This window comes from Salmo trutta, chromosome 20, assembly GCF_901001165.1.
Source record: "Salmo trutta chromosome 20, fSalTru1.1, whole genome shotgun sequence".
Classification (NCBI taxonomy): Eukaryota; Metazoa; Chordata; class Actinopteri; order Salmoniformes; family Salmonidae; genus Salmo; species Salmo trutta.
Window position 1 is genome coordinate 36,283,637 of NC_042976.1, and position 72,089 is coordinate 36,355,725.

The following is a 72,089-nucleotide window of genomic DNA, read 5'->3' on the forward strand; positions in this document are numbered from 1 at the left end:
CAGCAAGAGAAGATCAACTTTATGTCTCAAGATGTCTTGAGACATCTTAAGATGAAGGTGTTGATGGGGCTGAGATTTCATTGAAGTTGAAACATTTGACATGATCCCTTCCCCTGTCTCTGAGCCCCCATGGACTCCATAGGCAACTGAAACAATGTAACAACCTGCTTTTAAATATGTTTTATTCTCTAGGCCTACTTGCTAATTTAGCTAAATTAAGTTAATGCAAGTTCTTAGATAGCTAGCTAAACAGAGTCTTCAATATAACATTTTGGTAGTGCTAAAACAAGATGTCAATAACATATTTCTTCATATTGACAAAATATGAATCTGGAATAACATACATTAGACATTAAAATGCGCTGCTTGCTTACACCAAGTTGAAAAACAGTTTATAAATCCTCCAGGTTTGACAGACTGTTGTTTTGAGTCTTGCATCAACTGTCAGTTCACTAAAGATTGTTGAACATTCCAAAATTCCAAACTCTTATGAACAGGAATACTCCGAGTCAATATTCACGTAATAATAAGGAATTCCCCTCGACCACGCCCACAAATTGGGGAAAACAAACATTCTTTCCCATTGACCCCCAGTGTAAAAGAGCCAACTTCATCGTCGATTTTTTGTTATACAGAAATAACAAAACATTCCGAAAAGCTGGTGTGTTATTAAATGTACCAGGTCAAAAACCCCAACCTATGGTTCGTAATGCAGAGCCCTGTGGCTTCAGGCTATTTGGCGTGTGAGAGTGGAGAATTGTGGTAGGCTACACGTGTGGAAAACATTTAGTCACACTTAAGACATTTAACTTATGTAGTATAGTCTGTTTGTAATTCCACTCACTAGCATTATAGTCCATTTGTTTATCTTGGCTCGATTCATGTTCTGGTTGGTAGCTAGCACTTTTTTTAAACTTTATTTAACTAGGCAAGTCAGTTAAAAACAAATTCTTATTTTCAATGACAGCTTAGGAACAGTGGGTTAACTGCCTTGTTCAGGGGCAGAACAACAGATTTTTACCTTGTCAGCTTGGAGATTTGATCTTGCAACCTTTCGGTTACTAGTGCCGCCCCAGCTAACCTAGAGTAATACACTTACTCATGTGGCGAAAATGGGCATGAGGGAGCTCTACAATATTACGTTTTGGGAATGCTTTGGAGCAGGCAATGCTGAAAAGTAATCTTTAGACATGTTGTACTCTTCTTAAATGTCGTTTGTAATTGACTAAAACAAGCAGACAACAATAAAATTGTGTTTGAAAAATGTCAAGTTTTTGCTGTGAGCCAATAGGGTAAACAAGGTGACTACACAATCTATCTAATACCAACTGGGACTATAGGAGTGCAGGTCAGAGTCATCCTAACGTATTTTAATTATGTTTTGTTTGTATGTTCTTATGTAAAAGATTCGCCTGGACCCTGAGAAGGCTGCATATAAGGCTGTCCAACCAGAGAAATATCTATCTAGGCAGCCTTCTCTCCCCTCTCTCTCGAATATCAATACACAAAATCTCAATCACTGGTTTTTCGGGACGTCTCATATTCTGACAAACACTGCTGTAGCTCGTCCACCTTCCACCGCAGATGCGGAAGGCCGCCATTGGCGGATGCCGGGGATTGACACACAGCCCATGCAAGAAAAATAACATTTGTGAGTAAAGTAGAGGTAAAGAAACACGTGCAGAACGTGATTAGAATTTTCAGCTCTGGAGAAAAGGGATCCATGGGGGCAGGAAGGGGGCGGTTACCTACGGATCCACAGCCTCAGCCTTTAATAAAAGGATACAAAACATTACCAGTTCTATCTTGATATAGGGTGATGAAGTGTTTGCCAGTTGGATACAACCTCAGAAGCAAATGTGATCTCTAAAAAATAAACAAATAAGTAATTAATAAAATGGTACAGTCCATGGACCTGAACGGTAATGGAATAGGTGTAGAGTGATGAGAGAAGCTGGTGTCAATGACAGACAGGGTTGGTGTACCTTCTGCCTTTCTGTCTCCTCCTGTAAGGTGAAGATGTCTGAGGAGCCTCTGATATCCATCTGAGGGAAGTAAGTCTTCTCTCGGATGGTCCAAACCTCATTGGACAGTCTGTAGGAGATGGTTTTGATCAGACCACCACCTTTATAAACACAGGAAAATAACAGGAAAATAACCTAGTATTGACTTGGAGAGTACTAAGTCAATATACTAATAATAATCAGTTAGATTATTAAAAGAAATTACAATTGAATGTATCAAGGGTTTTTTTGTGACAGCGTGAGAAAAAGCTGTTCTGATTGCCGGTATTCTGGACCCTCTGAAGTCCCCATTCCAGCAACCTGAAGTTAAAATATGGTTAAAACAGAGGTTGGCTTTCCTCAGAGTGCACCATCAGAAAATGTTAGAGTGATGGACACTGGGAGGTTAAGTTGAAATCCCTTTGAATATCGAAATCCCAAGCCACCCTCCTATCTCCAAAACTCAGACTTTGACAGAAAAGCGTTTCCTTTGGCCACATTTAGCTTTAAAGTCTAAGAAGGTCCAATTGCACATGTACGGTCAGAGGTGATTGAGGCGCATCATCATTCCATTAGAGGAGCTGACTGCAGGGGTTTCAAGTAGCTGGCACCAGGGTATAACATCAATTGGACAGGGTATAACATCAATTAAATTCTCTCTCACCTCTGCTCTGCCCACTCCTTTGCAGCTCTCTTCTACTGTTTGCTCATAAAGGGTGGGTGAGGACCCACATCAATCTTCCTGTTCACCTTCCACGGCAGCTAAGGCCCACTCCAATTCCAGGAGAAACTATTGCATTTGTTGGAGTTGAAAAATATGGCAAACACACAACATCAAATCAAGGCTCTTCTATGGGTGTAGAAGAGATCTTAATTCAAACCCATATCTACAATCTTAGAAGCATGTTATCCACACCAGGAGCCATAAAGGAACCTAAGACTGCAATCATTCCAGTCTCTCTCTGAAAAGAGTACCAAAAGGCTTAGACTAGCCCATTGTTACTTGCGTTGATTTGCTTTCAATTGATAGTCTGAAGAAAAACATAATCTTCAGCAACACTCACCAAATCCAGGTCAGGATTATTTTCCAATTGTTCACGGCATATGAAGGGCTTACTGGGTTGCTGGCAGTAGTCACATAGAACAAGCGCTATTTCCTGTTCGGACTGATCCCCAGAGGATCAAGAGCTGGACACCACTGGGACCTAGAGAAGGGAATCTTCACCATCATCATCACTCATTCACTCCTCTCAATTATGCAAAAATGTTGTACAATACTATATTATGTACGTAACTTGTGAATGAGAAATACGTCTTCATGAAAGCAAGACACGCTGTTGGTATAGAGGAAAAAGGCTGAGAAAGAGAGGTTGATTACCTTTTCAAACTGAACAAGAGGTTGTTTCAACTCTGGTTTGTAGGCCAACAGGGTAGGTGGCCCCACAATAGGTATACCATACAACTACTTCTCCTTCTCCATATCTGTCTCTTCATTCTTTGAAAGAGGACACAAAATGTGTATCCTTTCATACCACCATACCATTAGATTTTTCAGTTTTGTTATTATCTATTTTCTGATTGTTGGATTGGTGGTAAATTGATTGTTAGAATAGGCTAGCTAGCCTACATTATGATTGCATTTCTAATAACTAATCATATACATTAGCCTACCTTATCTGGCCCAATAAGGCTTTGGACTTAAACTTCTCCACTTCATTTTGAACTAGGAGAGAGGAAATAATTGCAGGAAGGAGCTGACAGGTGTTTGAGTCATCAGAGGGGGAGAGCAGCAGAAAAGTGTGACCCATTTGAACCCAAAAGTCTGACAGTCTGACTACCTTGACAGCTGTCTGTGAGGTGTCTGCTCCACCCACTCCCAGTCTGTCTGGGTCTTGGTGACCATCCAGCCCATGGACCACTATGAAAGCCGGTGTGGTAGAATCACTGTTTGACGGTGCACTGGATAGGGCGGGAAGAAGAGCGTGTGGTCTTCATGTTCAGACTGTATGGCAAAATAGTTTCAAGCATATGCCAAATGTATAACGAACTGCAATAGTTGTTAATAATTGTCGGCTATGACAATGTTTTTATTTTGTGTTAATAATTAAAGTTCCAACAGGGGTAAATGTTTCCCCAATGGGGTCCTTCTGAAATGTTTGGACTTTGTCAAGCAAATAGTTACCGACAACAAAAAAATACCAATGACCATGATTCCTGTGTTAATATGGAGGAATGAAAAAGTATCTCTCCTTTGTATACCACTGGTGCACAGCTGAAAATGTGGACTCAAAAGTACATTTTGTGATTTGGCACAACGTATAGATATGGAGCCACCCCAGATTTGCTCCCTGGGGGACATGGCAGCCACTATAACAAAAGAATAACTCAAGAATTTAAGACATTTAGCTTCCAGACAACGAGTCTCATCTTTCAGATGCATTTGGAACTGAGTTGATAGTCCATAGGGTTCCAGAGTTAAAGCTAAAAGTCGGATGGCACAGGTGCCCATATCATCTATATCGCCCATATCATCTATATCGCCCATATCATCTATATCGCCCATATCATCTATATCGCCCATATCATCTATATCACCCATATCATCTATATCGACCATATCACCTATATCGCCCATATCATCTATATCGCCCATATCATCTATATCGCCCATATCATCTATATCGCCCATATCATCTATATCGCCCATATCATCTATATCGCCCATATCACCTATATCGCCCATATCACCTATATCGCCCATATCATATATCGCCCATATCATCTATATCGCCCATATCATCTATATCGCCCATATCATCTATATCGTCCATATCATCTATATTGCCCATATCGGTCAGATTAGCCCAATCGCCAATTTTTTCTTCCAATTTTTCATCTTCTGACTATCACAGAAACACTTTAAATGAATAACATCACATGGATATGGATGAAATGTATCAACATATCTGTTCAAATCTTGAAACACACAAACGTTTATTTTTAAACATCAAATTTGACTATAAATGTGTGAAATTGTAAGAAATATATGCTTATTTGGGGAATTTAAACAATTTACTTGTGTCACAAAAGATTAATAAAATAAAAAATGTTTACTTCTTGACAGTGTCTCTTTGCAATCATTACCAATTTGGGGTTAAAAATGACCCCAGTTGGCAAATTTTAAGCAAAAAATATGTTGGCGCTTTTAGGGTTAATTACTTAGCATAGGCTACAGGAGGAAGGGAACAAGGCTGCTACCTTGCTCTCCAAAGGCACATGAATTGAGGAGCAAACTGAAGTGAAGAGGCAATTCAGCAACTCTCGGTGGACAGTGGAAGTTCATAAAAAGTGCTTTTTCATTGTTAAACGTAAAACCAACATATTTTAGCCCTTACTTCATCAGTGCCAGTGTTCAGCCTACTTACTTTACAAATAAAACATGGAACCTTTTATGCATTTCAAAATGCCCTTCTATGGGTTCAGGGACCAATCACAATGGGAATACAAAAAAGCAGGATGTGATTGGTAAATGAGTCACAAATATCTGAAAAATAGATTGTGTGTGCAACTCATTTACCAATCACATCGTGTTTTGTTTTGTATGCCCATTGTGATTGGTCCCTGGGTCATTTTCAAATAGTTTATTAGGTACTTTAAAAAAATATTTCACCTTAATTTAACCAGGTAAGCTAGTTGAGAACAAGTTCTCATTTACAACTGCGACCTGGCCAAGATAAAGCAAAGCAGTGTGACAGAAACAACAACACAGAGTTACATGGAATAAACACGCGTACAGTCAACACAATAGAAGAAAAAAAAGAAAGTCTATATACAGTGTGTGCAAATGGCATGAGGAGGTATGGCAATAAATAGGCCATAGCAGCAAAGTAATTACAATTTAGCAGATTAACACTGGAGTGATAGATGAGCTGATGATGAGCAGATGATGGTGTGTAAGTAGTGATACTGGTGTGCAAAAGAGCAGCAAAGTAAATAAAAACAATATGGGGATGAGGTAGGTGGATTGGGTGGGCTATTTACAGATGGACTATGTACAGCTGCAGCGATCGGTTAGCTGCTCAGATAGCTGATGTTTAAAGTTAGTGAGGGAAATGTAAGTCTCCAGCTTCAGCGATTTTTGCAATTCGTTCCAGTCACTGGCAGCAGAGAACTGGAAGGAAAGGCGGCCAAAGTAGGTGTTGGCTTTGGGGATGACCAGTGAGATATACCTGCTGGAGCACGTGCTACGGGTGAGTGTTGTTATCGTGACCAGTGAGCTGAGATAAGGCCGGAGCTTTACCTAGCATAGACTTGTAGATAACCTGGAGCCAGTGGGTTTGGCGACGAATATGTAGCGAGGACCAGCCGACTAGAGCATACAGGTCGCAGTGGTGGGTGGTATAAGGCGCTTTGGTAACAAAACGGATGGCACTGTGATAGACTGCATCCAATTTGCTGAGTAGAGTATTGGAAGCTATTTTGTAGATGACATCGCCGAAGTCGAGGATCGGTAGGACAGTCAGTTTTACTAGGGTAAGTTTGGTGGCGTGAGTGAAGGAGGCTTTGTTGCAAAATAGAAAGCCGATTCTAGATTTGATTTTGGATTGGAGATGTTTGATATGAGTCTGGAAGGAGAGTTTACAGTCTAGCCAGACACCTAGGTATTTGTAGTTGTCCACGTATTCTAGGTCAGAACCGTCCAGAGTAGTGATGCTAGTCGGGCGGGCGGGTGCGGGCAGCGAACGGTTGAAAAGCATGCATTTGGTTTTGCTAGCGTTTAAGAGCAGTTGGAGGCCACAGAAGGAGTGTTCTATGGCATTGAAGCTCATTTGGAGGTTAGTTAACACAGTGTCCAAAGAAGGGCCAGATGGATACAGAATGGTGTCGTCTGCGATTTTACACACTGAACTCTATCTGCGAAGTAGTTGGTGAACCAGGTGAGGCAGACATTTGAGAAACCAAGGCTATTGAGTCTGCCAATAAGAATACGGTGATTGACAGAGTCGAAAGCCTTGGCCAGGTCGATGAAGACGGCTGCGCAGTACTGTCTTTTATCGATTTCGGTTATGATATCATTAAGTACCTTGAGCGTGGCTGAGGTGCACCCGTGACCAGCTCGTAAACCGGATTGCACAGCGGAGAAGGTACGGTGGGATTCGAAATGGTCAGTGATCTGTTTATTAACTTGGCTTTCGAAGACTTTAGAAAGGCAGGGCAGGATGGATATAGTTCTGTAACAGTTTGGGTCTAGAGTGTCACCCCCTTTGAAGAGGGGGATGACCGCGGCAGCTTTCCAATCTTTAGGGATCTCGGGCGAAATGAAAGAGAGGTTGAACAGACTGGTATTAGGGGTTGCAATAATGGCGGCGGATAATTTTAGAAAGAGAGGGTCCAGATTGTCTAGCCCAGCTGATTTGTATGGGTCCAGGTTTTGCAGCTCTTTCAGAACATTTGTGATCTGGATTTGGGTGAAGGAGAAGCTGGGGAGGCTCGGGCAAGTAGCTGCGAGGGGTGCGGAGCTGTTGGCCGGGGTTGGGGTAGCCAGGAGGAAAGCATGGACAGAAATTCTTATTGAAAGTCTCAATTATCATTTATCGGTGGTGACCGTGTCGCCTAGCCTCAGTGCAGTGGGCAGCTGGGAGGAGGTGCTCTTGTTCTCCATGGACTTTACAGTGTCCCAGAACTTTTTGGAGTTAGAGCAACAGGATGCAAGTTTCTGTTTGAAAAAGCTAGCCTTTGCTTTCCTGTGTGAGATTGAGGGCATCTAGCTTAGATTGTAGGACTGCTGGGGTGTTAAGCATATCCCAGTTTAGGTCACCTAGCAGAATAAACTCTGAAGATAGATGGGGGGCAATCAATTCACATATGGTGTCCAGGGCACAGCTGGGAGCTGAGGGGGGTCTATAACAGGCGGCAAAAGTGAGAGACTTATTTCTGGAGAGATTCATTTTTAAAATTAGAAGCTAGAACTGTTTGGGCATAGACCTGGAAAGTATGACAGAACTTTGCAAGCTATCTCTGCAGTAGATTGCAACTCCTCCCCCTTTGGCAGTTCTATCTTGACAGAAAATGTTGTAGTTGGGGATGGAAATCTCAGAATTTTTGGTGGCCTTCCTAAGCCAGGATTCAGACACGGCAAGGACATCGGGGTTGGCGTAGTGTGCTGAAGCAGTGACTAAAACAAACTTAGGGAGGAGGCTTCTGATGTTAACATGCATGAAACCAAGGCTTTTTCGATTACAGAAGTCAACAAATGAGAGTGCCTGGGGACACGCAGGGCCTGGTTTAGCCTCCACATCACCCGAGGAACAGATGAGGAGTAGGATGAGGGTACGGTTAAGGCTAGCAAAACTGGTCGCCTGGTGCGTTGGGGACAGAGAATAAAAGGAGCAGATTTCTGGGCGTGGTAGAATAGATTCAGGGCATAATGTGCAGACAGAGGTATGGCAGGGTGCGGGTACAGTGGAGGTAAGCCCAGGCACTGAGTGATGATAAGAGAGGTTGCATCTCTGGACATGCTAGTTATACTGGGTGAGGTCACCGCATGTGTGGGAGGTGGGACTAGGAGGTATCTAAGGCATGTACAGTGGGACTAGGGGCTCCGCAGTAAACTAAAACAATGATTATAATCCTAAACAACAGTACACAAGGCATATTGACATTTGAGACATAAAGCAATCACAGGTGTCGATTGGGAGAGCTAGCTAAGTCAACAACGGGTAAGACAACAACAGCTAATCAGCTAAGTCAACAACAACAGGTAAAATGACGATGAATGGGCAGAGAGGGTCAGTTAACTACACACAGGGCCTGAGTTCGGGTCTAGGGCCGACAGATAAACAAAGTGGAGTACTGTGATAAATGAACAGTCCAGCAGGCATCAGCTATGTAGCCAAGTGATCATAGGGTCCAGTGTACAGCAATAGATGAAACAGGGAAGCAGCTAGGTAGTCGTTACTACACTAGCACGCGGGAGACTCAGCGTTTAAAGTTAGCAGTCCGGGGTAAGGAGAAGCGTCTGCTCCGTCATCCGGCAAAGGCCGGTTGAAGGCACAGCTGATGGAATTACGTCTGCGGACCAGTCGTGGTGGTACGGCGGAGCGCCGTGTTGACGAAGAGACTGGGCCAGATGGCGAAAGAGGTATTGTAGTTGTGGGAATTTTGTTTGGAGATGCGCCTGGCTCAGGGCTAGCTTCGGGCTGGGTCACTCAGTTGAAGATAGCTAGCTGTGATGATCAATGGTCGGCAGGAATCTGGCATTGTAGTGGAGAAAAACAGTCCGAGGCTGGCAGGTATTATCCAGGCTAAAAAACGGCTGGTGCCTGAGCAGAGGGTAAAGGCCGCTAGCAGTGGCTAACAATGACTAAATGGCTAGTAACTTAGCTAATTAGCTGGCTACCTTCTGATGAAAGTTTTGACTATAGGGTCTGAAAAAATAGCGGATCCGTGTCACATTGAGTGAGGCGGGTTGCCGGAAGGTATATTTAATTTAAAAACGGAAAAAGAGATTGAAAAATACATTGGAATATATATACAAAAAAGACGAAAAATGCAAAAAGTAAACGAGAGGACAACAAACCACGTCTGCACTGCTACGCCATCTTGGATCACAGCCATCTTGTACCAGATCAGACCCCCCTTGGTCTCCAGAACAACCTGAATTCTTCGTGGCATGGATTCTACAAGGTGTGGCATTCAAATGTTGCTCAATTGGTATCAAGGGACCTACGGTGTGCCAGGAAAACATTCCCCACACCATTACACCACAGCCACCAGCCTGTACCATTGACACCAGACAGGATGAGGCCATGGGCTCATGCTGCTTACGCCAAATTCTCACCATCAGGCTGCCATCAGCATGACGCAACAGGAACTGGGTTTCGGTAGACCGGGCATTTTTCCACTCATCAATTGTCCTGTGTTGGTGATCGTGTGTACTCTTTTTGTTTTTAGCTGATAGGAGTGGAACCCGGTGTGGTCATCTGCCTCAATAGCCTATCTGTGACAAGGACCGAGGAGTTGTACATTCCGAGATGTCGTTCTGCACACCACTGTTGTACTGCGTCATTATTTGCCTGTTTGTGGCCCCTCGGTTAGTTTGCACGATTCTTGCCACTCTTATTCGACCTCTCTCATTAACAAGCTGTTTTACATACAGGACTGCCGCTGACTGGATGGTTTTTGTTTGTCGCACCATTCTCGGTAAACCCTAGACACTGTCGTGTGTGAAAAGCCCAAGTGGCCAGACATTTCTGAGATACTGGAACTGGTGCCTGGCACCTACGATCATGCCATACCTGTCTGCCTACTTTATATAGCTTTATATAGCAAGCCGCGGCCACCTGACTCAATGTCTATAGGAGAAAACCATTTGGTGAATGGAGTGGTCTACCTAATAAACTGACCACAGAGTGTATATTAAAATCTCAATTTTATTATCTGTAAATGTACTTAATGAATGCAAAGTGCTGAAGCGCAGTTGTTTTAATTGTAGAATAAAGAAGCACTTTTATCCAGTTCCACTGTTGCTCCAAGAATAAGTAGGCTACTAGAACATTGGCTAAATTTTAATTCAGTTATACTTATCTGTCTAATGTCTAGTGATGGGAAACTAAGGCTTTCACCAAATTGTGCCAAAAAAAACCGGTTCATTACTCAAAGCTTTTAACACAATGCACATTAGGGACACCTACTGGTCAAAATATATATCAACACGTTTGATGGAAATATAGAAATAATTTCCCTCTGTATCCATCAAAACTGTGTGGTTCAATGGAGAGGTGTGAATTCTAATAAACGAAAGTTAGTTGAATGCTTGTCTCCCGGCAGTTCAAAATTTTTTGCACAAAAACTGTGCATCCGTGGTATTATTAAGAACGCTGAAGAGAAAAAATGATCAGAGTCCATACTAAATAGAACAAATTATTGGAACAACAATGTGCAGATAATGTGGTTTCAAAGAAAATAATTGCCCAAAGTTTGCCAGGATTCGATCCTGTGCCTATGGTGTCTGGTTGTTTCCTAATGCTTGAACCTACCTGCTGAACTCCCGTTCAGGTGGCATGTAGTTACATTTTTTCATTTTCATTTTTTTTTTTTTTTAAATAAATGTACATACAATTGAAGTCGGAAGTTTACATACACTTTGTTTGGAGTCATTAAAACTAGTTTTTCAACCCCTCCACAAATTTCTTGTTAACAAACTATAGTTTTGGCAAGTTGGTTAGGACATATACTTTGTGCATTACACAAGTCATTTTTCCAACAATTGTTTACAGACAGATTATTTTATTTATAATTCACTGTATCACAATTTCAGTGGGTCAGAAGTTTAAATACACTAAGTTGACTGTACCTTTAAACAGCTAGGAAAATTCCAGAAAATTATGTCATGGCTTTAGAAGCTTCTGATAAGCTTATTGACATCATTTGAGTCAATTGGAGGTGTACCTGTGGATATATTTCAAGGCCTGCCTTCAAACTCAGTGCCTCTTTGCTTGACATCATGGGAAAATCAAAAGAACTCAGCCAAGACCTCAGAAAAACAATTGTAGACCTCCACAAGTCTGGTTCATCCTTGGGAGCAATTTCCAAATGCCTGAAGGTACCACGTTCATCTGTACAAACAATAGTACGCAAGTATAAACACCATCATAAAAAGATCAGCCATCATACCACTCAGGAAGGAGAGGCGTTCTGTCTCCTAGAGCTGAATGTACTTTGGTGAGAAAAGTGCAAATCAATCCCAGAACAACAGCAAAGGACCTTGTGAATATGCTGGAGGAAACAGGTACAAAAGTATCTATATCCACAGTAAAACGAGTCCTATATTGACATAACCTGAAAGGCCGCTCAGCAAGGAAGAAGCCACTGCTCCTGAACCACCATAAAAAAGCCAGACTATGGTTTGCAACTGCACATGGGGACAAAGATCGTACTTCTTGGAGAAATGTCCTCTGGTCTGATGAAACAAAAGTAAAACTGTTTGGCCATAATGACCATCATTATGTTAGGAGGAAAAAGGGGGAGGCTTGCAAGCTGAAGAACACAATCCCAACAGTGAAGCACGGGGGTGGCATCATTATGTTGTGGGGGTACTTTGCTGCAGGAGGGTCTGGTGCACTTCACAAAATAAATGGCATCATGAGGAAGGAACATTATGTGGATATATTGAAGAAACATCTCAAGACATCAGTCAGGAAGTTAAAGCTTGGTCGCAAATGGGTCTTCCAAATGGACAATGACCCCAAGCATACTTCCAAAGTTGTAGCAAAATGGCTTAAGGACAACAAAGTCAAGGTATTGGAGTGGCCATCACAAAGCCCTGACCTCAATTCTACAGAAAATGTGTGGGCAGAACTGAAAAAGCGTGTGCGAGCAAGGAGGCCTACAAACCTGACTCAGTTACACCAGCTCTGTCAGGAGGAATGGGCCAACATTCACCCAACTTATTGTGGGAAGCTTGTGGGAGGCTACCCGAAACGTTTGACCCAAGTTAAACAATTTAAAGGCAATGCTACCAAATACTAATTGAGTGTACAGTATGTAAACTTCTGAGTCACTGGGAATGTGATGAAAGAAATAAAATCTGAAATAAATCCTTCTCTCTACTATTATTCTGACATTTCACATTCTTAAAATGAAGTGGTGATCCTAACTGACCTAAGACAGGGAATTTTTACTAGGATTAAATGTCAGGAATTGTGAAAAACTGAGTTTAAATGTATTTGGCTAAGGTGTATGTAAACTTCCGACTTCATCTGTATAAGGTGTCCAGTAGAGGTGGGTGTTTGAAAGCAACTTGGCATCGAAGAAAGCACCATCGCAATAGCCAAATCTTTGTATCTCACATTTTGCAACACGTCTCAAAAAAGTTATCAAACGAAGCTTCAGACGTCATTGATCACATGGTAATGTAACTTTGAAGTGATCAACCTACTTTTTACCTAAAGTTTACACATTTACAAAATATTGCATGATTTAGAATGATAATAAAATAATTAACTGAGCTGCCTATGCACCAGCCAAATGCCATGCCCCCAGACTTTAGTTTCTTCTCTGCAATGAGTCTGGATCTGAATACCTCGCAGGGATGTAATGTTGCCGCAGCACGAGGGAGCAGCACTCTCTCACTTCTTTCAATCTGAGAATACATAGAGCTGGTAAAAAACATTTTCTGGAAATGCATTTCTGATCAATTCTAAATAAATTATATTTAATTACCTCCAAAATATTATGAAAATGATAGAATGACAAACTAAATAAATATGTAGGCTACAGCAGCCTATAGGTAGGTAAATGGTGATTTGCTCCCTGTACTCTCTCTATGGCGGTGGTGTGAAATATGACTAACTGTAGGCTTGTGTGCAAAGGTTCATCAGTCGGAGGCTTGACTACTTTGAGCTGGTCAAATCCGATGTAACAAGAACGGCCACAGGGGTTGCTAAAACGGCTGTCCTCAAAACAGTTTGTTATGGACTTACACTACTGTTACACTAACTTACACTACTGTTCAAAGTGCTTAGCTTCCAGAGATGTACCACCTCTATCGCGTATGCAGACAAACTGATCCACTGCATGAACCTCGTCATCACACCGATGAGATCTAGGATCCAAATTCAATGCGTCTGCGTTGATGTTCATAATACTCCATGGACCTCTCTTGGAAGTGGAACCCAGAACGAAATGTGCACACTTGGTTATGGTGCTGTCTCTTCAGCATCACGATTTAAAATAACCCTCATCAAGATCTATTGCTGATGCCCAATAGGCCTACTCATCATCTATTATTAGTATTATTATTGTTATTACGAATAGAAGATTATGACTTCTCACTTCTCTTCGTCCTGTCAGCATTACATGGCAATGTGAGAATTTTGATAGTTTACAGGGCTGCGGGCCAGAAGGTTGTGAGTTTGCAGACCACCATGGACAAGAGTAAGGGTGGAAAGATCTCCTTTATAATAAAAACATTGCACGAATATATCATCGTATTTTCAGTTCCGAGATTTTTTTAAACTTATAAACATTTCTTGCAATTCTATGTAATTTTACACACAAATTACATACATTACAGGCTAAGAATAGACAGAGGGGTAGGCCTATGTGTTCATCTTATCATCTTACTCCAATGCCAAATCAGTGTTTCTTGTTTGCAACGAAACTGTTCCTGTTTGCAAATAATTAAATCTGAGACCTCATTAGGATTCTGAGCATGGTACTTTCAAAGGTTAGGTCTACCTTTCCACCCCAGACAGAGTAGGCCTACAGACGCAGAAAAATGTAACCTTTAACTGCTGGCTACTCTTTTTCCGTGGCTTAACCCAATGAGAGGTCACAAGTTTATCCCTAAAAGCTGTCTGGGTTTAAACATCTTCTATTGTATAGAAAGTGAATAGCTTAATCAATTGATAGTGACAGAATTAGATTACTTCCCAAGCAAAGTCAGCCTCTGAATGTCAAAGAAACAAAACAGTGATATCAGAGTCACGTCTTTCCCAGGTATTTTACAGCTTGTTTCTAGCATAAAGCATTGCGGACCAAATCACTGTTCTCAAGCACTGTTCTCTACAACGGGTTGATCAAAACAAGCATTGTGATTGGTTGAGACGCGTTCTAAGCCATACTAAAGAACCCGTTTAGCACGGGTAAACCTATGACGCTCCATCTGAGAAATCACTTCATATCCAGTGTCCCGTCAGCCCAGCCAGCCAATTCATTAACTTGATATCCACTATAAAAACCATCTAGACATTATTTCCTCTTGCTTCTAGCCTAGCATTTGGTTTGCAACAATGGCGGTTTGTACAAACGTTTCTGTCTGTCTGTCTCTCGATATTTGCAACATTGTTTCAAAGTGTCAGGACGAGGACATCTTTTCTCAGCCAGTCGAAATCATGAATAAGCATCATTTTTATGGAAATATACAAAGAAATGTCAATTGAAAAACAGGTCAAACAAACGCAAATGCAGCAACTTTAGTGTTATTCTAGCTGCACGGTTTGACGTGAATGTGTTAGCCTTAGTTGGCTAGCTAGCAAGCAAGAGATAAGAGTGTTGCCAGCCAGCAACATTTAGAACGAACGACTGGGGTCGCGTCCATAGATATAGAACAAAAATACTTCATGACCGGGTCAAATCTCTCGCAACATAACCGATATAACGAACGGACATATTTTTTTCAGCAAATCAAAGTCATGAATCAGCATCATTTTTATGCATAGAAAGAAATGTTATTAGACAAACAGGTCAAACAACATGAAAAGCAGTTTGTTTGCTGTCTTTCCAGTTTACTGTAGTTGACTAGCTCTGAACAGTGTTCTGACGAGAGAGGACATTTTCTATGCCAGGCAAAATCGTGCATTATTAGCTCATTACTGCTGTGCTAATCAACGGTATGAGGCCGCAGCACAGTCGTGCTAAAAAAAAGTAATTTAGCACGCCCACTCATGTACAATTGCTTTAACAGATCACTTTATATAACAGGATATAGCTGCTTCATACGAATCTGATGGCGTTTCAGGAGACGGCCATGTGCAAATAAACTCCCCCTATTTATGTTACTGAATGTTGTGTTGTCAGTGATGATGTTGTGTTGCAGTTGTCGGAAGAAGGTTGCAGTTGTCAGGTGAAGAATCCAGATGTGGAAGTCCTGGGTTGGCGTGGTCTGTGGCTACCAAATTCTCTAAAATGACGTTTGAGGCAGCTTATGGTAGAGACATTCAATTCCCTGGCAACAGCTCTGGTGGACATTCCTGCAGTCAGCATGCCAATTGTATGCTCCCTCAAAACTTGAGACATCTGTGACAAAACTGCACATTTTAGAGGGGCCTTTTATTGTTCCCAGCATAAGGTGCACCTGTGTAATGATCATGCTGTTTAATCAGCTTCTTGATATGCCAGACCTGTGAGGTGGACGGATTACCTTGGCAAAGGGGAAATGCTTGCTAACAGGGATGTAAACACATTTCTACACACAATTTGAGAGAAATAAGCTTTTTGTGCACATGGAACATTTCTGGGATGTTTTATTTCAGCTCATGATACACGGGACCAAGACTTTACATGTTGCATTTATATTTTTGTTCAGTATGAACACCAAATATCAGTTGGTATGCTGTACTATTAAGTACAATTTCAATACAATAAAGTAGTGTATTGCTGTTATGCTATGTACTTACTGCAGCATACTGTAAATTATAGGGCATTGTATAGAAATATTGTGGGAGGAGAAAGAATCACTAGCTCACTAACATATTTCAAGGCATGCCTTGTAAGTGGCTATATTTGTTGCACCCATTAGTGAGAATCCTGTACCAATTAAGTGATATGTGGTAGTATGTTGCTGGATGGGCAAGTCCAGTAATAAACTGTAAATTTGACTACAGTAACATTTTTGGTACCGTAAAATAATGGATATTTTAGCTGTAATCCAATTGCTGGCAGTAAGTTACTGTACATTTTACAGAAAATGCTTTACAGTGCAGTAATGGGCAGTCACTACCATCATGGGGGGGGGGGGGTATTAATGTGGGGGTCTAAATAGGCTCTCTCAAGATTCGATACTAGTGTGCTGTGGTTTAAGATTCCTCCGTCGTGTGGTTTTACGCCCTGAGCTATCTGTCTACCTGCCAAGCAGATGAAATATCTAGATAAAAATAAAAAGAGGTCAGCGCTCTCTGTCCAGCAGTTCTGACACCCTGTAAAGGCAACTGCAGACTAGGTTTTGTTTGCTCCTAGCATAAGCATGACTGTGCTTGCATACTCCCTTAAAAGGTCCAATGCAGCCATTTCATCTCAATAACAAATTATTTATGGGTAACAATTAAGTACCATACTATAATTTTTTTGAATTACAATTCTAAAAAAATAAACAAAAAATAGCACACAAAAAAGTACGAATTTTCCGAGGGCTGTCTGGGAGTAGTCTTAGTGGGGATGGGAAAACAGAAAATGAGTTACTGGCAGAGGCGTTTGGCACTCTTCTCATTGATCTACTAAATAATTTACTGCATAGTGATGTTGCTATGGAAGGCCAAAACTCCATCCCACCAAAACAGGCAGAAATTTCAGGCGGTCTTTTCAAACATCTCTTACACTAAAAGGGCATTATTATAATTTTCACAACTTCACAGTATTATTCCAACCTCATAGTGTGGAAATATATATATAAAAAACAGGCTAATCACATTTTTGACTGCAATGAGCTTTTAAAGACCTTTACTTGAAAAACGACCAGTCGACCAATTACAGACGAGTGGGCGTAGACTTTGGCTACCGAACTTCAACTTGCCTCAAGAAAAACATGAACAGCCAAACACCAAAACAAACAAAAACATCACAAAATGTTGTCATAATATATCTGTGAAACGGCATGCCACTTTTCAACTGGAGAGCATGTGACGTCCTTAAGATGGTTATGTGATGTCCAAAGCTTCAAATTTCATCAACGGTATTTTTACTTTGATACAAGCCTCGATACTTTTGTATCGGATCAGACTGCTTTGAAGATTTTAGGCAAGCCTCGAACTTAAAATAATAAAAATGTCTCAAATTATACATTTTTCATCTGTGTGCAAAGTCCGCAAACAGCTCTTTCATATTTTCTCAGTTAGCATTGCACAGTGAAGGCTATTTGTTTCAAAATCTATATTATTACAAAACAATTACAATACAACGATTATGCATTGACCTACTCAGTATTCACTCTTTCCAAGAGGTCAAAGTATTTTGTCCACTTCACAGACTTTCCAAATGTCATCCAACGCCGTAGGTGGGCAATTTTGGCAGATAAACTTTCCATCACAAGAGTTACCACTGGGTCTTGACCTGATTGTCACAGGTCAACTGGCCCCCTGGGTTTTGCACGTTCTTCGCTAAGATCCGAGGGGCAGTCACTCGTGTCCAGAATCTTGGATGATTGCGCACCACCAGCTTCTCTGGAATCTGTCGGCATCCCCAGACTCATCAGAGAGATTTTTTGATAAAATACATGGCAACAGCTTAGTGTGCATTTTATTATCATATGAAATTTAGAATTCAGTGTTGCCCATTAGTCCTACGTCCCTAACCCATAGAATTAAGAACTAGAATACTGGAACTTTCAGGGTTTATTACATAGCCCCTCTAGTAATTTACTACACTCTTAGAGAAAATAGGTGCTATCTAGAACCAAAAAGGGTTCTTTGGCTGTCCCCAAAGGAGAACCCTTTGAAGAACCCTTTTGGGTTCCATGTACTGTAGAACCCTTTCCACAGAGGGTTCTACATGGAACCCAACATAGTTCTAGCTGGAACCCAAAAGGGTTCTACCTCGAACCAAAAAGGGTTCTCCTATGGGGACAACCCAAAAAACTGTTGGAACCCTGTTTTCTGAGAGTGTAGCCCAGGGGTCCCCAATTACATTCAGCCATGGGCCGATTTTTCCTTGAGCGGATGGTTGGCGGCTGGAACATAGTTATAAATAATTTGTACACTGCAAATTGACCGCAAGAATCCCAAACAGAATCCCAAAAACCGAATCATTTCAACCTTTATTACATTGGGATATGATCACATACTGTATGCCGCTCTATTTATGTGTGGGAATACTTGGGAACAGGTTCCCAAATTAAAATCACTTTAAACTGATTTCCTAGTGATTTTACAGTGTTTTATGTCCAACAACCAAAATGACAAAAATACAAAATATATTGTTTTGTTGATCAGAAAACCTGTGGTGGGGGGCAAATAAAATCACCCGTGGGCCGCCTGTTAAGGAACCCTGCCATGGCCTCTCAAGATGGACACTTGTTTCAATCACAAAGATCATCATAGGATTCACACACTGGCACAAATACTGGGTCAGATGTCCCTAAAAGCCTTTTATCATTGCTGTTTTTGAAATGGGATTTACAATGGTAGAACCATAGAATTAGAAATGAAAATACGATTTTAATAGTATCTCTATGGGTAGAACCCCCATTGGATTTAGAGGACAGCTCTATCCTGTGTGGAGTATGATCTAAACCGAGGACAAGACTTCAGTGTATGAGGAGTAATTGTGGTGACAGATTGATGACTAACCTTGCCAATAAAATATTGGTCTAAAAAACCTTCATCTGCCTTAGCTGTATGAGTTAGGCCACAGACTGCTGCTTGTTGAGGCTACAATTGGCACTGCACTATCTGATTGTGGAGAACAATTTGATGCCTGATTGATTAGTAAGCTGACATATTTCAATGTTATCTATATTTTCACAGACAATCATTCATGCTTTTTGTTGTAATCAAATATACTTTATACCAATTTGATTTGTTTTTGGTATCTCTCCAGGTTCTAATGTGTCAAGTAATGGTTTACATTCTCATTTGCAGATTGCTACCTGAGGATAAATTGCCGGGCCTTTTGAAGAAATCATCTACAATGGAAATTTTAGCTCTGTAGTTCTGTCTCTGCTGCTCGCCAATGGAATGATTTTAATAATCAGAGCAGCGACCAATGATCAGAATCAACAACCAGCTCCTATTATTCAACTCTTTGAAACATCCTCTCCAGGTGTTGTAGAGCTTACAGCGGACCACAAATCCAATAGCTTCATTCCCTTATTCAAAATGCCAGGACAAAACACCCCACCCCATCATATGTGCTTAGTGTCAACTGGAATCAGAGACACATTCAAATACATCAATACCGTGATGTCTGTTGTTGTATTCATCGTTGGAATAGTTGGAAATTCAGCGATGTTGAGGATCATATATGAAAACAAAAGTGGACCTAACATTCTTATTGCTGGTTACTTTGGGAAACATGCTGCATATCGTGATAGACTTTCCAATCAACGCTTACAGGGTGAGTTATTTGCAATTTGGTGTACAGTTACTGTCTATCCTGACATAAAATATATATTTTGATTTGATTATCATAATGGTCAACATCTGATTGTTTTATAAAAGTGTTTTTTTTTTGTGTTCGTGTTGGTTACAAATTATTTTGTCTGACCTAAATGTTGACATGTCTTTGCAGCTCATGGCTAAGGACTGGTCATTTGGTTTGGTGCTCTGTAAACTAGTTCCCTTCATCCAGAAAACATCTGTTGGAATTACAGTGCTGAGTTTATGTGCCTTATGCATTGACTGGTAAGAAGATTGCATATTCAAGTCACATTTCTGTTCCAAATTACCTTTGTATATATAGTGTATCTGGACACCCATTCAAATTAGTGGATTTGGCTATTTCAGCCACACCCGTTGCTGACAGATGTATAAAATTGAGCACACAGACATGTAATCTCCATAGACAAACATTGGCAGTAGAATGGCGTTACTGAAGATCTCAGTGACTTTCAACGTGGCACAGTCAAAGGATGCCACCTTTCTAACAAGTCAGTTCATCAAATTTCTGCCCTGCTAGAGCGGCCCATGTCAACTGTAAGTGTTATTGTGAAGTGGAAACGTCTCGGAGCAACAACGGCTCAGTCGCAAAGTGGTAAGCCACACAAGCTCATAGAACAGGACCGCCAAGTGCTGAAGCACGTAGCGCATAAAAATCATCTGTCCTCGGTTGCAACACACACTACTGATTTCCAAATTGCCTCTGGAAGCAACGTCAGCACAAGAACTGTTCGTGACAACTGTAAAGTTTAGTGGAGGAGGAATAATGGTCTGGGGCTATTTTTCATGGTTCGGGCTAGGCCCCTTAACACTACAGCATACAATGACATTCAAGACAATTCTGTGCTACCAACTTTGTGGCAACAGTTTGGGGAAGGTCTTTTCCTGTTTCAGCATCCTGTTTTTGCACAAAGCAATATCCATACAGAAATGGTTTGTCGAGATCGGTGTGGAAAAACTTGACTGGCTGCACAGAGCCCTGACCTCAACTCCATCATCCTTTGGGATGAATTGGAATGCCGACTTCGAGCCAGGCCTAATCACCCAACATCAGTGCCTGACCTCACAAATGCTCTTGTGGCTGAAGGGAAGCAAGTCCCTGCAGCAATGTTCCAACATCTAGTGGAAAGCCTTCCCAGAAGAGTGGAGGCTGTTATAGCAGCAAAGAGGGGACCAACTCCATATTAATAACCTCTACATGATCGGTGGGTCCCCCGCGGGACAGTTGAGCTAACGTAGGCTAATGTGATAAGCATGAGGTCGTAAGTAACAACAACATTTCCTAGGACATAGACATATCTGATATTGGCAGAAAGCTTAAATTCTTGATAATCTAACTGCACTGTCCAATTTACAGTAGCTAATACGGTGAAATAATGCCATGCGATTGTTTGAGGAGAGTGCACAGTTATGAACTTGAAAATGTATTAATAAACCAATTAGGCACATTTGGGCAGTCTTGATATAAAAGTTTGAACCGAAATGCAATGGTTCATTGGATCAGTCTAAAACTTTGCATTATGGCCTTTCTCTTGCATTTCAAAGATAATTTAGTATTTAAAAAAAAATACAAAAAAGCATTTTTTGTATCATATTTTACTAGATCTAATGTGTTATATTCTCCTACATTAATTTAACATTTCCACAAACTTCAGTGTTTCCTTTCAAATGGTATCAAGAATATGCATATCCTTGCTTCAGGTCCTGAGCTACAGGCAGTTAGATTTGTATATGTCATTTTAGGTGAAAATTTAAAAAAGGGGCGGATCATGATTCTGGAATGAGATGTTTGACTAGCAGGGGTCCACATACTTTTGGTCATGTAGTGTAGTTGGAAATAACTGTATTACTTCCATTTAACATGCCAAAACCAGAGAATTAATAAAATTGTTATATGAAGAGTAACATTGTGAAAGTTGGCTGATATTGTCACAGACTTCGTTGGGTTGTACAGACCAAAACGCAGCCGGGATGTGAATGCTCATCTTATATTTTAATTGAATAAAGAGAACACGGAGAAAAACCAAGAAAACGAATAAAGACTAGTGACAGTTTTACAGGCAGAATAAACGCAGTGCAAAATACACCTACCCACAACCTACCAAACAAACACACACCTACTTATAGGACTCCCAATCAGAGGCAACTAGAAACACCTGCCTCCAATTGAGAGTCCAGCAACCAAAACTACACATAGAAAAACGAACCTAGAACCTATACCAAAACTAACACACCCCACTACACCACACACAAAACCCCACAATACAAAACAAATATACCTCTGCCACGTCCTGACCAAATATAATACAAATAATACCTAAATATTGGTCAGGACGTGACAGATATCTACATGTCAAAAGTTAATTCTCTTGTAGTAGGCCTTGAAACTCCCTTTCGTTGTAATATGTTCTTTAATTGTTATGAACAAAATGCTCCCCAGCCACATAATTTCCCTACTGATTTCCTAGGTATCGAGCTGTTGCATTCTGGAATCGAATCAAAGGCATTGGGGCTTCAACGTGCACAGCAGTAGAAATAACTTTGACATGGGTGATATCAACAATTCTGGCTGTGCCTGAAGTTGTCGGCTTTGATACGATAATAATAGACTATAGAGGACAGCATCTGACAATATGTCTCCTTCATCCCAAAAAAAACAAATCAGTTCTTGCAGGTAATTTGTGGATCCAGACAAAATTGAGTAATATAGAAAGCAAGGTCAATAATATGTTTTCTTTTGTTTTCTTTTGATAATAAATGAAAATGACACAGATTATATAATGAAGCCAGTGAGGTGTGCTTATCATCACATTCCAGTAGTTAGATCAAATCTGAAAGAGCAACACTAATACTGTTCTTTATTATGTTTTCATAACAGTTTTATAAATCAGCAAAAGACTGGTAACTTTTCCGCTTCTACTTCTGCATGCCGCTGGCTTGCACAGCTGTCTTCTACACTCTGATGATCTGGAAGATTCTGAGGAGGAATGAGAATGCACTGAGCGACTATACCAAACAGGTGAGTACAGACCAGAAATCTCCAGCTCTAGAACTGGAGTGATATTAGATGTGTAGTTTTCTGCTCCAGTCCAGCAGTCATATCCAGGCACAGACCTTTTGGGCGGCATGTGCTCAACAACAAAAAAAGGGCACGCCCAAATAAAATCCCTGCAACTGGGTCACAGGCTAGTTGAGCAATTATTACAAGAAGGAAAGGAGCACAATCTGATGAGTAAAGTATTTTGCTAAACTATTTTGCTAAACAATGTTTGTATCTGTTAGGCAACAATTATTCGGCTCCAGCCAGGCTCAGTCTCTTATTGAACAGTGCAAACTGTGCTCTTCTTCAGACCAAAGTCCTGACAAAGTTCACTTGAGCACCCCTCCTCTTCGGCCGATGCCAAAATAGTCCTAATCACCCGCACACAATTCTTCAGCCGAGGCCAGAAACACAGTCTGTGTGAAATGATTATGTAGTTCCTAATCTTCAGCCGAATGCCAAATGCTGTCATCACTCACACACTCCCGTCTTCGGGATAAGTCAGGCTAAGCTATGTTAGCTCGATACTCTTCGGCCTAATGCCCAACACTCAGTCTCTGCATCTATAAACCCATTGTTCTTCAGGCTCTGTCCAAGCTACACTCTTAGAAAAAAAAGTGCTAAGTAGAACCATACAGGATTCTTCGGATTGTCCCATTAGGGGAACTCTTTTTGGTGCTGGGTAGAACGCTTTGCAGAGGGTTCTATCTAGAACTCTCTATGTAGGGTTCCTCAAAGAACAGCCTGTATATGGTTCTACCTAGAACCCTCTAGGAAGGGTTCTACAAAGAACCATTTATCATCTAAAGATACTTCCTAGAACTGCCTATGAAGGGTTCTACTGATAACCCTTTTTATCTTTGGAGGGTTCTTCCTAGAACCCCCTATGAACGTTTCCACCAGCCTGATTAGAATTTAAAATGTCATTATTTATGACAATACATTACTTAAATCATAAGGCCTTTCTTTGAGGGCCTAGTTATACACTAACACAGTGGTGTTAGGAATCGCTTGGTTTACAGGCCACATCAGGCCTGAAAATTACATTATGCTGGCTGGCAAAGTGATGTGTATTGGAATCCAGACAGTTAGGATAGACAACAAGTGGGATTATTAATCACCCTCAACCTGCATTCAGAATGACTGCCAGGGTAGGGAACGTTGACTACTGAGACAACCTGGAACAACCTCTAAGTAGCGGGTGCAATATATCCAACAGATTGGATTAGTTTAGAAAAATTTATGTTATTTATTTTCGTGTAGCATAAAATGTAGTAACCAATCAATGTAAATGCAAAAACACAGATATTATATTAAAACAAACAATTCTGAAAATGTCACTGCAATAGAGCATTCTGGGAAATATTCTATATGGTTCTATGTAGAACCCTTCTCGCCTTCCAAAGAAACCTTCCTGGCTTCCAAAGAATCATCAAAGAACTCTTTCTTCCAAAAACAGTTCTTAGGATGTTAAATGTTCTAGGTAGAAGAACCCTTTGATTTACAAAGAACACTTTTCTTACAAAAATGATTGTTCTGATCAAAACAGCTCTTGGTAGAAACCTAACCCTAGGCAAAGAACCAACTCATGCTATAGCTTTACCAAAACAAAGGAGTTCTCACTGCCATTCCTCGCCTGGCAATCTCATGCCGTGTCCTCAACGTAATTGCTCCCCAACACCAGAGAACGGGGTTTCCTACCCAGTCCTCAGTACAGAGTCCTGTCCCACTCGCACGTGTGCAGTTCCCCACAGTTACTTGCACACAGGTGAATTAATCAATGTGTGGCCATACAGTATGTCTACAAACTCCATTTATCACAGTACAAAACTTGCGACCTCCCACGCACACACATGCACACTGTGCAAATGTAGCCTGTCATTACAGCCATAAACGATGATGCATTTTCAAAAAGCAAGATAGGCTACAGAAACAAACTGTGTTTTGCACCTACATTTGAAGCTGAAAGTAATTCATGTTAACAGCCAATATAAACTAGGGATACAGCGCATTCAGAAAGTATTCAGTATTGTTCCACGTTTTGTTACATTACAGCCTTATTATAAAATTGACTCAATTGTTTTTTTTCCTCGTGAATCTACACACAATACCCCATAATGACAAAGCTAAAACAGATTTTTACAAATTTTTGCAAATGTATTGACATTCGTATTCAGACCCTTTGCTATGAGACTCGAAATTGAGCTCAGGTATATCTTGTTTCCATTGACAATCCTTGAGATGTTTCTACAACTTGATTGTAGTCCACCTGTGGTAAATTCAATTGATTGGACGTGATTTGGAAAGGTACACACCTCTCTATATAAAGTCCCACCGTTGACACTGCATGTCAGAGAAAAAAACCAAGTTATGAGGACGAAGGAATTGTCCGTAGAGCTCCAATACAGGATTGTGTCGAGGCACAGATCTGGGGAAGGGTGCCAAAACATTTCTGCAGTATTGAATGTCCCCAAGAAGACAGGTGCCTCTATCATTCTTAGATGGAAGAAGTTTGGAACCACCAAGACTCTTCCTAAAGCTGACCGCCTGGCCAAACTGAGCAATCAGGGGAGAAGGGCTTTGGTCAGGGAGGTGACCAAGAACCCAATGGTCACTCTGACAGAGCTCCAGAGTTCCTCTGTGGAGATTGGAGAATGACAAACATTTCTGCAGCACTCCACCAATCAGGCCTTTATGGTAGAGTGGCCAGATGGAAGGCTCTCCTCATTAAAAGGCACATGGCAGCCCGCTTGGAGTTTGCCAAAATGCACCTAAAGGACTCTCAGACCATGAGAAACAAGATTATCTGGTCTGATGAAGACAAGATTGAACTCTTTGGCCTGAATGCCAAGTGTCACGTCTGGAGGAAACCAGGCACCACCATCACCTGACAAATACCATTCCTACGGTGACGCATGGTGGTGGCGGCTTCATGCTCCAGGAATGTTTTTCAGGGATTGGGAGACTAGTCATTTTCGAGGGAAAGAGGAACAGGGGGCAAAGTACAGAGAGATCCTGGATGGAAACCTGCTCCAGAGCTCTCAGGCCCTCAGACTGGGGCAAAGGTTCACCTTCCAACAGAACAACAACCCTAAGCACACAGCCAAGACAACGCAGGTGTGGCTTCGGGACAAGAACTTGAACCCGATTGAACATCTCTGGAGAGACCTGAAAATATCAGTGAAGCAACACTCCCCATCCAACCTGACAGAACTTGAGAGGATCTGCAGAGAATAATGGGAGAAACTCCCCAAATACAGGTGTGCCAAGCTTGAAGCATCATACCCAATAAGACTCAAGGTTGTAATCATTGCCAGGGTGCTTAAACAAAGTACTGAGTAAAGGGTCTGAATACTTATGTAAATGTTAATTTCCTTTTCATTTATTCTAATTTTGCAAAAATGTATATAAACCTTTTTTTGTTTTGTCAATATGGGGTATTGTGTGTAGATTGATGAGGATTTAAAAAAAAATCAATTTTAGAGTAAGGCTGTAATGTAACAAAATGTGAAGGGGTCTGAATACTTTCCGAACACACTGTATATCCTGTCAATTTTCTGGAGTCCAGAGAAAGCAGAATCATATGGCCTACTTGTAGCGGAGACTGCAGGATCAGATGGAAAGCATGTTCTGTCTGCACCACGCCATCACTTTGGAGGGCTGCCTGCAGAGTGCTCTTTTTGCTATGTTCAAGGGCTGGTTGGAACTAGGAAACTCAGAACATTTCGACTTCTTAACTGGTTGTACGCTGCGCGTGTATAGCTTCAACCTGTTAGCATGATGTACATTTCTGAGTTCCCACGAGCACATGAATGTGGCATTTCTCCCGCCAAACGCTACACCACGCCCACGGATGAATGCTCCGTTTACATAGTGATGTATTTCCTTACTCCGTACATCATCTTCATTCAATCTCGTTCCACTACTGGATGGCGAGCATTGAGAGGGTTTTACAACGCAAGACAACATGGAGGAGAATCTAGTCTCTAGACAGGGATTGCATTTATTTGGGGAAATTGTACAATTTTACCTTTTCATTCAAGACACTAGAACAATATTGTTTCAGTTGATAATAAAACATGTTTCTATAACTTTCTAGCAGCTAAAAGCTAAAAGGGGAGGCAACAGTAATAAAGTTTAATGTGTATTAAATAGTACTCACTTGTAGGAATGGGTAAGTGTTTACATGTTTGCTAGCTATCCCATAAACCTATTGTTGAAAAACCACATATTTTCATCTTCAGTGGTTTGGTGACTTCCTGTTCATCAAAGTATGCAGAGTTCGTCTCGCAATGGAGCCTTCAGCCGGAAGGGGGAGTTTCGATTCCACTCTGTTTTGGATGGTCCCCATTCAAATGGACGACATCAGGCACAACTTAATGGAGTGCTTAAGTTTTTTTATTTTATTTTTTATTTGACCTTTATTTAACCAGGTAAGCTAGTTGAGAACAAGTTCTCATTTATAACTGTGACCTGGACCAGATAATGGTTGGTATTAGTAGTTTCTTCTCAACAATGGGCGGATTCGATTATGCTCAGCCCATGGGGCACCGGTCTGTGGCCCATGATGTGAACGGGCAAAAGCAGCTGTCATGTTGTCACAAGGCATTGTACAGAAACGTACAACATATTTTTTTTCCATAGAATAGATGTTTTAATTTTCTAACTAGTTTTCATTGGGAAGGCAGATATATATATTTTTTTATTAAAAGCAATCACTTTTGCATGGGAAAACGGAGTACTGCAAATTACTACATGAGCTTAATTACATCACTTTTGTTTTGAGCTGACTTCACCATCTGACAGAGCAGGGCAGGCACCTGGATCACGCCTGGAAGGTAGCCCAGTTCCAAAACAAATGCAATCAATTTACACACAGTGCAAAAGGCTAGATGAATCGAATCCCCTCATAGAGTCTGGATCTGTGTACCTCCCCGATGATTTCTAAAGCGCAAATACATTCTAACCGTGCTGATTGGTCCAAGAAACCGATGGGATGGCCCAGAGCCAGAACACATGTGGATAAGTGGCACTTTGAAAATTCATCATTGGCTTTGATATTCTGATTGGTTAGAGATCCAATCGCTGATGACTTTGTTTTGTACAACACCCCTCATATTGACGTCACAACAAATTATTTCAACGATGGCAGTCCCACAAATGACTTTAACAATGGCAGTCTCAGGCTGAAGTATGTAGAGAACATAGAGCAGCGGAAGAATTCAATTTGAGTCATCAGGCAAGGGTAGCCCTGTTCTTCCTGACAAATATTTTAATTCATTTGTTAGAGTAATATTGAAGGCACTACGATGTTACAGTTGCTTATCTTTAGAAATATAACCAGTTGGCTCCCAAGCTAGGCCTGAAATATGAAAATTATGAAGCAGAGATGAGTCAGTTGTAGATTGCTAAAGTGTGTTTTATATGGATGATAAACGTAGGCCTACTCTGTTTTTGGCAAAATTGGAGGAAATGAAAAAAGTTTTATTTATGGCTTCAATCAATAAGTGTGCCCGCCTTTGCGTTCCAATGCTGATGACTGGTCATTGGTCAACCATCAAGACTTGCAACTTTTTGGTTCTGAAGCATAGATGAGAATTTAATGGGTTCAGAACAACAATGCAAAAAACTGTATACCCCCCCCGAAAAAATGGGGGGTGGAAATTATACTCCTACTGAAAAGGGAACTTTGGAGACTGGAAGGGCAAATGGGCATGTGCTCTGCACATGTAGAGCCGTATCTGTGCATGTGCCTGCCAGCAGTAACACACCTGGCTCAACTGATCCATTGTCCAGCCCATGATTAGTTGATTATTTGAAGCAGGTGTCTTAGTGCTGGGGTGTAATAAAAGCCTGCACATCCAGTAGCTCTCCAGGACAGGATATAGCGACCCATGGTGTAGACAAGTGCGCTACCGCCATAATATATTTATTTATATGATGACATTAAAATGTCTAACATAAATCTCATCTGTTTTCACAGAGATGAGAAGTGGCCAAGGCAGTGTTTTGCTTGGTGCTTGTGTTTGCCCTCTGTTGGTTACCACTGTACCTGAGCAGAATCTTAAAACTCACCATTTATGATGAGAAGGATCCCAAAAGTTGTCAGCTACTGAGGTAATGTAAAAGCATACATTCGATTGTCACTGCTGTTTTTAATTGTGGTTTGTGTTACTTACTTGATCCACTCATCCTTTTTAGTGTATTTCTTGTCCTGGACTATATTGGCATTAATATGGCATAGCTGAGCTCCTTTATCAACCCTATTGCTCTGTACATGGTCAGCAAACGATTCAAAACCTGTTATAAGGTAAGATACAATATAATCTTCCTCATTATTTGCTATTTCAGTTCTTACACATGAGACAGAAGGAGAGGTATAGGCTGACAGTGTGATGGATGCTGTATGGACTCTGTTCAAGGTCATTCCTGCCTCACTGACTGACACCACTACATTTGTGAGGGCAATGACTTGAGTAGGTGATAGCTGAAGAATACAGTCCTGGAAAACAGTGACCCAAGCTGAACTAGATACTAGACAGTTGAACAGGTCAATGCTGAATCAGCGTACACTCATAGCAAAGGTTTAATCTAAGGGCGTTCACAGTGCTAGTTTGCATGTTAATAAGAACATTTACAGCATAGTAAACCTTGGAAATCTGAGTCTGTTGATAGTAATCTCTGCAACCCAGAACCCAAATCTCCGGCCAGCTATATTAAGTCTGTCCTCAACATATTAATTGATAGTTTGGTGGTTGACTGTTGGTTGACTGTATGTCTTTTTGTCTATGTCCCTTAGAAATGCCTATGTTGTTGGTGCATACAGAGTTCTGTCTTACTATCCAGGTCTGTACCAAAACAATTCGAGCTTCTACTTTTAAAAATCCACCTTTCCAGAAACAAGACTCTCACCGATGCCGCTTGCTATAGACCAGCCTCTGCCCCCAGCTGTGCCCTGGACACCATATGTGAATTGATTGCCCCCCATCTATCTTCAGAACTCGTGCTGCTAGGTGACCTAAACTGGGACATGCTTAACACCCTGGCCATCCTACAATCTAAGCTTGATGCCCTCAATCTCACACAAATTATCAATGAACCTACCAGGTACAACCCCAAATCCGTAAACATGGGCACCCTCATAGATATCATTCTAACCAACTTGCCCTTCAAATACACCTCTGCTGTCTTCAACCAAGATCTCAGCGATCACTGCCTCATTGCCTGCATCCGTAATGGGTCTGCGGTAAAACGACCATCCCTCATCACTGTTAAATGCTCCCTAAAACACTTCAGCAAGCAGGCCTTTCTAATCAACCTGGCCTGGGTATCCTGGAAGGATATTGAGCCCATCCCATCAGTAGAGGATGCCTGGTCGTTTTTTAAAAGTACCTTCCTCACCATCTTAAATAAGCATGCCCCATTCAAAAATGTTTGAACCAGCAACAGATATAGCCCTTGGTTCAATCCAGACCTGACTGCCCTTGACCAGCACAAAAATATCCTGTGGTGTACTGCATTAGCATCGAATAGCCCCCGTGATATGAAACTTTCTAGGGAAGTTAGGAACCAATATACACAGGCAGTTAGGAAAGCTAAGGTTAGCTTTTTCAAACAGAAAATTGCATCCTGTAGCACAAACTCAAAAAAGTTCTGGGACACTGTAAAGTCCATGGAAAATAAGAGCACCTCCTCCCAGTTGCCCACTGCACTGAGGCTAGGAAACACTGTCACCTCCGATAAATCCAACATAATTGAGAATTTCAATAATAATTTTTCTACGGCAGGCCATGCTTTCCACCTGGCTACCCCTACCCCGGTCAACAGCCCTGCACCCCCACAGCAACTCGCCCAATCCTCCCCATTTCTCCTTCACCCAAATCCAGATAGCTGATATTCTGAAAGAGCTGCAAAATCTGGACCCCTACAAACCAGCCGGGCTAGACAATCTGGACCCTCTCTTTCTAAAATGATCTGCCGAAATTGTTGCAAACCCTATTAGTAGCCTGTTCAGCCTCACATTTGTGTCGTCTGAGATTCACAAAGATTGGAAAGCTGCCGCAGTCATCCCCCTCTTCAAAGGGGGAGACACTCTAGACCCAAACTGCTACAGACCTATATCTATCCTACTCTGCCTTTCTAAGGTCTTCGAAATAGATTACCGACCATTTCTAATCCCACTGTACCTTCTCCGCTATGCAATCTGGTTTCAGAGCTGGTCATGGGTGCACCTCAGCCACACTCAAGGTCCTAAATGATATCATAACCGCCATCGATAAAAGACAATACTGTGCAGCCGTATTCATCGATCTGGCCAAGGCTTTCGACTCTGTCAATCACCACATTCTTATCGGCAGACTCAACAGCCTTGGTTTCTCAAATGACTGCCTCGCCTGGTTCACCAACTACTTCTCAAAGAGTTCAGCGTGTCAAAACGGAGGGCCTGTTGTCCGGACCTCTGGCAGTCTCTATGGGGGTGCCACAGGGTTCAATTCTCGGGCCGACTCTCTTCTCTGTATACATCAATGGTGTAGCTCTTGCTGCCGGTGATTCTCTGATCCACCTCTACGCAGACAACACCATTCTGTATACTTCTGACCCTTCTTTGGACACTGTGTTAACAACCCTCCAGATGAGCTTCAATGCCATACAACTCTCCTTCCATGGCCTCCAACTGCTCTTAAATGCAAGTAAAACTAAATGCATGCTCCTCAACAGATCGCTGCCCGCACCTGCCCGCCCGTCCAGCATCACTACTCTGGATGGTTCTGAGTTAGAATATGTGGACAAATATCTAGGTGTCTGGTTAGACTGTAAACTCTCCTTCCAGACTCACATTAAGCATCTCCAATCCAAAATGAAATCTAGAATCAGCTTCCTATTTTGCAACAAAGCATCCTTCCCTCATGCTGCCAAACATACCCTGGTAAAACTGACCATCCTACGGATCCTCGACTTCGGTGATGTCATTTACAAAATAGCCTCCAACACTCTACTCAACAAATTGGATGTGGTCTATCACAGTGCCTTCCATTTTGTCACCAAAGCCCCATATACTACCCACCACTGCAACCTGTATGCTCTCGTTGGCTGGCCCTCGCTTCATATTCGTCGTCAAACCCACTGGCTCCAGGTCATCTACAAGTCTTTGCTAGGTAAAGCCCCGCCTTATCTCAGCTCACTGGTCACCATAGCAGCACCCACCCATAGCACGTGCTCCAGCAGGTAGATTTCACTGGTCACCACCAAAGCCAATTCCTCCTTTGGCCGCCTTTCCTTCCAGTTCTCTGGTGCCTATGACTGGAACGAACTGCAAAAATCACTGAAGCTGGAGACTCATATCTCCCTCACTAACTTTAAGCACCAGCTGTCAAAGCAGCTCACAGATCACTGCACCTGTACATATCCCATCTGTAAATAGCCCATCCAACTACTTCATCCCCATACTGTATTTACTTATTTATCTTGCTCCTTTGCACCCCAGTATCTTTACTTGCACATTCATCTTCTGCACATCTATCACTCCAGAGTTTAATTGCTATATTGTAATTACTTCACCACCATGGCCTATTTATTGCCTTACCTCCCTTATCTTACCTCATTTGCACACACTGTATATATACTTTTTTGACTGTATTATTGACTGTATGTTTGTTTATTCCATGTGTAACTCTGTGTTGTTGTTTGTGTCGAACTGCTTTGCTTTATCTTGGCCAGGTCGCAGTTGTAAATGAGAACTTGTTCTCAACTAGCCTACCTGGTTAAATAAAGGTGAAATAATAAAATAATTACCGACTCAGGTATTGACACTTTAAGAGGTACAGTCTATATTGAAGTCAAAGTTACAGGAGTAAGCTGAGCAACATTAGAGCTAAAAGCCCACCTCCACTTGAGTAAGAGGATGCTTGACTATTTAACACAATAAATTACTTTGACATATGTACTAAAGTTTTTTTTTTCTTGCTTTGTATTTTGTTATGTTCTTGTTTTTTTTCTGTCTTTATCTGTCTATGGACATTTGCCTGTAATTACAGTGCCTTGTAAAAGTATTCATCCCCCGTTGGCGTTTTTCCTATTTTGTTGCATTACAACCTGTAATTTAAATGGATTTTTATTTGGATATCATGTAATGGACATACACAAAATAGTCAAAATTGGTGAAGTGAAATGAAAAAAAATTACTTGTTTCAAAAATGGAAAATTGGTGCGTGCATATGTATTCACTCCCTTTGCTATGAAGCCCCTAAATAAGATCTGGTGTAACCAATTACCTTCAGAAGTCACATAATTTGTTAAATAAAGTCCACCAGTGTGCTATCTAAGTGTCACATGATCTCAGTATATATACACCTGTTCTGAAAGGCCCCAGAGTCTGCAACACCACTAAGCAAGGGGCACCACCAAGCAAGCGGCACCAGGAAGACCAAGGAGCTCTCCAAACAGGTCAGGGACAAAGTTGTGGAGAAGTACAGATCAGGGTTGAGTTATGAAAAAATATCCGAAACTTTGAACATCCCACGGAGCACCATTAAATCCGTTATTAAAAATGGAAAGAATATGGCACCACAACAAACCTGCCAAGAGAGGGCCGCCCACCAAAACTCACGGACCAGGCAAGGAGGGCATTAATTAGAGAGGCAAAGAAGAGGCCAAAGATAACCCTGAAAGAGCTGCAAAGCTCCACAGTGGAGATTGGAGTATCTGTCCATAGGACCACTTTAAGCCATACACTCCACAGAGCTGGGCTTTACGGAAGAGTGACCAGAAAAATAAAAAAGAAGCAAACATGTTTGTTGTTCGCCAAAAGGTATGTGGGAGACTTCCCAAACATATGGAAGAAGGTACTCTGGCCAGATGAGACTAAAATTGGCCATTGGCCATCAAGACTAAAATTTGGCCATCAAGGAAAAAGGAAAAAGCTATTTCTGGTGCAAACCCAACACCTCTCATCACCCGAGAATACCATCCCCACAGTGAAGCATGGTGGTGGCAGTATCATGCTGTGGGGATGGTATTCTCGGATGGTATTCTCGTTTTCCATCAGCGGGGACTGGGAAACTGGTCAGAATTGAAGGAGTGATGGATGACGCTAAATACAGGGAAATTCTTGAGGGAAACCTGTTTCAGTCTTCCAGAGATTTGAGACTGGGAAGGGGGATTCACCTTCCAGCAGGACAATTACCCTAAGCATACTGCTAAAGCAACACTCGAGTTTAAGGGGAAACATTTAAATGTCTTGGAATGGCCTAGTCAAAGCCCAGACCTCAATCCAATTGAGAATCTGTGGTATGACTTAAATATTGCTGTACACCAGCATACCCATCCAACTTGAAGGAGCTGGAGCAGTTTTGCCAGTGGCTAGATGTGCCAAGCTTATAGAGACATACACCAAGAGACTTGCAGCTGTAATTGCTGCAAAAGGTGTCTCTACAAAGTATTGACTTTGGGGGGTGAAAAGTTTTGCATGCTCAAGTTTTCAGTTTTTTGGTCTTATTTCTTGTTTGTTTCACAATAATAAAAAATATTTTGCATCTTCAAAGTGGTAGGCATGTTGTGTAAATCAAATGATACAACCCCTCCAAAAAAATCTATTTTAATTCCAGGTTGTAAGGCAACAAAATAGGGAAAATGCCAAAGGGGTGAATACTTTCGCAAGCCACTGTATTGCTAAGATGGCCTATTCAGTGTTGTTCTATGAATGTAATTCCAAGACTGATTTATTTTGATCAGTAATAAAATGCCTTTTACAGTAACAAGAGGTCCTCTTTATCTTATGTTCGATGATGACTAGAATTATGTCTGAGTTTCTGTAAATGACAAATAGCCTATGGCTGTTCCTCATTGACTTTATTGGTTCTGCACTCTCAGTCTCACGTCTGACTCTAGACGTCACATGTACTGTTGTTAGTGGTATACTGCTGTTTAAGTAACAAAACCTGTGGCGTTGTCTATTGTGAGATGGTCATCAGTGGAACATCTGCTTTTTGGCACGTGACACTCAGACAGAGAGAGTGAGACCTCAGGCCTTGGCTCACTCCCGACCATTTCATCTGGTTTCACCTACAACCCATATCATACACCCTATAGGTTGATATGCCTCAGCCCGTAATATGATTGTATTGTTTCAGATGTTTACCTGGAAAACTTAGCCTTAAGGCAGTTAGTGTTGGCACATATCCAGCATCACATGCTCTTACCACCTATAAAGAGATTACCCAGAAGCATAGAAAATAGTGCTCCGTTTCTACAAATGCTACTGTACCTCAGCAATGTATTGAGAATTTAATGAGAATTTTGAAAGAGCTTATAACCGAATTAGTTCTCCAATTTAATATCAAAACTGTGTCAGAGAGGGCATGACAAATTATTAAGACACAAATGTGTATTTCCGTCGCTCAGAGAGTCTGAGAGAAAGCGTTCCTCTGACATTGACTTAAACGTTTGTGTTACTCCTTCACATCCCAATCCTAGAGAAACCTATCAAATCGGAGACACTGGTGGATTCTGCCTTCCCTGCTGAATGACTGATGGTGGCCTATTTTTAATGCATTGTTAAATGTGTAATGCATGGAGACACTTTATAAAAGACCTGCGAGTGGAAAAGAAGGAAAACGGAGATGGCAGAATGGGGTCGGGGGGGGGGGGGGGGGGGGGGGGGGTGAGCACCTGATGGGTCCTGTCACAGGACAAGGCAAGCGCAGATAGGAAGGATTCCTTCTATTCAATACCTTATCAATCCACAGAACTATTTCAGTAGAAATTCTATTGCTCCCCATAGTGTGTGGAAAGTTTCACTTCTGGAGCGAGAAGCTGACTTTCAACCTGTTATGAAAAGATCGTAATTAGCTGTCAGGGCCAGATCATTTTAACGCAATATAATACTGTTCTGAACGAGAGTTTCTGTACTCTGACGTTACATCCTGTACCTGGCAGAATGTAAAGTATGTTTGTGTTATTTATAAAGATGTCAATGGTTGCATTGATTTATACCCAGACATATTAAACAGCATCCATGAATCAAATCATGGATAACGATGTGATGTGTGTAAGATATTGCTCAAAGTCACTCTTATGGCCCCATGTAGGTTCTGGGTTTTCTTTTGATCTTTAATTCATGTAAATGTCCAACACATTCCTATTTACACATTATTCCCATCATACACATATGTATGATTGTTATCCCTTTTTTCTTTTTCCAGTGTCAGAATACAACATTGTTTACCTCCTTTGTCTGCTTCTCTGCCCATTTCACATTTCACCAGTAGGCTGCGCTAAAGATTTAACGGAATCAATCTCAAAGGAGTGACTTTCAGGTGCCAAAATGAAATGGACCAGATATTTTCTCATCAAACATCAGTACGAACTCATAATCATAATCCCCTAAATGATATAATCACAAGGCATGTACAGAAAATCTCTATCATAATCATGCAATTACAGGCTCATTTGAACAACATCCTATTCAATCTGTGCGTGGTATTTCTCCTAAAATATGCTCCTAGTAGTGAATAAAGGGCGGAGGGAAAACGCGTGCTTTCCAACCCACACTGCTTTGATACCTGCTGTGTTACAGACACTCATGCATTTCAACTTCTGGAGCTGCTCTAGTGCTTTGACAGCCTGGCACACACAGTGATGCTGTGGCACAGACACTGGGGTCATGGAAAACTCCTTTACAACACAACCAATTTGTGTTGTTTTGATCTAGGAGATGATCTGGTATAGCAACTCATCCGAGCGGAATATCACAGGAAACATCTCAAATAACCGGCTATACTTAGACAACGCACAGTGTGAAATGGTTTGTCTTTCTATATATTTTTTTAGAATCATCACTTTTTTTGCTAAGAAATCTTCCTTGTCTTGTTAACTTTGTATTTCTTTCTGATCCCCACTTTTCTCTCATATTCTCTTATTGTCAATTATTGTTGGACCTTTTCCTGTCACAGCAAATGAATGCCAAATCACACAGAAACAAATTGTGTGTGCTATCCTGTTCCCTGCAGTTGTGCCATGACTGGCAGATGACATTGAGACAATCATGGTCTTACGTCCCCAGAGACTGTGACGTTGGTGTCAACTTCTGCGAGAGAGGGAGAGAGATAAGTTGTCTGAGACCTTCCCTAAGTAATCTCTGTGCACACAAGACCCAGATACTGTTTCCCATGGTGGCACCGAGACTCCCCAGACTGTGGATTTAATTAAACAGTGTGAAATTAATTAATCAGTGGGGCGGCAGGTAAAGGGACTTCTCACTGGAACTGCTCACACAACCCAGACAAGCATTTCATGTGTGCTGACAGTTATTCATTTGCTGTATGTTTTATTATAGTGTGTGAATATATATAGAGAGATCCGATGAAAAGCAGGGGAGATTAAAAATACATGAAAAAAAGTATATCAAAATAACAACTCCCCAAAAATCAAAGTATGAACCTTTGTTTGATCTGTTCTATAAAATAATGTACAAAAAAAATCTGTATAATAATTTGCTGCAAATTAGATGGAAATTAGATTTTAAAAAATTAATTTAGTTATCTGGGGAATCTGCCTGGAGGGCTTTTTAGTCTTCCGTCTGGCTCAAAATGCTGTCCATATGGTAATTATGTACAGTAGTGTTGCAGGAGTATTGGTCTGATGCCTACTGGCAGAGAGGAGTCTGCCTGTGACAAACTGCTGCTAGGATCTGATGTGAGTGGAGGGAGATAATGAGGATGTTGTAAGCCTTAAGTATAGAGCCTGCCCCAGGGATGGCATATCTAAGCGCTCAGGCTCTCATTGTTGCACGTGCTGCAGAGGATTAAAAACACATTTACTTTCTTCTTCATAAACTTTGTCAGTACTCCCAGCAACACTTTTGGACAACTTACTCTTTCATGTTGTAAGCCTCTTGACATTTGTGCGGAGGAGCTACTAACTTTACAATTTGCAAATGTGAAGTCTTGATTTGTGCCTTGAGATATCTATAGCTCTGCTAAAGCCCATCTAGAATAGGAGTACAAAACCATTGGAAAGGTTTCTGCAAACACATCGGGAAAGCCTGAGAAACAATCCCGTTGTATTACATAGATTTAGTACTGCCTTAATCTCAAAGCATTTACTAACAAGGTAAAAGTACAGTAGGTGGTCTGGAAGCAGAATGTCTTCATCCTTAGGGGTAGTAAACTTTTCTCAAAGCAAGTCTATACAATCCCTCTCTGTATTATAAAGATAACCCACCTCCATCATTGTGGCTTTCTCTGTAGTCAGATGCAATATGGAAACGCCCACCATACTAACCATCTCTTTTGGACCAAGAACCAATCATACAGTCCTCTATAATGGCCAGTTTACACCTACACTCCACCTACACACAGGTTTGAAATCCAAGTAAAAGAAGGAAACTGTAGATCCGACCTAGTGCAATACATGGAGAGGCAAAGTAGACAGTGAACAGTGCATGTAGAGAGATGCTGGTGCCTAGGAGAATTTCAACATTTCATTAAGTACTAGTGTTGTTTCGTTAGATGCAAACAGATCTAAATAAGCAATTTACAGTTTGAACGTACTGGAATAAACAGGGCAAGCCTTTTTGTACAGAACCAGCAGGCATTTAATTAATGGGCATTTGGGGCTTGCATACTAAATAAGTTAGAGGGAAGGCTGCCACCACAGCCTTAGGCAGGATAACTTCAGAGAGACCTGCTAACAGAAGGGGGAGTCAGACCACTGGGCTAGTGGTCACTCAACCATGGGATTAAAAAGCTTTAAATCCATGTTCCAAAATCATTCTCACCATACAAGGGAAAAGAAAAGAGACATGTAGGTGGCTGTGTTGATATTTCCATGGGAAAAATCAAGTCTTGTTACGCGCTCTTTTCTGAAAATGCCACTAACAATGAAAGCATTTCAGTGTTCTCTTGCGGAAAAACATAATGAGCAGGTCTAAAAGGTTTTCTGTGTACTGGGTTAGATGCAAAACGGACTGTCACTACTGCTTATTCTATTAATGTCTGGATGTAATGGCAAACATACAATCAAATGCAGGGAATGCCTGCCAGTGTGGCTCGCACTACTAATGTGTTAGAGGCAACAACAAGCCTTTTCCAACAGACCACCTCGTGTATTCACGGCATATTCCAGAAAGTACAAAAGCTTGATTAGTAAGCCCCGATGAATCAAATAAAATCGTTACTAGTTACAAGTGTCTACATTGTATTACATTGAGGTATGCAGGTGCCTGTGAAAGAAAGAAATAACCTTTTGAGCTTGCGTTCTTGCGGTTTCACACAGCTGCAGTCAGAACCCTGCCAGCCTGTCCTTGTTTTGATGGACGATGATGAAAGCGCAGGTGGATGCGAGAAAAGCCTGGCACTCCCCCGCCCTGGGCTGTAGTGGGCTGAGTTGGACTCTGTGTCTATGGTTTCCCATTAGCAAGGGAGTGGAGGTTTGCAGTCTGGCTGCTGGGCACAGCGGGTCAGTGCTCACAAAGGCCTGTTTGTTCCCTGGCCTGAAGGGCTCCCTGGGTAAGCATGGCTCCAGAGGGGAGACAAACACACTGGGGCTGCTGCTCCTCCAACACATTTGTCTCTTCCACCCTCTACAGCGGTGCATTTCTCTTCTAGGGATGGCGAAAGGAAACACGTTTTTTAAAATGTGGCCCGGGGATACCATAACTTCTGTTGTTCTGGGCAATGGAATTCTCTGTGTAAATTGTTTTTTTGGCTTTGCTTTGTGGTGATTTAGATTTTTTCTTGGCTTTGTGAGTTTTTCCCTCTTTTCTGGTTGTCTGTAGAGTCTGAATGTTTTCCTTAGTGTTGTTTCTTTAACCATGATATATCCACACTGTGCAAAAATGGTGACCTAGTGGCCTTCACTATACTCTATCTTCTTAATTGACCTTCAATTACATAAATTACATATATAGAGTGTCTGACTTAGTTGAACTGAAGTTCATACTACACTGAGATCCAATGGGGTCAATATGATCAATTAATTATTTTATGCTACCTCTTATATTCACACGCACTGTCAGGCTGTCATTTCTAAGAGACAAAATAAATGGCAGCCTAGTCTACTCTTGCTCTTTCTGCTGTCAGGTCATAGATACAATACAGCGCTGCAATCTCCAGTCCAAGTATAACTCCATTATTGAGAGGACTTTAAATTGGGAGCTATGTGACACACAGCGGGTTGATTTAGTTTAATGACCATGACAGTGACAGCGCAGTGATGGAAATTGGACTCCCCCCTGCAAATTTACATCACTTCAGGGTACTTGGGGCTCTTTTAGCGGTTGCACTTCAGAGCACGAGCCATCAGGAGGTCCTGGATATGTCATGCTTGTCACCTTCCTTTAAGTGCATCTGCAGACGTGGGAGGGGGATTAATATTATATAGCCTACGGAGGCAAACGTACTGTCTTATCAGCACTGCAGATGTGATAAGCACCTCGACCCCATGAAAAACCAGGAAAGATCTCTGCATCAACACAAGCATCTCTGTGAGTTTCGCCTTCACACTGCTACATGCTTTCAATGGCGCTTCACAGACAAAATGGGTGCAATTTCACATTTGTTGTAATTTGACGAGCAGGGATCATTCCATGTGAAATCGACTCGATCTCAGCGTGACCCTTTTCAATTATTTAGGAAGTTGCAATATGGCTTTAGATATGCTGATCTGATTTCCTTTGATTTGTAGATGGGATTTACACATATACTCCAATCTAGGTTTTGGTGGAAAATGGGTTGGCAGGACATTGTGAGCATGTTATGTGGCTTCTTAACCTCCCTCCACACCTGTCTTATTGCTTTTTACTGAAATGTCACTTTTACTGAAATGTCCTAACAGTTTCCCTGACACTCATTTCACATAAGTTCACATCAACGAAGATGTGATTAGTACTGTAATTAGTTTCAGGGGAAACTTACACCATACAGTCATAGAAACTGTACATTATCTTTATTAAGCATTTATAATGATCACTGCATACATGTCCATACATTCCATCAAGACAGTGTAGTGCAAAAAGCATTGGTAGGCTAATATGTTTACTGAAAAGATATGTTGAAAAGAAAAGACAGAAATTAGGTATGTTTATTCCCTAAATCAAAAGCTACTGCTGTGCTTCATTTGTTTTGGCCTTTTTGTTTTTTCAAGTGTTGCCTGCAGAGAAGGCGTACGTGCTGTATATGCTAAATGTTGCTACGAGGGTCCAGGTGGAGATTTGTCTTAGCTGGCATTTTCTTACTTAATCATGCGGCTGAGGTCCCTGTTTCATCCTAACAAGCATAGCTCGCCTGCTGCTATCAGGTATTTACAACCAAATTAGAAGTTCCAAAATAAATATCTGCATAGAAATTACAATATTGCTTACAGAACATGACCTTTCAGACGTTTGGTGTATTTGGCATAATTGGTATATTTGGCTTAAGAAAATGGGTGTCCTACTTACACAATACCTAATATGCGGGCCACCCACCAGCGGCAAGGCAGAATCACTCGGCAAGCTACCTGACAGCCTCTGTAGTTGTAGGGCCAAGGCCAGTGGCCGCCCAACGGTTCGCAAATCCTCTGACAGTGGGTGTAGCTGCGTCGGCACTCTGAGCAGCAGATCCCCTGGTGGTCTAGCATTGGGTCAAAGGTCATGGTGCCCTCCTCTCCCTCCTGATTGCGCTGTGGAGTGGGAGGTAAATTATTCATGTTTCTGTTCAATGTTTTCAAGTAAACTTCATACGCAGTACATCATTTCTTTTCAGTTTTCCAACTGTCCTCTTTCAGGCATAGCCTACGGTTCTAACAGGCTGAATCAATGTGCAGTGGCTAAGGGGGTAATGATTTTCACTTCAGTTTGTGAAGTGCGGGGTCATAAACATGGGGTGTAAGTTATCACCTACTGCTAGTGACCTTAGATTGCAGCTGTTCATCTAACACCTACCCACCCATGGCACTTCATTCCAACTAATCTAGTGAGCATTGAGTGTGGGTTTGCACAGATCCCCCCCACTGTAGAACTCATTGTCAAGGATGTAATGACATGTTTTGCCCTAACACAGACTTGGAAGCTCACCATTCAGTGAAGTATCTTACAAAGGAAACCTGGGGTGCTGAAATAAAATCAAAGCTTGAAGAAAACAACTCCTCTTTAAAGTGTACAGAATTCTCAGTACTCACGTGGTAGGGGTTTTCTGGGTTGTAGGCAGAGCCGGTGGCTGCTGAGCCCGTGGCCTCCGCCTCCTCCTCTGTGGCTCTCTTGGAGGTGCTATTCTCTGCACGGCTCACTGTGTTCCTCTCCTCAGCAGCTGCCTCAAACTCCTCCATGTCAAACTGACGCTTGGCTCTCTGAGTGTCTCTCTTTCTCCTCACTCCATCTGTTCCATGAAGCCACAGGAGGCATAGGTATTGGGTCAATAACCACTAGACACACCACAAATGTCCTCCGAGCAAAATTCTACATATACTCGGTCTCTCTCAGTCGTGCTGAATAATTTAATTAGTTAGTGATATCAAGGATTCCTTGCATATTTCAAGATCATTCTTTTTTTAATGTAAGACGATAGGGGAATCTTGTTTAAGTCTCCAAATAATGTACATCCTGAGAATGTTCAGGTTGTCTTGCTAACCTTTGAAAGACAAATCGGAATGGTAAAAGCATGTAAATAACGTTTACAGATGAAGGGTCACTGACTGGTCTGGTGTTCATTATTGGGTAGATGACCAGGACAGTTCTACTGTAAAAAAAAAACAGTTCTACATCTCCTGTCTTGTGGTTTACAGTCTATCACTTCTCATTCTATAACAACTATATCTCTTTTGCAATCGATAATCTCGTTCTATAACAATTACATATCTCATTCTAGAACAGCCAACACCTATTCTACGCTTAACTTTGTGTTTCTCATTCTATCACCAAGCCATGTGATAAGCAAGAGCCATGACAGAAGAACCTTTAGGATAGGTGGGGTGGAGCCAGAAGATGGGCAGGTCTCCACAGAGGTCCAGGATCTTGGTGCTGAGGAAGCTGCTGTCCTTCAGGGGCTGGTCAGCAGCCACCCACATCAGAGACTCTTCATCAAACTTCACTGGCATGATCTCATCTTCCTGACAGGTTGAAGACACCTCATGAGGCCATTATTAATACAGTATGTCCACAGGCTTATCACCATTTATAATACGTTTTACATCAAAGTCATTCCATAAAAAATGTATGTAAACAAATGAATTTGTTTATGTAAAGCTGTAATGAATCATTGACATATCCTTGAGTAATATAAATGAAAATCTAGAACTGAAGGGGGTGTCTATATTTTCACATAAAGTTTGTGTAATACGGTCAGTTACAGCATTATGGCTAGTTATGTTTAGTATATACACAAAAAAAGTATATACACAAAAAAAGGTTTCCAAACGGGTCCTTCTTACGCTGTCCCCATAGGAGAACCCTTTTTGGTTCCAGGGAGAACCCTTTCCGGTTCCACATAGAACCCTTTTGGGTTCCATGTAGAACCGTCTATGGAAAGGGTCCTACATGCTACCCAAAAGGGTTCTACCTGGAACCAAAAAGGGTTCTTCAAAGGGTTCTCCTATGGGGACAGCAGAAGAACCCTTTAAGGTTCTAGATAGCACCTTTTTTTTCTAAGAGTGTAGCTTACTGTACCAGGTCAAACATCAATGACTTCTTGTTGAGCGTCTCCACCTCTGGAAGGTTGGCCTTGATTTGCGATTTAATATAACACTTCTCCCCTCCAGAGAACCGGATTCCTGTAATTCCCTGAAGCAGGAGTCACGGAGATGGGATATTTACACTCACATCTTTGCTACTTTCCTAAGCACATGCCAACTCTCCGTTGAACTACTTTTGGAGAGAAAATATGTACAACTCACAATGTGAAAGTCATGAATCTCCAACGCCTCGTCATTTCCACTCCCAGTTCGAAACCTTTCCAGATTATTATCGGAATCGATTTCCATGGAACCCTCCTCCACCTTTCCGTTGATGCTCATACTGTAGTGTACATTGTACACCTAATGATATTTTAAAGTTGAAAGTTACAATGATATTCAAGGTCATGCATAATACATACAGTAAACACTCATAATAATTATTGAAATATTTAACTTGCCAGCTATGAGCTACAAGTGCTCAATAGAATGTTATAAAGCTCTATGTGCAGTACCCAAACCTACAATTATAATAGCCAGAGATAGGCCAGCAGACTTTCTAACAATAATCTTTACTGCAAACTCCTACCATGACACAATGCTTCAAAATACCTCCCCTCCTTGTATTCTCATGTGCAACACTTAAAATACTTTGTGATGTGTAGTCCAATCACACAGCTGATTTGAATAGAATGTCTCAGAGGAGGGCAGCAGGGCCTTGACATGGATCTATCCTGAGATGTTTGCCCTACAGGTGAGCCCATTATAACACCAATAAATATTGAAGTATCTCTAATGAGACAGTCCCCACCACCAAGCCTTAGTTACATGCCCAAAATATTCACATGAAAGCTATGTGATTCTAATGTGAAATTAGATAGGTTGATATAGAAATAATGACATTATTTTAACAGACATTTAATAAGATTTCGACCAGCAAATCCAAATGCCGTTTTCAATGCCCATCATCCACTGGTAATATAGCAGATGGTTGTTTTATGATGAATTATTGACTATGTGCAGAGATTTGTTTACCAAAATAATATATTTTTCATTTAAAAAATGTGACATGGTAAAAGGTAGCAGACTACACAGCCTACATTTCTTGTTCCCAGGCTTACAGGTAGACCATCTCCCACAAGTTCAAGGTAGATTTACCTGTCTCATCTGCATTAAGTTACATCATATAATGACCCATATGGAATCAAATGAACGATAAATTAAGGCTTACATTTCTGTCACTGGCTTTCCAGAGGTAGAAAGCTCCAATGGATCCGCAAAGCATCAGCACTGCCCCGGCAATGAGAGCCGCAGCCCCAAATCTCAAGAGACGACCAACAGCAACGGGGGTCTTCGTGGCCGACGTACTGTATGCCTTTAGAAAGGTCAGAATGCTAAGTGAGCAACAATGCACACAGTCAACGTCAAAGCATAGCGCCACGAGGAAGCCGTATTTCCTTTGCAATTCAAACTTTGCACACTAAAGACAATATAATAGGCTAGGCCTACTGCTCCCAGGAAAATGCATTTGAATTATTGAATTTAGGCTACTTACAGGTGGTAGGCATTGTTCAAAGTCCTCTGCAATTGGGACTTTCTCCGAAGTCTCTCCCATGATGGCGCGCGTCTGTATGGTGATGGCGCGCGACTGTATGGCCACCGGTGTGGATTCTTTTGGTCGAAATGTCCAGCTTCAGTGCTTCTGTGTGAATGACGTGCCACTGACGGAGGGCACGAGGAATTCAGGTGGTCGCCAAAATGGAATTTAGCATGTTTTTTTTTAAGACTGATTTTAGTCCATTTATACCATTATACCATTTATTTACACTCCATATTTCCATGTTGGAGGTTGGAGAAAATGGTGCATGTATAAAATAGCTAGGCTATAGGCTATTAAACTAGTTTCAGATTTTGTTTGTTGTTTAGGTTGGAATGTACATTTTAATTTGTTTTCTGCACTAATTAATTTCTCAATGAGAAATGTGGATTTTGTTACTGTTACAGGTGTTCATGGAATAGATTCACAAGAAGTTCAGGATCACTGGTGAACTTTACCACAGCTTCTGCCAAGAGGTCTGGACCTTTGTGTCACAGGAGGTAATACAACCAGATAGCTGCTTTGTTACAACCAGATAGCTGGTTCAAGCAGCCCTAGCTGGCCTCTCATTACATTCTAGTTAAATGATTGGGGCTACCCCGATGCTGTCAGAGATTGGTCTTCATTTGGCCTTCTAATCAGACATGGCTTATTGTGATTCAGAAGAATGTGTCAGTCTCCAAAATCGTAGATTGGAAGTTCATGGGATTAGATGACTGGCCAGTCCCTATGGCCATCCTGCTCCCTCAGAGGTGATAACTAGAGCCATCATCTCCTTGTCTGTGTGCTCCTAATCATGACTAAGTGAGAAAGTGGACCTGAGACCTCGAGGGATGTGGATGTGAACGGCCACAGTTGCTTAGAAACAGGTAGAGGCTGGCTCACACAATCTCTTACCGGACGATTGGTAAGCCAATAGCCAATCAGAGAGGTGAAGTGATTTTGACTGTGCCATTAGCAATGCATAATGGGTATGCAAATTTGATGTAGTCTTGTACATGATTTACTTGCTTGAAACACTATTTGGCCTATGTCACTGTTTCAAGTATGATCCTGTGCTGAGCGTATGCATTAGCCCTCAAGGGTAACTTTAGGGAAGCACTGAGCTGGCTAATTGAGGTTATTCTGTGTGCTTTATAAATATTTTCTGATGAGGATAGGCTACACAATGCCTCTGAGACTTATAAGGCAAGGTGCAATACCATGCAGCAGGCATGTCATGTTGGCAATTTAGCTTTTCATGTAGCCACCTCTGTTGAAATCCTGCCTTATCTATTTTGGATGAAGTTAAGCAACATAGTATAGTTATAAATATCCAGTAAATGTTTCTAAAATGTTGCTGTCAGGCATGATATTGCCTTTTGTGCTATAGGCTACATGAGCAAAGTTCTCGCTCAATAAAAAAAGGATGTATGGAACCACACTGTATTTTTAAGTTGTGTTTTTTCACATACAGAACAATCATTTGATTTTCAATATTTATTTGTGCAACGTAGTGACAAAATCTACTACAAACATGGTCATATTTGATACTGATTGTTTTCCACTTGACCAAGGGCCTGTTTAGCCAAAAGGTCCAATGGCTATGCCCCTTAAATATTAAAATGTCAAACATGCTCTTCAAAGTTCATAATAAAATTGTAGTTTACGTTGAATCATTATGAAAAATATATTCTTAATGTACAAAATCTTGCATATTACACATAATACAATAAACAGTCATACAGCATATAAGGAGACTGAAGACAAAAACACTTACTTTAACACTCTAACATTGAAACAATAGGCTATACAGTATATAAAGATGCATAATACTCATTAGATGGGTCGTTCCACGAAATTAGTGTCTTTTGAGTCCCTTTGATATTTTAAGTAGAAATTGTGCAGATATGTCAATTTTAAAATGCCTGTTATATTAAATGAAGTGCCCTTTAATTTAGACCACATGGAAAATCAAATTAATCCGATTTTTTTTAATATTAAAAAAAATCTGCATTTTGACATGTCCCTCTAAGCATCCTCTGTGACTTCTAGTAATATTTTAATCCACTTAACCCCAACATTTCTCCAAGTTTTCACCATCACTGTAAAGCACTAGTTATTTTGTTGCTTTGACAAAGTCATTTATGAAGATTATTATTTATTTCATGTGAATAGGGATTTATTTTAAGATTTAAAAAAAAGGTCAACCCTGTTACGTGAACTGAACTGTAACTTTAATATGGTGAAACTATTCCTTTCCCAAATTGTTAATTTTTTAAAGTATATTGAACATCTAATAGTCAAATGAAAGTGTAAAAGCATGTGAGCTGGTTTTACTCTTTTTGGCAATTTTCTGGTGTTTTGTGGTGGAAAACTGAGCGGGTCACGAATAACACGTCAACCCTGTTACCCATAGATAGATAGGCTAGCCATTTTTTTATAATACATTTTTTTTGTGAAGCTTGCATTCAATTGCCCCTCCTGTTGCACACAACAAGCATCCATTCCCCCTGTCACAAGGGGATTTATAGCTAATTTAAGATGAAATCGTCAACCCTTTTACGGTCAACCCTGTTAATTTATTTGGCACTTAATAGGCACTTACTGTAGTCTTTTTTTAAATTCCACCTCTTGAGATGGGTAAATGTGTTGTTTTATTAAGTTAAACATGTGCTCTTTATGACAGAATGTAAGAATAAGGTGAAATCAACAGTTTTTTTGCACCAAGTTCCACAACTCAAAAGGCACCTAATTGGTGGAACGACCCAAATGAGCTTTGATTATTGTTCATTGTCCAGATCTTTTAGGACTGTCCATACTCTGGGAGGGATATCTCATCAGTCTCTAGTATCCTGGCTGGTGTTGGTGGACAAACCAGAATATAATCCAATTCTTGGTGCTGGACTTTTTCATAGACACTTTGCAGACCATTGATTTTGGGTAGGTGAGCCTGTTGGTAGTAGGCGTCTCTTTGCAGAGTGTTTTGCGGCAGAGAGGCTGTCTTGGAGAAGGTTGAGAGGTGTGGTCCATGGGAGAGGCTGGTATTGGCTCTAGTGGCAGAGGGGCTCCAGCATCGGTCTGAGTGGCCTAGGATTTTACATTCACTGGTGCAGGCCCAGAGACCTGTGGAAACAACACACCAGCCAAAACAGTTAGACCTTGATGAACCATGCTGCAAATGTTGGGGTATTATAGCCTTCATTTTATGATACACCATTATCATTTAATATCTTGCCATAAAGACCTTGACAACATCACAGAGAATAATGCCTTTCATGGATTTTTTAATAATGTGTCATCATTGTGACATATCATTGTGTCTGAAATCACATTAACATCCTGTGATTGATTAGTAGTCCTTACTGTTTATCGGTGGGGAGTCTTTTTTGGGGCCATCTCCACTGATGTCAGAGTCGCTGTCATTAAAGTCACTGTCTCCTTTCCCACTGTCCTTTCCACTGAACTGAGGATCTCGCGCGGAGATGGTTGTGAATGAATTACCCTTCCATATGGTTATGGGTCTGAGGGTTTCTTTCCTATAGCCAGGCAGTGTCGAATAACCCTGTGAAGAAGCAAACATAATACACACACACATATTAGTTGTGATGGAAAAACCAACAACAAAACAATTGACAGCCATTCCATACAGCGAGCCACAATTACTTACCTCCAATTTACCCTCCATAATTCTGTTGTCAAAGACACACTCTTTTTCTTGTCTTCCATCATCAGGGTCTGTTTTTATTGTGTTGCTTGAGGCCAATGGTGCTTTCTCAGGAAAAGGGTGCACATCAAACACATTGCTTTTGTGGTTGGTGATCAATGAATCAATTTGTCTGCTCTCCCCCTTCTCCACATGTGGCATGTCTTCATTTTCACTGTATCCCGCCTCTCTCTTCTCCCGTTTGCGTCGACTGCAGGTGGTAGTGATTAAGATGATGGCTAGCAAGAGGAGGGAGCAGCTCCCTGATAGGACTATGATAATGGCTATGTCCCATTCAAAGACCTCCACACTGTCGTTTTGGACCATTGCAGGAACACTGGGAGGAGTGCCTTCGATGAGAGTGAGGTGTATAGTGGCTGTGGAGGTCAGAGAAGGTGTCCCATTGTCATTGACAGCCACTAGAACTCTCAGTGTTTCAGACAGATCGTAGTTCAGCTCATGACTCACATGTAACTTCCCAGTAACCTTATTGATAGAGAAACCCAAGTGTCCCCCCTCAGTGATTTTGTAGGACATCCGCGCGTTAATGCCTTCTTCAGCATCCGTGGCCTTTATCTGGGTGACGACATAACCTGCAGGTGCGTCTTTGGGCAGGAAAATCTCAGCTGATCCCTTATTAAGGACGGGCTCTATGATAGACGGAGCGTTGTCATTCTGATCCAATATTTTTATATTGATGATGGCACTACTCTGAAGCTGGGGCGACCCCTCATCGCTTGCCTGGATGTGTACCTCCAGATGTTTCATGACTTCATAGTTGAAGCTTCTCAGTGCATATATTGAACCAGAGATTGCATTTAGAGATACAAACGTGTTGACAGGTGATCCCATTATAACACTGTCTAAAAGTCTGTATGTAATTTTGCCATTAGTCCCCAAGTCTGCATCTCTGGCTTCAACCGTGGTTATATATGCCCCTGGTGCATTATTTTCAACCACAGAAACTTCATAGATAGGCTTAGTAAAGTGTGGGGCGTTGTCATTCTCGTCGCTTAGCCTGATGGTGTATTGTGTGATTTTTCTCAATGGAGGTGACCCAAAATCTTCAGCCATCACTGTTAAATTGTACTCACTAATCTTCTCCCTGTCTAGGAATGCTGCGGTGACAATCATGTAGCTGTCCTCATAAGCCTGTTGAAGTTTGAAATGATCGTGCCCATATAAAGTGCAGTGGACCTGGCTATTGACGCCCGAGTCCCTGTCCGAGGTGCTGATTAGCGCCACTAGGCTGTCCTTGTCTGCTGTCTCGCTGATATATGCGATGCCTGTTGAGATGGAGGTCATTGGCGTAATACTGATTTCTGGGGCATTGTCATTAACGTCTTTGATATGAATTATTATTTTACAGACGGCGGGGGTCGGGTTGGATCCTAGATCAGTCGCCTGCACGTCTAATTCATATGTTTTCTTGGTCTCAAAATCCACTGGGTTCTTAAGCCTCACGCGCCCGGATTTACTGTCCACTTCGAAAAGTTCTCTGATTTCTGCAGAAACCTGTTTTCCGAACCCATAGCTCACCTCTCCATTTAAACCCTCATCTGGATCAACTGCATTTAAGTCCAATAAAACGAATCCAACCGGTGCGTTCTCCGGCAAAGTTACCGAGAAATTATTCTGGTCAAAAACAGGACGGTTGTCATTAAAGTCTGTCACTTTTATTGTTATTTTCGTTGAACCCGACCTATAAGGGTTTCCTCCGTCTGTGGCAATAAGCTCCACCGCATAAGATGACTGAGTCTCCCTGTCTAGCTCTTTCATTAGCACCAACTCCGCATATTTAACCCCATCTGCTCTCAAAAGCACATCAATGGAAAAATGACTGTTGACAGAAATTTGATAGCTTTGGATGTAGTTTGAACCGACATCTGGGTCCTCGGCTGGGTCCAAATGAATACGGAACCCCACATCGGCATTTTCAGAGATCTCCACTGTAGATTCCTTGTTTGGAAACTCCGGAGAGTTATCATTGATGTCTTTTACCTCCACCTCGACATGGATCAATTTGTACCTCTCTTTTGAAAAACTGACAACATCAAAAGTGATGAGGCACTGCAAAGTGTGCCTACAGATTCTCTCTCTGTCAATCCTCTCCCCGACAGAAAGCTCCCCGTCGCTTTCTCTCACTCTGATAAAAGAATCGTTGAATTGTTTCATCATCCTGAAATTAGTATTGGAGCCAAAAGAGGGACTCAAGGACATGTCCTTGGCCAGGTTACCGATCACTGTTCCTGGACTTCCCTCCTCATTGGTCTGGTATTTCAGAGTATTTCCCTCAGACTCAGCCAGTGAAAATAATAACATTTGTAATCCAAAAATCCACCCATGCTAACCTGTTAAAATGCCCCACATCATGTTCAAGGCCGCGATGGGTTTGTTAGTTAACAAGAGCCAAGCCGTTTCACTTTCACTCAACAGATTTGATCACTTCACCTGGTGAAAATGCCTGCCGTCTACAGCAACTACAGCATCTTCTCTGAACTGTGCTGAAAGTCCGTTGTTCATTGCGCGCTGCAGCCAGTCAAGCAGGCGCGCTTGTTGCCTGCCGCCTTCCACACAGCTCCAAATCCTGCAGTGGCGAGGAGGTTTATACAGCTCCGCATGCTAATGAGACGAAGTGTGACCAATCCTCCGCTTTAGAATTAAAAATAGCCCTCATGAAAGACCTCTAAGCCTGTTTTCAATGTACATAGAGCTAAAGCAGCAAAATAAAAAGGAAATGCTCTGCTTGGAGTCAAGTTTCATGCATTGGTTTGTATCATCTGATTGCAACCGTCTTTGGTTGATATTGGGTTTGTTGTTATGTTTATTACGATAAAATTGCATTGCTAATGATTTCTGTTGTTTTTGTCATCTATTGTACACGTTCCTTTAATAGGTTTTGTAGTTTTTTTTCAAATAAATAAATAAAGCTTAAATAAAAGTAGACGAGAGATGAAGATTGTCTTTGGGGTATTCAGCTAAACTGTGGGTCAGTATGGGTGTGTGAGAAGGAAGACATGGGGAAGTTGTAGGTCAGGATTGATCAGTTTATATGGGCCAGGTTATGAGTGTGTGTGTGTGTGTGACTATCTAAGCAATACAAAGCAATAAAGTAACATACTGCATGCTTGTTTTTGTGCTGTATGGTAACCTGGTGAATTACATCTGTTTTATGGCGCAAGTACTGTACTGCTGACTTGCAACTTGTATCTCTTGTAGATAGCAAATGACACACAGAGAGAACAAGGGGCGAAAACAAAGAACCCCCAACATTCTCATATGCTTACAATGTACAGTGAGTTTTTTAACAGAGAATTTCAACTTTTGTCCTAATTGATCAGTTCACTCAAACACTTTTTTTGGGGGGGGGGGGGGGGTTAATCATAAAAAAAATACCATCTTGAAACCTCTAAGTAGCAGCAACTTATTCAACTTCAGTTCTCAGTTAGCATAGAATTCAAACGTCGGAACTGTCTACCATCCACTGCATGACATTTTTCCATAAAACTACAGAGAATACTTTCTGAGTTGTGAGATAACGGCATGGCATGGGCTCCCATTGGCCCATGATAACATTTTATGCTTAATGCTGTGATTTATATGTATGAAAGTGTTATTTCTGTGGAAGTTTGGGGGCAAATCTTTCATGGCCTTGAATGGATTCCACAAGACAGAGAAAAGAGGTATAGCAGTGGAAGACTGTTTCAGGGAAGATATGGATTTAAAATTTATAGTTGGCCCACAGACACAATTCCATTTTTAATGGGATTGTAAACTCGTTCAGTTTCAGGGGATGCCTTTGCGTTAAGTTTGCTAATTACTTTGGTCCATAACATGCCTGAAGACATACCATGATAGTCTGCGTTTGAGGAAGGCACTTAGCTTCTCAGTCTTTTACAAAGGTTAGAAATCAGAGGCAGGTCCCATGGCGTTGGAGCTCAACTGGCCTGATTAATGCTCCAGTAGTCCAGCGGATAGGTGAAATAACTGTTGCATTTTATTATAGAAGTAGAGACCTCCCATTTTAGTCCAGTGTAAAGTAACCAAATATACCCAAGATTGTTCCATTTTATGATACAAGTATTAAACATGGTACACCAATACTAGATAACGTAAGAAACATTGAACAAATTGGAGGCAGGCTGGGAAGAATGTTTTAATATTCCAAATAAACATCTGAGCTATCTTTTTTGTAGGTGCATGGTAACAGTTGAATAAGAGGAGAAAAAATTAAGAAACCCGCACACTGCTCTTGCTAGTATCGCTGCTCTTTAATAAGCTTTACGTATCGGCCGCAAGGCCTTCGTCAGAGCTTTTGTGCGGATTTCGTGTTTTTTCTCAAACATGTTTTAATCAAATTTCTGCCATTCGGATTTCCTGTTTGGAAACAGTAGAGTAAAATCATTCCAAACAATATCAAAATGACTTGGTAATGTTACCTACAGTTGAAGTCGGAGTTTACATACACCTTAGCCAAATACATTTAAACTCAGTTTTTCACATTTCCTGACATTTAATCATAGTAAAAATTCCCTGTATTAGGTCAGTTAGGATCACCACTTTGTTTTAAGAACGTGAAATGTTAGAATAATAGTAGAGAGAATGATTTATTTCAGCTTTCATTTCTTTCATCACATTCCCAGTGGGTCAGAAGTTTACATACACTCAATTAGTATTTGGTAGCATTGCCTTTAAATTGTTTATTTGGTCAAATGTTTCGGGTAGCCTTCCACAAGCTTCCCACAATAAGTTGGGTGAATGTTGGCCAATTTCTCCTAACAGAGCTGGTGTAACTGCGTCAGGTTTGTAGGCATCTTTGCTCGCACAAGCTTTTTCAGTTCTGTCCACAAATTTCTATAGGATTGAGGTCAGGGCTTTGTGATGGCCAATCCAATACCATGACTTTGTTGTCCTTAAGCCATTTTGCCACAACTTTGGAAGTATGCTTGGAGTCATTGTTCATTTGGAAGACCATTTGCGACCAAGCTTTAACTTCCTGACTGATGTCTTGAGATGTTGCTTAATATAGCCACATGATGTTCCTTCCTCATGATGCCATCTATTTTGTGAAGTGCACCAGTCCCTCCTGCAGCAAAGCACCCCCACAACATGATGCTGCCACCCCCATGCTTCACGGTTGGGATGGTGTTCTTCGGCTTGCAAGCGTCCCTCTTTTTCCTCCAAACATAACGATGGGGATTATGGCCAAACAGTTCTATTTTTGTTTCATCAGACCAGAGGATATTTCTCCAAGAAGTATGATCTTTGTCCCCATGTGCAGTTGCAAACCGTAGTCTGGCTTTTTTATGATGGTTAAGGAGCAGTGGCTTCTTCCTTGCTGAGTGGCTTTTCAGTATATGTCGATATAGGACTCCTTTTACTGTGGAAATAGATACTTTTGTACCAGTTTCCTCCAGCATCTTCACAAGGTCCTTTGCTGTTGTTCTGGGATTGATTTGCACTTTTCGCACCAAAGTACATTAATCTCTAGGAGACAGAACGCGTCTCCTTCCTGAGCGGTATGATTTTCCAAGCTGTTTAAAGACGCAGTGAACTTAGTGTATGTAAAATTCTGACTCACTGGAATTGTGATACAGTGAATTATAAGTGAAATAATCCATCTGTAAATAATTGTTGAAATAATTACTTGTGTCATGCACAAACTATATGTCCTAACCGACTTGCCAAAACTCTAGTTTGCCAAAACAATACATTTGTGGAGTGGTTGAAAAATGAGTTTTAATGACTCCAACCTAATTGTATGTAAACTTTCAACTTCAACTGTATAATGTGATATTCTGTTTTGTGTCAATTTTAAGACATGTGACAGCAAACCTGCTCTGTACACGTCACTTTAGATAAAATCCCATAGGAATGTATTATGTCCAGCACATAGACAGGTAACCCTTGATGATGAGACCTTTGAATAAATACACATTGAGTAAACTACTACATAAAGATGTCTAGCTATAGTGTTATTGCAGAATGAATAAGATATTATACTCTGAAAGACCAGTTTTCCAAAATGACCGCCAACCAGCTACATTGGGTCTAATTGGACAGGAATCATATTGGTACTTGCAGCCCAATGATGGCTTAAAATGTTTGGGGGGGGGGGGGGCTCTCGAGTGGCTCAGCTGTCTAAGGCACTGCATCACAGTTTGACGGCATCACTACAGCCTGGGGTTCAATCCCAGGCTGTGTCATTACCGGCCGTGACCGGGAGTCCCATAGGGCGGTGCACAATTGGCCCAGTGTCATTCCGGGTTAGGGGAGAGCTTGGCTGGAGGGGGCTTTACTTGGGTCATTGTGCTCTAACGACTGCAGGCTGACTTCGGTCATCAGTTGAATGGTGTTTCCTCCGACACATTGGTGCAGCTGGCTTCCGGGTTAAGCGAGCAAGTGTTAAGAAGCGGGGTTTGTCGGGTCATGTTTTTGAGGATGCATGACTCGACCTTCGCCTCTCCCGAGCCCGTTACGGAGTTTCAGCAATGAGATGAGATTTTGCGTCTCCTTCCTGAGCGGTATGATTTTCCAAGCTGTTTAAAGACGCAGTGAACTTAGTGTATGTAAAATTCTGACTCACTGGAATTGTGATACAGTGAATTATAAGTGAAATAATCCATCTGTAAATAATTGTTGAAATAATTACTTGTGTCATGCACAAACTAACATATGGTAGATTTTAACTTTTAAAAGTCTAAGCCATTGGGCAGGGGTGTGGGGGGGTACTAAGCTAGCATATGGAATTGTTTTAAGATGGTCATACCATGGATCATTTAGATATTTTATTTTACATTTTGTTACCTTTTGAACCTTTACCTTCAGATGAGTCCAGTGACACTTGTGGAGGTCGTAGAGCAAGGCCATCATAGAAGAACACCGCCGTGTTCGTTAGAGTCTCCCATTTTCATAGTGGGGTCATATTAGTTTGTAGTCCAAATGGTTCGGACGCTACTGACAGAAATTGGCACATCAGCGTTACAGACTTCAGACATGTCACGTGGGGCTTGTGGGGGTCGTAGAGAAAACGAGAGTGGTCATATTAGTTTGTAGGCCAAACTTTTTGAACGCTACAGACGTTTTCATGAGAAGACCGATTTTTGGGATGCCTCTTAGTCTGACAAACACCGCTGTAGCTCGGACACCTTCCACCTCAGATGCAGAAGGCCGACATAGGTGGATGTGGTGGATTGAGACACAGCCCATTTATATCTCTAGTTTAAACTGACATATTGTGATGGGGATTTTTTGTATTATGTTACTTAGATTGGCAGTATTTAACATTAAAGAACATCTATTTGACTCTTTTAAGTGTTTAAATGTAGAATATGGAAAATGAGGATGAAAGTATGTTCAAGAATCAGTCATTTTGGTGATTTCTTTCGCACTTTTACACCACTTTTCTACAAAATATTTAAAGGATTCATGTATGGCATACTTGGGCCAAACATTTTAAGCCATCATTGGGCTGTATGTTCCAATTATTTATGGTGATATGACCATGTGAAGCCTGTCTAACATGGCCCTATGGAGCTGTTTGGTGGTAATTTTGAAAAACTGAGTAAAATCACGGGTGTAGTGCTGCCGGAGCGCACCAGAGCGACCAATCAATGTCTCGCAAGATCACTTAATTAATTATTAATTACTATTCTGCATTCAGCTTGCATACAATAGCAAAAACACCATGTAATTTCTTATGAGCTTTAAGGATGATTGTGCTGAATGGTAAAAAAAAAAGTGTCCCATGATGCGGCCAAAACGAAACAGCGAGCGCCGTAGGATAAATGTGCTCTGATGGAAACAATACAGGTAGGCTAGTGTGTAGCTTGTTAACACCATCTGCTCTGAAATCCGCTCAAAGACTATTTACTCACATCCCTCCAGAAGATATAAATGCACATTCTCATGAAAATGAGTGAGAATGGTTATGGTCGGCATTCAGATGCAGCTTGGACGTTTCAACTGTAAAAAACGAGAAGAATTATCATTCACAATTGACAGTGATGATGGCCTATTTTGAAATTAGGTAGGCCTAATTTGGTCTTTGGGGGTATTAAAAAAGACATTCATTCAAGTCAATGTGTGTGGGCATAGGCAGACATTGCATTTGGATGATGCGTTTTGTGCATCTGATATTATTCAACAGGCTACAGTGCAAACGTTGATTGAGAAATTGTCATTTATTTCCTTTTATGTCGTTTATTTACTTTTGCGATCCGGCATCTAAAACAAATTGCACTGCACGACTGAGTATAATAGGTTAAATCGGCAATGGCACTATAACTAGACATCATAGTTTACACTTTCGCTTACTTTGTGTAAAGCCTGAAAGGACTCATCATAAAAGTATTTTGTTAAAATGAGTTGCATGTCTCTCTGCTGGACATAATACATTCCTTTGTACAGGGCAGGTTTCCTGGGATTATTATTATGATAAAGGATATGAATATATGCATTTGTTGGCCATTTTATTGTTTTCTAGAACCCCTCGATCATTTTAAGCCATCATTGGGCTGTACGTACCAATTATTTATGGAGATAAGGCCAAGTGAATCTAGTCCAATATGGCCCCCATGCAGCTGGTTGGCAGCCATATTGGAAATGGCAACCAGGGGGATAATGCACAAAATCTGCAATGGCACTATAGCCAAAAATACTTCTTTAGAGATGCCCCAGCTGTGTGTGAAATTTGGTGGCTCTATCACAAAGTCCACCATTTATTTCCCGTAGCCACTGGACTATGGTCAAAAGGACCTCAATAAAACCCCCATGAAGGTCTTAAGAGTATTTTATGATTATAATTGTTGTCTATATTGTCTATGGGATTTATTTAGTGGGCAGGTAACATTACAAAGTCATTTTGAAAATAGTGAAAATAAAGAAAAACCCTTGAATGAGTAGGTGTGTCCAAACTTTTGACTGGTACTGTATATATTTTTCTTAAGGAAAAATCAAGTCTGAAATTTCGAAGTGGAAATTACAAACTTCAAAAGCCTTATCATCCCTCAAATACACAAAAAGTTTAAAATGTCCTGCAATGCAGGAAAGTTCTACTGCAACAGGGGGATCGAATCTGTAAACCAATTACCTTGTTACCATAAAGTGAAGTCCCAATATCAATGTAAGGTGCGTTGCCATAAAATAAACTTAAAGAGCAACAAAAGAGTAAATGCTGCATTATTCTGAAGAACGTGTGACTACTTGGGACATCTTTTACATATATTTACATTAATGCAAATACATAACATCTGGTAAAAGAAAGATTAACTTTGGTCTAAGTGAACCACTAAGAGAGCAACCAGATGGCTACACTGGCAGAGGCAGGGCAGTCCCATGGCAGGGCAGTCCCATGGCAGGGCAGTCCCATGGCAGGGCAGTCCCATGGCAGGGCAGTCCCATGGCAGGGCAGTCCCATGGCAGGGCAGTCCCATGGCAGGGCAGTCCCATGGCAGGGCAGTGGATGAGGCTCTGACATGGTGTGGGCAGTGCCAGTGAAGTAAAGACAACTCGGGTATTGGCATTCTTGCTTTAAAAAGTGTAAATAATTGACTTCTGGATTCTTTAAAGCAAGAAAAGATCTCCCATTGTAGAACAGCAGATAAGAACCAAATATACTCAAGATCGTATAAGTATAAAACGTGGTACACTAATACTAGATACATTGAGGAACATTTTAAACATTGGAGACAGACGGGGAAGCATGTCAGTCAACCACGGGTCAGTCATTCAGTTTCAGCGGATGCCTTTGCATTTTAAGTTCAGTAATCACTTTGGTCCATAACATGCCTGAAGAAATACCATGATAGTCTGCGTTTGTGGAAATCACTTAGCTTCTCAGTCTTTTACAAAGGTTACAAATCAGAGGCAGGTCACATGGCGTTGGAGCTCAACTGGACTGATTAAAGCTCCAACAGTCCAGTGGATAAGTGAATTAACTGTTCCATTTTATGATACAAATTTAGTAAACTAATACTAGATACCATAAGAAACATTTGAAAGATTAGAGGCAGTCTGGGAAGCCTGTCAGTCAACCATTGTAATAAAATGGCCACCATACTGATTTCCTGTTAGGAGAAAAAGCTGTCATCAAGGCAAAGGGTGGCTACTTTGAAGAATCTCAAATCTAAAATACATTTTGATTTGTTTAATACTTTTTTGGTCACTACATAATTCCATATGTGTTATTTCATAGTTCTGATGTCTTCACTATTATTCTACAATGTAGAAAATAGTAAAAATAAATAAAAACCCTTGAATGAGTAGGTGTGTCCAAACTTTTGACTGGAACTGTACATCAAATGTGAATTATTACATCACATAAAAATTCACATTTCCTGTTGCTGCGGGATTATTTTCCTGTTGTAGCGAACTGGCTCAAATTAAGATTTTACATAATAATATTAAGCCATTTCATCTCAGATGAAGTATAGGGCCCAATAGGGATCTTTATGGTCTTATTGAAACATCATAATAATGGGATCATGCTACCCTTCCTCTCAGCTGTGTCCTTAGTTTTCCCCTAGTAAACATCAACATCTGTTGATCCGTCTGCATAATTCCCTATTGTCATCATTCTGGCAGCGTTTAGACACATTTCTAAGAGGGTTACAACAATTAGGTTATGTTATGGTTTTAAATGTATGTACTTGAACAGATGATAGGTTTAGTGTTTTAATTTTTCTCTGTGTTACTTTTTGAAGAGAGTGTTAGGCTATTCTCTACAGGGTGAGATTTAACTAATGAGAATATGTAGTAGTGTAATACAATGCGATTAGCTGGGTTTTGTACTCCACATATATAAGAGGGTCCCTAGATTGTGTGACTCTCTATGAGCTTATTATAAGTGTTGAAATGCATTAACCAAAAACTTTTAAACACTTGCCATCAATACCCGAATGGCTACAGATCCCAAAGGCAACATCAGTACTTTTTTGTTCAGAAATAACTCTCAACTGATTAATTCAAACATCAAAATGAAACTCTGGTGGTGTTTTTGTGTTTTGTGCGAGAATAGAAGGTTGTGCCATCACGAGGGGTTCAAACCCCACCGAAAACCATAAATTCAGAAAGGAGCCGATATGATGTTTTATTGATTCTTCTCCAAGACCCAGGAGACAATAAAGTGCTTGAATATTTCATTTCTCTCTCTCTTTATGTTTGCACTGAGAGCTATCTCCCGATGTTCAAGGTGTCTGTTAGAGGTGTCCCTCAGCAGCGTTAAACAAAGTGATTATTATATATGAGTGAGATGACGATTCAGAGGGAAAACCATAGTGTTACAGATGCGAAGGAACTCTCTGACACTACAGTCTGTATTTACAGCATAAACACAAAGAATATACTGTACATCTGGGTCATGTTCGAAGCCATACAGCTTTCTGATAACATATTTACATACTGGTAACCAAATTAGCTGAAATATGAATAAGAGATAAAGCAACATACCCATGATTTGAATAATATTTGATCCACATTTATCTTGTAGGCATACTTCCATCTTAGTTAACCATCTTAATACTTCCATCTTAGTAAACCATCTTGCCTTAAAAATGGTACAGATGGGAGAAGCGTTCTCATCATTAAGTTTTTTTCTGCCACAGTGGTTAAAGATCAAATTCAATTTTATTTGTCACATGCTTTGTAAATAACAGGTGTAAGGGGCCTCCCGAATGGTGCAGCGGTCTAAGGCACTGCATCTCAGTGCTTGCGGCATCACTACAGATCCGGGTTCGATCCCAGGCTGTGTCGCTGCCGGCCGTGACCGGGAGACCCATGAGGTGGCACACAATTGGTCCAGTGCTGGCCGGGTTAGGGGAGGATTTGGTTGGTCGGCATGTCCTTGTCCCATTGCGCTCTAGCGACTCCTGTGGCGGGTAAGGTGCATGCACGCTGACACGGGGACCAGTTGTACGTTGTTTCCTCTGACACATTGGTGCAGCTGGCTTCCGGGTTAAGCGAGCGATGTGTCAAGAAGCAGTGCAGCTTGGCAGGCTCTTGTCTTGGAGGATGCACGACCTTTGCCTCTCCCAAGTCCGTACGGGAGTTGCAGCGATGGGACATTACTGTAATTACTGACTGGGGAGAAAAAGTGGTAAAAAGTAATACAAAATAAACATACAGGTGTAGACTAACAGTGAAATGTTTACTTATGAGCACTTCCCAACAATGCAGAGAGAATTATAATAACACAAGGAATAAATACACAATGAGTAACAATAACTTGTCTAAATACACAGGGTGTCGAATCAATGTGCAGGGGTATGAGGTAATTGAGATATTTACATATTGGTAGGGATAAAGTGACTAGGCAACATGATAGATAATAAAGAGTAGCAGCAGCAAATGTAATGAGTCAAAATAGTTAGTGCAAAAAGGGTCTATATATATAGTCAATACAGATAAATGTTGGAATTTCTCCCTTTTTCTTTGCTAAATACAATGCAGTATTAGAGGCATGAGCATCAGAAGGCAGGAAGAGGTACAATTATGCAAATTGGAGTCGAAAGAATCAGTAATAGCTCATGTGGAATGAATGTGTCAACGAGGTGTTCACAATCACTGGCAGATTTTGTTAATTACACATGACACCATTTCTTCCCTAGCACATGGCAGTATACAGTCTCACACTCTGGGATAAAACTACTGAAGAGGACATTGTATTGCCAGACTCCAGAACTGGAAGATAATCTGCTCTGAAAATAGGCTTTGGTTGTGCTACTGTATTGCGGTTGCTGTAGTAAAGGGATAGTTTACCCAAATTACAAAATTACATTTTGGTTTCCTTACCCTGTAAGCAGTCTATGGACAAGGTATGACAGCAATTCATGCTTTGGTATAGTTTCTCTGGCACTGTTTCCAAATGCGTTTGTGGCACAAATCCTATTTAGCATTTGTGGCACAAATCCCATAAAAGTCAATGGACCAATATTGGTCAAATAATCTATATGTGACTTTGATGCACTTCAGAATCTATTTTAGATACTTTTGGATGATATGGACATGATGCACAAAACCCCCAAAAAATTGGTCCAGTAGAGCATGGATTTCTGTCATACCTTGTCCATAGACGTCTTACATGTTAAGTAAATCAATGTGTCATTTTGTAATTTGGGTGAACTATCCCTTTAAGGAAGAGAAACTGGTCTTCAGTTCCCTTACCGAAAAGCAACACACAGCAAATTCCCCAGTGTTAAAATAACACTGAGAGTGTGGACCCGTATAGACACTGAACGGTGTGGAATTAAATAAAGCTTTATTTGGATATTTCCCAGAGTGCCTTGCCTTTCGAGTTAATTGTAGAGTTACTCTCCATGACTGCATTTGTTAGTGACAGATAGATGCTTGTTGCATTCATCCATTTTCAGTCCTACGGACTTCACCGAGTGAGATCCTAAGTGAATATGTCATCATTAAAATGTTATTATTTAACACGTTACAATGTATTTCATAAGGCCTTATTTTGAAGTGTTATTCTATAAAAAAGATATGGGTTGTTTGGATGACCCAACTGCTGGGTTGCAGGCATTTGGTCACTTAGTTGTTTTTTTGTTTTTTTAAACCGCAAGGTCATTTTTTTTGATTCTGGGTTATTGAGATATTAACCAGCCGGTCAGATCAGAAGACTGGAGGTTTAGCATAGTAGCGGTGTGGCTTTCAGGAAGTTATTTTTGCCCACCAGTGAGAGTAAATGTCATTCCGATTAATCTGTTCTGTTGAATTGTTATCTCCTAACGGTTGAACACCAACCCTTTTGTTGCTTTAATGAAGCTTACAGAATTGTAGGAGTTCCTTAAAAGCCTATGCAAATCCCAATGTGATATCCCCAATGGGTTAGTAACCACTTTGTTGCAATATGTAAATAGCAACTTGAATATGTTTGTATCAGAATATATAATGTGTAACAATATTCAAGTAAAATGCTGCATTGAGGTGTACAAACATAACATGACCATTAGGAATTACATTTGTGACCCGATTCAGGAAACTAGGTGTATGTCGTAAGTCAAGACTTCACACGAGAGCCGTTTGAACGTAAAATAAATGTTTTTTCAAAATGTGTTTTTTGGCAGAAATGCCTTCTCGAACATGTGAACTTTCATCTTCCTTAATAACAAATGTGTATGCCCTCTGTAAATATGAATACAATTGTTAAATTACAAGCCTTGTTGGTTAAGCCACAGAAAAAGTGAGCAACCTTACCACTAGCCATGATTGGCTGAGATAATGAGTGGGCTTGACAAGCCGAGAGATGAGTTCGGATTAGTATGCCATATATAAGGATTTTGTCTATTTGAGCTCATCAGTCTGTGTTGGTAATCCTGTCAAACGCGACTTTTTAAAAATGTATTGTGTAGTGGAGCTGCATAAGTGTTGCACTCTACTTTCTGGAGGATGAAGTTTTGAAATCAGTGGAATTAGAGATGGAGAAAACTGTCTCTGGATTACACCTTCAAACTAAGGGCAACGGTGGTATGGCATTCCTGACAGAAAGACACGTCCATCATGCATGATGATATATAAAGGTAAGATAGTCTAACATTAGCCAGCTACTTTTTCAGATATTACACGTTTCTAATTTTGACAGAAAGTGGTTTCATTTCAAGCTAAAGTGTACTGTTAGCTAGCTAGCTAACGTTAGCTGGCTGGCTCGTTAGCTAACATTACATGACATATGTGATCTTACACTTTGTTTACCTAGCTAGGTTCATTGTTTACCTAGCTAGCTAGCTACATGTCTTAAGCTAAAGTGTACTGTTAGCTAGCTAACATTAGCTGGCTGGCTCCCTAGCTGACGTTAGTATTTGTGTGTTCAACACCCGTTAAATATGGCCGGTGTCAGTAAATGTCTGCAAAAAATGTAATGAAATTGTTGCCAGCACACAATTTCCTTACGCTTTTTTGCAGACATTTACTGACACCGGCCATATTCCACGGGTGTTGAACACTGTTTTCATGTTATGCATAGGTAAACAAGTCATCAGCCAGAGCGTCATGTGTGCGCTCCGAGAGCGAAACAGTGGTAAGTCACATTTACTCTCATGGTTGGCCAAAAATAACTATTGTAATACCCACGCCCCCAGTAAACCACCCCTTCTGAAAATAACCTATGGATTGCATAAAAAAAGACCCAGCTGCTTGGTCAAGCCAGCATGAAGGTGATTGAAAACCCAATTGATGGTTACCCTTTTACTGCAGTGGGCTAAATCAGGGTCACACAGTGTTTCTTGGTAGTCTTAATCACATCTACTTCAAACAAACGTATACAACTCACACACATCGTTATGGCTTGAAAAAAAGAAGACACCTGTACCATGTCAGATGAAATGTATTCCATTTTTAGTTTGCATCCCAATATTACACTTTATATACATCCCAATATTACACTTTATATACATCCCAGAAGACTGAAATATATCAAAACCTTTTTACATAGAAACACCAGATTTCCGGCATAATTATTATTTTTTGCTTGTTAATTATGAAATTATGAAAAATATGAACATTCCACCCATGAGGACACTAGAGGGTGAATTGGTCATTTGACTGCAGGAAAGTGTCGTAATTACATGTTCAATAACACATGCGTTAGCTGGTTTCTGAGAGAATCTTTAAAACAGAGCTTACAGTGAAGACATTATCTCCTGTGGTTCAAGGGCTTTGGAGGGGGAGAAGAGAGGATTGATGTTTGCGCTTCAAACTCTGAGAGTAACTGGCCCTGGGTTTAATAAGAGACCAACATCCCCCCTCACTTAGACACCGCAATATGATTTTCTCTCCCTATTCAGCATTGATAGACGAGCCTCTCTTTGTATTTCAACCATGCACTTTCTTAAATCTGAAAAGCCCATTCATCTTGGGAAAATGCAAGAAGAGGAAAAAAACTTCTAGTCTTTCCCTCTCTTTTGCCAGAGCTCAAGTGTCGCTCACAAGCTCTCCAAGCACTTTGTCTCGCGCCTATTAATTGTCTCAGCATTCAGCCCCTCTCACATGCCCTGACTACAATTGACAAATACTGGCGACGACTCTCCTCTGCCTTGTTCTCCATGGTGATAAGTATGTGCACCATGTCTAAGAGACAGTCTCCTTTCTATAACTGGATACAGACCACTTCTGTAATTTTAGCAGTGAGATACACTGGAAAAATGCAATTTTTGTTGTCTAGTATATTGAATTCATCTTATCTGCAGTATGCTATGATCTCTAGGCAAATCAGTTTATTCAAAATTTTAAAGTGGAACTGACAGTGTTTTAGCAACATGAAATCTTATTAAAATCTGTTCATATACACCCCCAGGAAGAATTCACAGAGTTCATCAGGCTGTAATTTTATAAAGTAGATGACTCAACTGTTTACTCATTTATACACTCTTGTGTGTCCTATTCGGCCCACGGGCCTTGTGTTTGACACGTGCACTAGCCTATTAGCCACGTTATGACTGACTTGTGATCATTGCACTAGCTACATGTATTGTATTGACATTCCCAGCCTTAGTTACAGTCGTCCGTTTTTGTTCAAAATATTGAGTCATTTAAACTGAAACAGTACATCCCGAATGAGTGGAGGCAACAAACAATGTACCAGGCTATTTTGACTATTAAATTAACTATTAATTAAAAGAGGCATCAAGATCACACATTCTGCTTATGTAAACAGTAATATCTAGAGCAACTTAAAATTATCTTTATGGTATAAAGATCCTTTAGTGTAACCTTACTGGAAAAAAAAAACATGATTTCACATTTGGAAAATCACATGTTTTCACACGTGAAATGTCACATGTGAAGTGTTCCAAAACCACATGGATGCCATCAATCTGAATATCCTGCTACGCCACCAGGCCATGAGCTCGGCCACAGATTTATTGGCAAGAATACATTTCTGCACTGCTAAAAGTTGGCCAGAATCAATTCAATAATTCTGTGATTTTTATCAGACAACACCAACGATAAAGTAACAGTGCCCAGGGACACTGACATTTAGTGTGCGTAAATGCTCTCAGAATTTGAACCTTTTGGTTTGGAGTAGGGCTGTTGCGGTGATCGTATTACCGTGGTCACTAGTCATGAAGGGAGTCAAATTCCATGTGACCCTTTACTCACGGTATTTAGGCTTCTTCAAGCTATTATGCTGCTGATGGTCATTAGTAGTAGTAGCCTACAAAACTTGCTAACTGCCTGGTACTCAGCACTCTATTGTCCCTCCAATCACTCTGACATTAATGCAAATGTGTTCTAAAATCTAATCAAACACTTCATGAGAGTTCATGAGCTCATGTTGCGCAACATTTTAGGCAATAGGCAATTGTGCTAGAAAACAGAGGGATGACCTCTACTAAAAAGAGGGGGTATCAGCTTTCTATAGGTTATGCCTACTATATGTATTTCTCAACTTTCCTAATAGTAAGAACATTGCTTATATTTACAACAGGAGTATAGCCTACCTGGCTGGCATGAAAATAAACCACGGGGAAAAGCGTCCTCCATTTGCTATTTAAGTGCAAAGATGACATGTATTTTTTCCTGCTGCCCCTGTTTTGATACAGGTGCATGATAATGGTCAATTTCACACACATATATTATTTAGTATATGTAAAGATTAAATCAAGAGTAGTCTGATGGGTAACAATATTGGCCTATCACTTGTGAATTTATATATTAACACTTATGAATGATGCCCAGCATTAGAAACATCGCCTTTTTTTTGCTACTTTTTCAAATCATAGTCGCATACCTCATGTAGCCTGGCCCATAGGCCTATATGTTTTAATAAGGTTTGTATCACAACTAAAGTGGCTAAATAACTTCTTAAAATTAAGCACATTAATCCGCTTTACAAGGGGTAGATTGCCTAACTGGCGTGTGTGTAATAAGCTGTGTGTGAGTTTCAAGTTTGGGGAGATAATTTTTACCATAAAAACGCACCTTTATAATAAAAGCACTACATGCACACTGTAACTGCATTTGCAGTCACTAATGGAACATTCATGCGTATAGCCCACTACCATGTGCACATTGCTGTGCTTAAAATGTGAAGAAATAGCCTAATAGTTTATCAACATTTTAAGCTAAATGTTCTGATCTGTTGCGTCAGCCACATTATGTAAAAAAGTTGTGTTTTCTTGCTGCTAGTGGGTGTATTAATTTGGGATCTATTGCATCCCACAACTGTCCCAGGCTATGTTTGGAATATTTATTTCTCGCACAGAATAGAATAGGTCAACCATTGTACTACAGCGGATAGTAGATTGACATAGGCTAGTGCTTTTGCTGTTCGTTAGGCCTACTCATCTTGTTTGCTGATGAAAGTAAATGTGGAGAGTTCTTCCAATATCTTCAATATGCACCTCGGAATAGTCACCTTGAAATCTTCACTTATAGTCTGTGAGAAAGACCCGATGGAGTGCGAAGCACTCGGGGAGAAGGGCACAATGGCCACTGGCTGCAAAAGGCATGGATGCCACCGTGAAATTATAGGCATTATCAAGTGCTTGTCAAATTGTGAATGTGTGACTGATGTAGTGTGTACAGCCTGCACAAAAAACAAAGGAGAGCTCATGCCTTTCAAGTGACTTCTTTCAAATCATCATTAGTCACATCATGCAGCCTTACAATGTATTAAAAATCAAAACACATAGCCCAACATTTTTAGAACAACTAAAGTTACATTAATAGCTCTAAATTAAGCATATAATACCTATTTCTTTGTTAACCGCTCAACACAGAAAAGCCGCAAATTCCTACTTCCTCAAATAATTTGGAGAAAATATCCTTCCTATTCTATTCAGCTGTTCAATTGTATTCTTCATACAATAAAATAATAATAATGCTGCGGAATTCTAAGCAAATGTTGTCTGCTAAATGAACTAGTGTAGCCCACAGCCATTTGGCGTAGCCAGATCAGGACCTAACATAACTCAGAGTATGCTATTCTGTTCTTCTGAAATAGACTAGATTTTCTTCATATCATGCTTCTTTAGACCTGCCTGAAATAAATAATGGATTTATTGTGAAGGTGTAGGCTATATTACATGGATTTATTACACTTTTTAAAATGTAGACGTTTCAAAGGTCAGCATCAGTGGCTTGCGGAAGTTAAATGTGTTTATGTTAATTAGGTCAATTACTGTGAGACCGACAGTTATTTGTAAAATAGTAAATAATGGTTACTTCTCAGAAAGTATTGAGCTGTTAAGAGGAGTAAAACAAGGCTGTCCGTAGTCTCTATCTATCTATCTATTATGGCCATCGAAATGTTAGTTATTAAAATCAAGAACATCAAGGGGTGAGAAATCCAGGTGTTAACCTCTCTCGGGTATGTGGGACGAAATCGTCCCACCTAGTCAACAGCCAGTGGAATCGAGTGGCGCGATATTCAAAAACCTTAAAAATGCTATTACTTCAATTTCTCAAACATATGACTATTTTACACCATTTTAAAGACAAGACTCTCGTTAATCTAACCACATTGTCCGATTTCAAAAAGGCTTTACAACGAAAGCAAAACATTAGATTATGTCAGGAGAGTACCCAGCCAGAAATAATCACACACCCATTTTTCAAGCTAGCATATAATGTCACAAAAACCCAAACCACAGCTAAATGCAGCACTAACCTTTGATGATCTTCATCAGATGACACTCCTAGGACATTATGTTATACAATACATGCATGTTTTGTTCAATCAAGTTCATATTTATATCAAAAACCAGCTTTTTACATTAGCATGTAACGTTCAGAACTAGCAAACATACCGAAAACTTCCGGTGAATTTACTAAATTACTCACGATAAACATTCACAAAAAACGTAACAATTATTTTAAGAATTATAGATACAGAACTCCTTTATGCAATCGCGGTGTCAGATTTTAAAATAGCTTTTCGGCAAAAGCACATTTTGCAATATTCTGAGTAGATAGCTCCGCCATCACGGGCTAGCTAATTTGACACCCACCAAGTTTGGCGTTCACTAAACTCAGAATTACTATAAGAAAAATGTGATTACCTTTGCTGTTCTTTGTCAGAATGCACTCCCAGGACTTCTACTTCATCCACAAATGTTGTTTTGGTTCAAATAATCCAGTTATGTTCAAATATCCTCGGTTTTGTTCTTGTGTTCATGACACTATCCGAACGGTGACACGCGGACGCATGTCGTGACAAAAAAATTCAAAATATTCCATTACCGTACTTCGAAGCATGTCAAACGCTGTTTAAAATCAATTTTTATGCGATTTTTCTCGTAAAATAGCGATAATATTCCGACCGGGAGACGTCGTTTTCGTTCAAAGACTCAAAGAAGAAAATGGACTCTTCACGTGCATGCGCACCCCCGTTTCTTTGTTCTCAGATCGACCACTATCCAAATGCGCTACTGTTTTTCAGCCAGGGACTGCAGAGTCATCATTCAACATTCTGGCGCCTTCTGAGAACCTATGGGAGCCTTAGAAAATGCCACATTAGAGCAGAGATCCTCTGTTTTCGATAAAGAGGGTATAGATGCCAAGAAATGGTCAGAGAGGGCACTTCCTGTTTAGAATCTTCTCAGGTTTTGGCCTGCCGTATGAGTTCTGTTATACTCACAGACACCATTCAAACAGTTTTAGAAACTTTAGGGTGTTTTCTATCCAAATCAAACAATTATATGCATATTCTAGTTTCTGGGCAGGAGTAATAACCAGATTAAATCGGGTACGTTTTTTATCCGGATGTGAAAATACTGCCCCCTACCCTAGAGAGGTTAAAAACAAAAGTGTCAATGTGTTTAGATTACCATTTTTTTTAAGTCTGCAATCTGGATCCCTGCACAGTCTCATTGAAGATCTTGATCACTTTTCTAGCCTCTCTGGACTAAAAACCATGACAAGTGTATCATATTACATACTTAGTCGTTAACAGACAATGTTTACACTACCTTGTAGTGTACCAATAACATGGTAGACATACTTGGTTTTCAGATATCAAAAAATGTAAATGAACTTACCACAACCAATTTCAAAAGAAAGTTAGCAAAAAGAGATAAGATTCTGCAACCATGGAGAGGGATGTACTTGTCTATTTATGAAAAAAATCACATTGATTAACTCTTTGGATCTATTACAGTTTACTTACTTACTAATGGTGATGCCGACTCCAGATGACTCGTTTTTTAAATCATATGAGCAAAAAATATTTAACTTTATTTGGAACGCTAAGCCAGACAAAATTAAACATGCCTATTTACATAATGAATATGAGAGGGGGGCTAAAAGGATTAAATAGTAAACCATTAAACCTCTCATTAAACTCTTCACTCATACATTAATTATACTTAACCAAGTTTCATCCTTTGTTCAGAAATTGCCCTTTTGCCTTTATTTACAGTACCAGTCAAAAGTTTGGACACCTACTCATTCTAGGGTTTTTCTTTATTTGTACTATTTTCTACATTGTAGAATAATGGTGACGACATCAAAACTATGAAATAACACATATGGAATTATATAGTAACCAAAATATATTTCATATCCGGAACATTTTAAGAACTTTGAAAGTTTCTTCAAGTGCAGTGGCAAAAACCATCAAGTGCTATGATGAAACTAGCTCTCACAGGAAAGGAAGACCCAGAGTTACTTCTGCTGCAGAGGATAATTTCATTACCGTGAACTGTACCTCAGATTGGAGCCCAAAGAAATGCTTCACAGAGTTCAAGTAACAGACACATCTCAACATAAACTGTTCAGAGGAGACTGCGTGATTCAGGCCTTCATGGTCAAATTGCTACAAAGAAACCACTACCAAAGGACACCAATAATAAGAAGAGACTTGCTTGGGCCAAGAAACATGAGCAATGGACATTAGACTGTTGGAAATCTGTCATTTGGTCGGTCGAGTAGTGCAAATTTGAGATTTTGATTCCAACCGTCATTTCTTTGTGAGACGCAGAGTAGGCAAATGGATGATCTCTGCATGTGTGGTTCCCACCTTGAAGCATGGAGGAGGAGGTGTGATGGCGTGGGGGAGCTTTGCTGATGATACTGTCTGTGATTTATTTAGAATTCAAGTCATACTTAACCAGCATGGCTAGCGCAGCACTCTGCAGCGATACGCCATCCCATCTGGTTTGCGCTTAGTGGGACTATCATTTGTTTTTCAACAGGACAATGACCCAAAACACACCTACAGGCTGTGTAACGGCTATTTGACCAAGAAGGAGGGATGGAGTGCTGCATCAGATGACCTGGCATCCACAATCACCCCGACCTCAACCCAATTGAGAGTCCATATGTGTTATTTCATAGTTTTGAGGTCTTCACTATTATTCTACAATGTAGAAAATAGTAAAAATAAAGAAAAACCTTCAAATGAGTATGTTTGTCCAAACTTTTGACTGGTACTGTAGATTCCAACTTCTCATTTCTTACTAATTGAAAAGGAAGGGAGAAGGTTGAGAACTTGTTTGTCTGCCATACTGTATATTAATGAAAATAAATGGCTGAAAATAATTGGCATACAGTGCATTCGGAAAGTATTTCCCACATGTTGTTACGTTACAGCCTTATTCTAAAATGTATTAAATAAAAAAATGTCCTCATCAATCTACACACAATACCCCATAATGACAAAGAGAAAAACATTTTTTTTTTTCCGAAATGTTTGTAAAAAAAAAATGAAAACAGAAATACCTTATGTAAGTATTCAGACTCGTTGCTATGAGACTTGAAATTGAGCTCAAGTGCATCCTGTTTACATTGATCATACTTGAGATGTTTCTACAACTTAATTGGAGTCCACATGTGGTAAATTCAATTAATGGGACATGATTTGGAAAGGCAAACACCTGCCTATATAAGGTCCCACTGTTGACAGTGCATGTCAGAGCAAAAACCAAGCCATGAGGTCGAGGGAATTGTCCGTAGAGCTCTGAGACAGGATTGTGTCGAGACACAGATCTGGGAAGGGTACTAAAAACTGTCTGCAGTGTTGAAGGTCCTCAAGAACACAGTGGCCTCCATCATTGTTAAATGGAAGAAGTTCGGAACCACCAAGACCCTTCCTAGAGCTGGCCGCCCGGCAAAATTGAGCAATCAGGGGAGAAGGGCCTTGGTCAGGAAGGAATGAGCGTTAAACCAAAGCCTGTACTCTGGAGCGGGATCGATTTGAAGGTGGAGGGTCCGTCATGGTCTTGGGCGGTGTGTCACTGCATCATCGAACTGAGCTTGTTATCATTGCAGGCAATCTCAATGCTGTGCGTTACAGGGAAGACATCTT

At 40.7% G+C, this 72,089-nt stretch overlaps 2 protein-coding genes and 1 pseudogene across 3 annotated transcripts; 1 reads left to right on the forward strand and 2 right to left on the reverse strand.

Moving 5' to 3' along the window:
* The first annotated feature begins 19,388 nt into the window (after positions 1 to 19,388).
* LOC115156367 (endothelin receptor type B-like) lies at positions 19,389 to 34,793 on the forward strand (annotated as a pseudogene).
* A 6,044-nt stretch (positions 34,794 to 40,837) lies between these two features.
* cnmd (chondromodulin) lies at positions 40,838 to 45,223 on the reverse strand. 2 transcript variants are annotated; one of them, XM_029703103.1, is made up of 7 exons: positions 45,112 to 45,223; positions 44,788 to 44,931; positions 43,779 to 43,919; positions 43,552 to 43,665; positions 42,842 to 42,995; positions 42,069 to 42,265; positions 40,838 to 41,570 (listed from the first exon to the last, which is right to left on the reverse strand). In XM_029703103.1, the coding sequence occupies exons 1-7, from the start codon at positions 45,169 to 45,171 to the stop codon at positions 41,346 to 41,348; spliced, it is 1,035 nt and encodes a 344-aa protein (XP_029558963.1). In that variant the 5' UTR covers positions 45,172 to 45,223; the 3' UTR covers positions 40,838 to 41,345. The 2 variants fall into 2 exon arrangements, with proteins under 2 accessions (XP_029558963.1, XP_029558962.1); XM_029703102.1 differs by having other exon boundaries at positions 42,842 to 43,013.
* Positions 45,224 to 47,704: 2,481 nt separating this feature from the next.
* LOC115155968 (protocadherin-8-like) lies at positions 47,705 to 51,432 on the reverse strand. Its single transcript, XM_029703104.1, has 3 exons — positions 48,803 to 51,432; positions 48,499 to 48,697; positions 47,705 to 48,258 (listed from the first exon to the last, which is right to left on the reverse strand). The coding sequence occupies exons 1-3, from the start codon at positions 51,158 to 51,160 to the stop codon at positions 47,939 to 47,941; spliced, it is 2,877 nt and encodes a 958-aa protein (XP_029558964.1). The 5' UTR covers positions 51,161 to 51,432; the 3' UTR covers positions 47,705 to 47,938.
* Between the last annotated feature and the right edge of the window lie 20,657 nt (positions 51,433 to 72,089).

What these genes read in the sequence shown, in the direction of transcription:
- cnmd (XM_029703102.1), bottom strand. Translation starts at nt 45,171, where the DNA reads ATGGGAGAGACTTCGGAGAAAGTCCCAATTGCAGAGGACTTTGAACAA. An exon ending in TTGAACAATGCCTACCACCT is followed by an intron (nt 44,932 to 45,111) that starts GTAAGTAGCCTA and finishes ACCTTTCTAAAG; the next exon opens with GCATACAGTACGTCGGCCAC. An exon ending in ACCCAGAAAACCCCTACCAC is followed by an intron (nt 41,571 to 42,068) that starts GTGAGTACTGAG and finishes CCCACTCCACAG; the next exon opens with CGCAATCAGGAGGGAGAGGA.
- LOC115155968 (XM_029703104.1), bottom strand. Translation starts at nt 51,160, where the DNA reads ATGTTATTATTTTCACTGGCTGAGTCTGAGGGAAATACTCTGAAATAC. An exon ending in TTATGGAGGGTAAATTGGAG is followed by an intron (nt 48,698 to 48,802) that starts GTAAGTAATTGT and finishes GCTTCTTCACAG; the next exon opens with GGTTATTCGACACTGCCTGG. An exon ending in AGACTCCCCACCGATAAACA is followed by an intron (nt 48,259 to 48,498) that starts GTAAGGACTACT and finishes TTGTTTCCACAG; the next exon opens with GTCTCTGGGCCTGCACCAGT.